The sequence below is a fragment of the Phaseolus vulgaris genome, chromosome 9, assembly GCF_051622355.1.
Source record: "Phaseolus vulgaris cultivar YP4 chromosome 9, ASM5162235v1, whole genome shotgun sequence".
Taxonomy (NCBI): domain Eukaryota; kingdom Viridiplantae; phylum Streptophyta; class Magnoliopsida; order Fabales; family Fabaceae; genus Phaseolus; species Phaseolus vulgaris.
Window position 1 is genome coordinate 7,794,808 of NC_143506.1, and position 72,089 is coordinate 7,866,896.

The 72,089-nt window shown below is 35.7% G+C and overlaps 3 protein-coding genes and 1 non-coding gene across 9 annotated transcripts; 2 read left to right on the top strand and 2 right to left on the bottom strand.

Annotated features, from left to right (window-relative positions):
• The first annotated feature begins 9,607 nt into the window (after positions 1–9,607).
• On the top strand, positions 9,608–15,648 carry LOC137820239 (Leucine-rich repeat protein kinase family protein). Of its 6 annotated transcripts, none has more exons than XM_068624203.2 (6): positions 9,608–10,425; positions 10,576–12,555; positions 13,121–13,249; positions 13,705–13,727; positions 14,564–15,221; positions 15,340–15,648. In XM_068624203.2, the coding sequence occupies exons 2-5, from the start codon at positions 10,622–10,624 to the stop codon at positions 15,190–15,192; spliced, it is 2,715 nt and encodes a 904-aa protein (XP_068480304.1). In that variant the 5' UTR covers positions 9,608–10,425; positions 10,576–10,621; the 3' UTR covers positions 15,193–15,221; positions 15,340–15,648. The 6 variants fall into 6 exon arrangements, with proteins under 6 accessions (XP_068480304.1, XP_068480299.1, XP_068480305.1 ...); XM_068624204.2 differs by having other exon boundaries at positions 9,740–10,425; positions 15,363–15,648; XM_068624198.2 differs by having other exon boundaries at positions 9,716–10,425; positions 14,564–15,648.
• Positions 15,649–16,291: 643 nt separating this feature from the next.
• Positions 16,292–16,363, bottom strand: TRNAQ-CUG (transfer RNA glutamine (anticodon CUG)). Its single transcript has one exon. It is a non-coding gene; the product is annotated as a tRNA-Gln (tRNA).
• Positions 16,364–30,083: 13,720 nt separating this feature from the next.
• LOC137820240 (putative receptor-like serine/threonine-protein kinase At4g34500) lies at positions 30,084–34,102 on the top strand. Its single transcript, XM_068624205.2, has 7 exons — positions 30,084–31,244; positions 32,264–32,368; positions 32,475–32,597; positions 32,816–32,986; positions 33,072–33,201; positions 33,291–33,500; positions 33,697–34,102. The coding sequence occupies exons 1-7, from the start codon at positions 30,763–30,765 to the stop codon at positions 33,808–33,810; spliced, it is 1,335 nt and encodes a 444-aa protein (XP_068480306.1). The 5' UTR covers positions 30,084–30,762; the 3' UTR covers positions 33,811–34,102.
• Positions 34,103–46,340: 12,238 nt separating this feature from the next.
• On the bottom strand, positions 46,341–46,757 carry LOC137822153 (uncharacterized). The gene has a single exon (XM_068627056.1). It carries the CDS (start codon positions 46,755–46,757, stop codon positions 46,341–46,343), a length of 417 nt encoding a protein of 138 aa, XP_068483157.1.
• Between the last annotated feature and the right edge of the window lie 25,332 nt (positions 46,758–72,089).

Here is a 72,089-nt window from a genome sequence, read left to right on the forward strand (position 1 = left end):
CAGGTTCTGAAGCAAGGTCCCATGATATACTATGTAACACAAAACATAACTATACGTGAGACAAAAGTTACCACTCAGCCACACGTTCTCTTTTATTCACTCAGTATAAATATATTTTACTATTTATCTGCAAAGGGGAAAAAACTTAATGAGTCACGCGGCTAAGAAAACCTTTTCCCCATAATACAAAAAAAATAAAATTTCTTTACCATTTTTGGACCTGCACTATCGTCCATAGCAATTTTGTCGATTTCAGTTTCAGACATGGAAGATACCATCACAAATCAACCACAATAACGGAGTTGACTTTTTAATGGACGTTGACTCCGATACACAACGTTCACAGCTTCATCATTGTAATAATCATTATCCCATTTCCTTTTTGTTGACTTTTATATATCTATCTCTGTATTTTTTGGACATATATTTTTTTATTTTTATGGTCTTATATAATATAATGCTATCAAGAATGGTTTCGTGTTTTAGAAGTCACCAATTGTTTGACCAAAATTTAATGTGTAGATAACTATTGGCACCAGAAAATAAATTAAACAAATTATCAAGCTTTCTTCAACACACAAAGTCATTAATTTCGTATACATGAGAGAGCATTTGCATAAAGGTGGCATGGTTTTAATTAAATAAACTGTTTTAAAAATTGACTTCATTTATTCCATACACAGGTTTACAATAAACTACTAAACCAAATTTAGACTAGGCTATAACTTGAAAGGAAGACAGAGGAAACTTGTTTTGTTTTCTTGTTTCAATTCCTTGAAAATAAATATATTATTTTACAAATCATAAATTATATTTTATCTTAAACAAATGTTTTCATATAAACTAAAATAACTGGGAGTGTTTTTCGGGCTGTGTTATTTTACAAAATGATTTTTTAGAAAAAAAAATCTTAATCTCTTATTTATTTTAATTTATCATTTACAATATTTTTTATTTCTAATTTTTTTCAATATTTAAAAATATAATTATATATATAAATTATCAATAATTTATATTCAAAATATTTATTATAAATATAATTATAGTATATTTTATAGTTATATAAACTATTAGTAATAATTTATATTAAATATTTTTTTGGATAAACTTATTTTTAATCCGGATTAAAATATTTGTTTTACACTTTCTTACTCTTTTACTTCACTCCTCTAAACAAGTAAATATAAATCTAAGTATTTTTCTTTAAATAAGTAATATGATAAAAGGTAAGCTTTATTTTTTAATTTGTCTCATGAAGTGCATGAGAAAAACAAGTTTTGTAAGATTCAAATTGGTTTTTCTCTGCACATGTAGCTGTGCACCTATATAAGCTATTGTCTTTAACAAAGCAGCTAAAATCATGAACCATGAACCATGAACCATGCATACACTTCTAATGCAAGAATTCAACTACTCAATCATTTACTTATACGCGTTTCTACATCATCAAGTTCATCCACACGTTCTCCTCATTATGAGATCATTTAATTTCCTTGTATTTTTCCTTGTGGATTACTAGTGTAGGATAACAATGATGGTGGGAAAATACTAGGGTAATTAAGGTTTAAGGAAAGGATTATTGCACTAATCACCACTTAGGATAAGGACAATTGTTTTGTAACCCTAATTGGAGTAAAAGGTGGGGGAAGACGAAAACAGGAAGATCTGATTAATTATTTGTTAATAGTAACAAGTATAGCATCAATCCCTATGTATGATACTATACTAGTATTATAAACAACTGGATTATATTCCAGCCCTAAAATATTAATGCGGACCACTGTGCTATTAAAAAATTTAAAAATCCTTTTCACATATTTACTTCTAATAATGTAGTCATTTTTATTTTTAATCTACCAGCCTTTATTAAAGTTCGAATTGGAATATTTCTATGAATAACTGATATTAATTTCCACATGGTATTTCAAATTTTATGGCAAGGGGATATTCTAATTAGATTTCAAAAAGTATAAAATTATTAAACACAATAAAACGAGTTATAACTTTGGGAGAAATATCTGAAACAGTTGAGGCAAAAGCACGGAAATACGACAATTTTTGTCCCAAAATTATAAAAACGAGTAAACAAATGTTTTATTACGAAAAGAGTTAAGTACCCTATATAAAGACAATTTAAAAAGAATTGTGAAGAAATTGTGCAAGCATAACACAATTTTTGTAGAGAAAAATTATAAAGAAGTCGTCATATTTTACATAATTTTAGTTGTATAAAATTTATGTGGTGCATATAACAAGACATTTGTGTGAAAAAAAATTGTGAATAAGTCGTAATATGCTTATATGAATTTAGTTGTATGAAATTTTATATGGTGCAGAACATTATTTTTATGTGAGAAAACTTTTGAAGAAGTCGCCATACCTTATACGATTTTAATTGTATGAAATTTATGTGATCATGTAAAGTATAACTTTAACTTTGTTGAATTTGTTTTTGGAAAAAAATGTTTATTTATTGTCTTTTAAAAAATAAAATAATTAATTGAATTATTAATTTGATGAATTTTATAAAATTAAGAAAGATTTAGTTATTTTTTAATTAAAAGTTAATTAAAAAAATGGTATTAAACCCCTAATTCTTAAAAGTCTAAAATATAAAAAAAAAATGTCTTAAAAAAATATTAGTAAATGATTGATTTTTCAATATTTTGATATCTCAATCCCTTTTAAAATTGGTCGTCACATTTTTTACTTCATTTTAAACAACTTTTATTTGTTACAATATTTATATTTGTATCTCAATCTCAATCTGAAATTTATATTAAAAGTTATGACAATTTAAAAAAAATCAACAAAAATTTATAAAATTTGTCAAATTCTTAATAATTTTAATAATTCAATTAATTATTCTAGTTTAAAATAAATAAATATATTTTTTTTTAAAAATAAAAATTTATGTTATGTATACACTATTAGTGTCCACAAATTTTTTTCAAGATTGTTTTTCTGTTAGTTACCTATTTTTATAATAAAAAAAATCATTCTAATAATTACAGAACAACCTGTTTTTGTAATAACAAAAATTCCATTCTAATAATTACGGAATAAACGTGTTTTTTTTTTAAGTTGAAGGCTAAACATTTTTTTTATTAAATGACTACACAATCTCATATTTCTATATTTTTTTTAACCAAAAGAGCATATACATGAGAACGGGACAAATGAAGAATAAGCTTGAAAGTTATACAAAAGCTGAGGAACATAATCCAAAATTCTAACACCTAAATTTATTGGCTTCTCATGTGTGAACTTTCCAATTTTCTTTTTCTTGCTACGGGTTATATATGCATTTTAGCGAGGTTAAATAACTCTTGATTTTCAAGATTTCATGCTTAATATAATTTATTTTATTTATGCTTTATTACTTAAACTTTTGAGATAGGGCAATTTTAGCTTATTTCTTCTTACAACCTTCATACTTTAATTATAATACCATAACAATTAAAAGTACAATGTTATTTAACCACACAGTATTATCAGGTGTGGCAAGTTTTTGTAATTGCAAGACTCGTATATGCAAAATTAACGTTTTATAGAATTGATTACTTTATATCTTCAATTTTATTTTGCCTCCATATTTTGGTTTTTTTCACCTAAAATAGTATAATCTTATCATGAATTTTCTGATTTGCCTAAAATTTAAAAAATTATGCATTTTAATGAATAAGTCAACACTAAATTGATAACTTTATTTCTTTTACATTAAGTGATGATTTTATATATTTTTAAATGTCAATATCGACTTCTCTATTTTTTTATATTTTTATTATTTATAATGGGGTAACATTATTATAAATATAATAAATAAACTTTATTTATGTTTTAATTAAAAAAATTATTTATATTTTTAATTATAGTACGTATATTACTAAAAATAATGTTTTTGTATTTAATTATTCTTTATCGGATGATATTTTTTTTAATTAAGATTAATTTATTATAGTCGATATAAATAAATAAAAATTAAAGTATATAAGTGAGTGTAAACCTCACCTTATATAAGCTGCGATTTTATAACGTTGAGTTAGACTTAAAGTTCACCCCTTAATATGATATCAAAATCATTTAGAGTCTATCATAGCGAAAGTTTGTTGGACTTATCAAGTCACCTGCTATCAAACCACTCATAAAATGTATAATCTCACGCATGTAACATGTTGATAGTTTCGGCGTGAGGGAGTGTGTTGAATATCCCATATCGATTAAATAGTATGACATTTCATAGTATATAAATAGGTGCAAACCTCACACAGGTAAAAAAAAAGATGAAAAACGGCAATCATTTAAGCATTAAAACAGCGGTTTTCTGACTGTTGTGTTTCAACGCGTATTCTATTCTTTTCAAGCAAAGAAGACAACTATTTGACCGTCATGTTACATGCAGTCTAAAACGACGAATTTTACCATAGTCGCCGTTTTAGACCCTCCTTCAAATATGACATCTATATGTCCATAGGGTTTTGACCAATTTCTTTAGCAGTTGTAGCTAAGAAGCTATAGGATCGTCAATGGGAACCTCGTGATTCCTTTTCAAACTTGGTGAAGAGCTTGTACGTGAAGGCAACAGTGAAGAGCAGCGGCGACGACGACTAAGAGCTACGAAGAACCAATGGAGGTACAAGAAAACCAACAATGAAAACAACAGTGGTGGAAAACAATGAAACAATAGGCAATGAAAACCTTCACCAATAATGGAGTACAAAAATGAATAAGAGAAACAAATAAGCAATGGTGAGTGAATGAAAGAAACTTACAATGACAATAAAAAAACTCAAAGATGAAGAAGAAGCAAAGAGAACACGAAGGCAAAAAAGGAAGACGAAGCACAAGAAGACAAAGAAAATACAAAAGCGTAATTGACGTGCTAGGAATTAGGATAGTTAAATGAGTGTAAAACGAAGACTATGAGGTAAATTTGTCGTTTTAGACTAAAGCTAAATAGTTTCTAAATTGGTATCTAATTAGCAACCAATGTTTTAACTACCAATTATTTAGTTTCTAAATTTGGTCTTTAAAACCTTGGTTGCTAATTAGATACTAATTTAGAAACTATTTAACAATAATAGAAACTAATTTAGAAACCTTTTTTTTTTTAGTTTCTAAAATAGTCTCTAATTTAGCTACTATTGCAACTAATTATTTTGGTATCTGAAAGTTAGTTTCTATTTCATGATTTTCTTGTAGTGTGATCAAGGAAAGGTAAATGTTTATTGTGTAGAGGTGAAACACGAAAACGAGACTATAAATAATAAAAACACGAAAAAAAATAGTTATACATTTCAAACTTTATTCGCAATGTAGAAAAGAATTGCGAAGAAAGTTATATATATATATATATTTATATAATTCATTATTTATAATTTACTTAATTAATCTTTATTTTAAACTTAAATTATTATTATTTTTATTAAAATAAAATTACAATTCAAATATAAAAAATAATTAATATTATAAAAAAATAATTATTATAAAATAACATAATTAATCATTATATAGATAGTAAATTATAAATATAAATAATAAATATATTTTTTAATAAAAATAAATAAATTTATATAATAATTATTTTAATTATAAAAAATAAAGATAAAAATAATAATGTTATTTAATATAAAAATAGTTTTTTTTACCAAATATTTATAATTATAAATATTTAAATATTTTTTTTCAAATTTTATATCATTTTTTATTTTTTTCTAAAATTATTTCTAATACATTATCGAAAATAATATTTAAATGGAAATACTTTTTTTAATTAAAAATAGTTATAATTTATAAATAAATCAATCAAACTAATATTTAACAAATTTTAAATATAAGGATAAATTGGTAAATTTACATTTCTATCAATTAAACAAATATAATTTTAACCACACCTATCACACCACTCACAAATTTTTATAAACTTTTTCTACATTTTTTACTCTATTTACCTTAATCTAAACAATTCCACTTTCTCCACACTCTCAACTTTAAATTATCTCAAATTTATTTTCTAATGCATACAAAACAAATAAAATATATAGAATTACAAAGTTGAGTTAGAATTCATATCTCCTTCTTATTATAGATATAGATGTTTGTAGTTTTGTAATTGCAATACAAGTATATGCATAATTAACGTTTTATAAAATTGATTACTTATATCTTCGAATTTACTGTGCTTCCATATTTCGGTTTTTTCACCTAAAAAAGTATAATCTTATCATGAATTTTTCGATTTGCCTAAATTTTTTAAAATTATGCATTTTATTGAAAAAGTCAACACTAAAGTGATATCTTTATTTCTTTTACATTAAAGTCCTTATTTAAGTGATGATTTTATGTATTTTTAAATGTCAATAACGACTTATAATGCATTTATTTCTAAACATAAATTTTTTGTATTAATTATTTTTTATTAGATGATAAATTTCAAATAGTTTTTTTCTTTAATTTAGATTAGTTTATTATAGTGAGTTTTATTGATGTAATTTAAAAAGGCAATTTAAAATTGAAATAAATTATGGTAACATTTAAAATTATGATTTTTAAATAACGATGAAGTGTAAATAATATTTAAATATATCATAATTGAAAATAAAGTATAAAGTAATTAATATGTATATTAAACTTATTTAACATTAATTAGAACTATTGATCTAACTTATTAAATTGATTTGAAATTAACTGAAATTAACTGAAATTTGTATATATTTATTATTTGTTATGTAAATTAGAAGTAAAAAAAAATGAATTAAATTATGATAGAGTCTAGATTAATTGACTATGGAAAGAAAATAAAAAGGTTATAATGTATGTAAACTTCCTTAACCAGGTAATACAGTTAACCCAAGCCCAAATTAAAAAATATTCAAAATTTATCATATAAAAAACTATTAAGTATATCTTCAAAATAATTAACTACTTAATCATTATTTTTAAAATAGAATTATTATAATTAAAAATATAAATTATAATATTTTAATTAATAACAACAATGATTTTTTTTCTTTTATAATTAATTTTTATGAACGTAGATGATAATGTGATAATAAATTATAATTATATATCATGTGATAATGTTCATCACTAAGTTATGATTTGAGATTTGAGGAATAATGATAATTAAATAATTATATTTTCTTCCGAAGTCTCGTCACTCAGTGTATTAAAATTTTTGGAAGTTTAAAGAAATAAGTTATGTTACCCAAATAATTGTGTAGTTTTTGACTGAAAGAGTTAATATTAATTATTTTCATTGAGAATTGTGACACAAATACTAGTTTGAACTCTCAAAGAAGAAAAAACCATATTAAGTATCTCTTTTTTAAAGGATATATCATTCAAGCAATATAAATTGACGCTGAAGCAATGTGTAAGCAATTTGAGTGAAATATTTTGTTTATATGAAAATATGTCGCTCAAGTAAGATCGTTGTGTTCAAATGATATATCTTTGATTGTAACTATGTGATTTAATTAAGATGTTGTATGTGCATAAATATATAAATATAAATATATCCATAAATATATGAATGTGAATTATATTATATAATGATATATATATATATATATATATATATATATAACTTTTTAAATTAGTTTGATCTTATATTTTATATTATCATTGTATTTAATATAAAAATATGTGCTATTGGATATGGAGACGTTGAAGTTCCAGAAATATGATTGTTATTTTAAATTTCAGAAACAACGTTTATTTCAAAAAAAAAAATGTATACATTTTTTTAAAAGGAAAATATATTTTAATATATTGCGATATTTTAGTAACATCTGTAACCTTTATGATAAAATTTAATATATATTTTTAACCTTAATTTTGTAGTAAAGTTTTTAAGTTTTTAATTTTTGTAATATTGTTTTTATTAAAATGTTTTTAATCATTTATGGAATTGTTCTAATACATATTAAAATGATTGAATTCTGTTTGAAATATTCTTATTTTCTTATGAAGGTATTAATATTAAATAATATAACTTTTTTAATTATTTTCTCTTTTGTAATTAATACTTTAATTTATTTAATTGATATGGTATATAATCAGATATTTTTAAATTACTTCTAAAATGATGATATGGATATAGAAATTTGGTGTAAGAATACAAGTTAGATGAGAAAAATATGAATATTTTATTAATTAAACTAGAAAACTTAATCATTTATATTTTTTTTTATTTAAAGCACTTAATTTTACACCAAATTATCGGAACCTAACTGTTATTTTGTTATTATTTGAAATAATTTTTTATATTTTAAATTTTAAATGGACACTTTTTTATTTTATTTTGATTCATTTAAATAAACTCATGCTTAAAAAATTAAGTTTACATAATATTTTAGTTTTAAACACGTTTAACATTTTTTTTCTATCAAAAGAGCTCTGAAGATGGATTAAATAAAAATTGTCAAAAAAAATTTGTCTTTATTTTTAAAACTCTCGTTTTAAACTTTAATTTTAAAGTGAGTTTTAAGTAAAAAAAAAAAGAAGGAGAAAGTGAGGCAGACATAATTTAAATATAAAATAAAAATATCTTATTTTTTTTAGAGACATTTAAATTTCTTAAACATGTTTTGTTAACATTCATATTAGTAATTAGTACCCATTTAAATGATATAATATATGGGTAATAAAAAAGTACATTAATTGGCGATTTTCTTTTTTTAAGGTTTAACGTATTCTTTAGGGATAAAAATGCGTAGTTGGACATAACAAATCAACGACAAAACTCTGTTTTCAGGTAAAAATAACACCCAATTCTGAATTTGAAATAACTGTTACCGTGGAAGAGTACTATGTTTGGTATTAATAGTGGATTTGCTATTAGTTAAATTAACTTTTTTTTCACCACTACACATGCTTATATAAGTTGGATTCAAGGACAATTAGTAGCTCAACTAAGTAGGATTCTTTTGACACAAAAGTTAATTACGTTGACTCCATAACTTTTGAGAAAAAAAATATGAAATCAGCTTAAGTTTGAACCCTGATTAAAGTACAAAACCTACTTTTCTTAATTACTTTAATCCTTTTCTTTCCACAATGATTAAATGGCATCAAATGCTTCTTGTTTAAGATGGGTCAACAGTCAAATTTAGGAGAGACAAGAATAAAAGAATAATAAAATTAACCTTAAACTTCATATTTGTCAGCTTGTATTCAGTTTAAGAAATTCTCAGAGAGTTTACCTAAATTAATTATACAATTTTAAAAATAAATTACATATCAAATCATTAATATATAAACATTTTTATCATTCACATTCCACTATTAGTAAAGAGAAATTTAAAGCATGTAATTTTTTTTTATCTGTAATATTTTTATTTCTCACTCAAAACCAACCTTCATACAAGACACCGAGTTATTGTTCACATTCCACTATTAGTAAAATAAAACATTAATCTTGTTCAAAACTCTTTTATTTCTCGTTAAGAGTAATTAACATGTACTGAGAGAGGTAAAATTATGAGTGAGTTACATTTGTTTTCAGTAAGAGCTTCACTAAGCACACCTTTTTATAGCTTCCCTTGGGTGAGTAAAATGTGAATTAGTGAAATGCACTTAAAGAGGCACACACAATTAATTTCCCAAAAGACTATTGTAATAACACTGCAAAATAAGGAGTGAAACAGATTTTGATGATCAATAACAGTAAATTAGACCTGGTAAAATTAGTGATGGAGCGTTGAATATATATAAATTGAAATTGGCTTAAATTTATATACCAAAAGGTGGAGAGAGAGAGAGAGAGAGGGGGGGAGAGGGAGAGAGAGGGAGAGAGAGAGAGGGAGGTTAGAAGAAACTGGTGTCCTGAAACAGAGGGTACAATAACATTAACATATAACAGAGAGACAAAGGTGGAAAAGAGAAGAAAAGGGAAGAGAAGAGAGAAGAGAAGCTTGCAGATTAAGGGAAGGGATTAGAATAAATACTACTCTTGGCGGGATATCCGGTGCCGGATTCAGTGTCGGCTTGCATTCCTCACTCACTGCAATTCTCTCTCTCCTTCTCTCTCTTTCTCTTTCTCAAACCTCACAGAGAAAGAAGAAAGCAGCCGCAGCCGCAACCACAACCGCAGAGAGCTACCTACTACACTTGTGTCCGTGTGGCTAAACTATTCTCTCTCCAATTTTTTTTTTAATTTTTTTTATTTCAGGCCCCCATCGTCATAGTTATAATATCTTTCTCTTTTTTTTTCCAAATTTAAAAATTTCCTTTTCCCTCTGTCTTCCGTCAACGGAAGGAGGATTCAGACAGAGTGATAGATAGATAGATAGAGAGAGAGAGAGAGTAGGTAGAACAATATAACCTCAGATACGGAAGAAAGGAAGAAGCACAGAAAGCGATACAGATTTGGTAGGCGTCGAAACTGCGGAGAGCCGAAATAGAACAGGCCCTGTGATTCCGGTAAGACTCGTTGGGTATTTTGTTTTTGTTTTTGTTTTTGTCCTCTTTTTTTTATTTATTTATTATTTTTATTTGGGGGTATGTGATATATTAGAAATTTGAAGACTTTTCAGAGAAAGGGAAATGTAAATGTGTTGGGTGTGTGTGCAGACATTTGATGGAAATGGATGGATCTTTGGGTCAGCGTTGGTAAGAGATGGGGATAGTGTGGTTTGGGTTGTTGTTGTTGCTGGTGGTGAGTCAGGTGACATTGGAGCAGATTGAGCCACTGAGTTCCTCTGAGGAGCGAGAATCGTTACTTGAACTGAGGGCTTCTCTGGGGTTGAGGAGCAAGGAATGGCCAAGAAAACCAGACCCTTGTTTACTCTGGGTTGGCATCACATGCCAGAATGGTCGAGTCGTTGGGATCAATATCTCTGGGTTTAAAAGAACCCGAATTGGTAGGAGGAACCCGCAATTTTCAGCGGATGCTTTGGCCAATTTCACTCTCTTGCAGTCCTTCAATGCCTCCAATTTCCTCCTTCCTGGCCCTATTCCTGATTGGTTTGGTCTCTCCCTTCCTTCTCTCAGAGTGCTTGATCTTCGTTCTTGCTCCATTGTTAATGCTATTCCCTTCACTCTTGGCAATTTGACCAACCTCACTAGTCTCTATCTCTCTGACAACAACCTCAATGGGAATGTTCCCGAGTCTTTGGGTCAACTCTCTGTCCTTTCGGTTCTTGATCTTTCCAGGAATTCTCTTACTGGCTCCATACCAACGTCTTTTGCCTTTCTTGGGAATCTTTCCTCCCTTGACATGTCTGCCAATTTTTTGTTTGGGCCGATTCCCCCTGGCATAGGGTCTCTTTCCAGGTTACAGTACTTGAATCTTTCCAACAATGGACTTGCATCTTTGCCTGCTCAATTGGGGGGTCTAACCAGCTTAATTGTCCTTGATCTTAGTCAGAATTCTTTTGCCAGTGGCGGACTGCCTCTGGATTTGGTTGGGCTGAGGAACTTGCAGCAGATGATACTCTCAAACAGCATGCTCACCGGAGTTCTGCCGGGGAGTTTGTTTACTGGTTCATTGCAGTTGCAGTTCCTAGTACTGAGGCAGAATAATTTTAGTGGTTCATTGCCTGTTGAGTTGTTATCTCTGCCAAGATTGAGCTTCCTTGATGTGTCTGCAAATAATTTCAGCGGTCTGCTTCCTAATTCGAGTTTGGCTGCTAATGCTACTGTTGCGGTGCTCAATATTTCGCACAATAAGTTTTATGGAGGCCTCACTACTGCTCTAAGAAGGTTTGAGTTTGTTGATCTTTCAAACAATTATTTTGAGGGCAAGGTTCTGGATTTCATGCATAATGCGTCTCTAGATAGCAACTGTCTCCAGAACTCCACAAATCAGAGGTCAACGGTGGAATGTACATCATTTTATGCAGAGAGGGGGCTAAATTTTGATAATTTTGGACACCCGAATACAACAAAACCTCCTGCCTCCGAAAGCTCTGGAAAGAGCAATAAAACTAAGATTATACTGGCAGCAGTCTTGGGTGGATTGGGTTTAATTGCACTTTTGGTGTTGCTAGTGGTTCTGTTGCTTCTGTGTGCTCGTAAGAGGGGTAATTCAAATCAGAGAGGAAACGGTGTCGGTCCTGCTCCTGTTGGCAGCAGTCCTCCAAACCCTGGTGTACCAATCCAATTTCCAAATGTAGGTGACTCATTTACATATCATCAGTTGCTCCAGGCAACTGGAGATTTCAATGATGTAAATCTTATCAAACATGGCCACACTGGGGACTTCTTCAATGGTGTTTTGGAGAGTGGGATTCCTGTCATCATCAAAAGAATCGACATGCGTTCAGCTAGAAAAGAGGCTTACCTCTCGGAGTTGGACTTCTTCAATAAGGTTTCTCATCAGAGATTTGTTCCATTCTTAGGTCATTGTTTAGAAAATGAGAATGAGAAGTTTCTGGTTTATAAAAATATGCCAAATGGGGACTTGTCTAATTGCTTGTACTACAAAAAGACTACATCTGAAGATGGTACTTTGCAATCACTGGACTGGATAACCAGGTTAAAAATTGCTACTGGAGCCGCAGAGGCCCTGTCGTATCTACATCATGAATGTATGCCACCCATTGTTCACAGGTATTTTCAGATTTCCTTCTTGCTTGAATTTTATTTTTATTTCCCTATTGATTACTTTAACGATCCGTTGTATCGTGGAGCCTGATGCAGTGCCTAATTTCCTGAACTATGAACTCTCAACTGCTCATTCCCACTTCATCCCTGGATGCATCTTTGCTAAGGGTTCAACCTTCTGAACTGATCCCCCTTTATAATTTATATGGATCCATACTCTTATGAAACAATTCGGCCAAAATCACCTTTTTTCCATACCGTTTTGGTTATTAAATTTGAGGTTACTGTCATAAGTTTTGGCATTTGTTTTTATATCTTTTGGGCGACTGAATATAAATTTCCCTTTAGTCTGGACTTTGTCATTATTAAGTGTTACTGTGCATTTTCCATCTAATGAAGCTGTGAAATAAATGTTGTGAGAAAGTCCCACTTGTGGGTGCATTCCCTCTAATTGATTCGGGCATCTCAACCCTGCATGGGACGAGTTAGTCACAAGTTTTCATATCAAAAGTTCAATCTAAAACCTAAATGGTATCCTAGAACTGACATGTCTATCTTCTAATTATTGTAGGGATATTCAAGCAAGCAGTATACTTCTTGACGACAAATACGAAGTTCGGTTGGGTAGTCTAAGTGAAGCCTGTGCTCAAGAAGGTGAAATTCATCAAAGTAAGATCACCAGGTTTCTGCGGTTGCCTCAGTAAGTACTACCAACAACGTATTCAATGAATCTCATGAGAAATGTCTGTCAGGTCAATGAATTACGCATAGACAATATTGTGCTTCTTTTTGACTTAATCCTTTTGGCTGTTTGTTAGAAAATGCTTACACGTTGAAACTTTTTCTTTTGGATTATTTATCTATTTCAGACCTGTCATATTGTCATTTTTAATGTGGGTGTTTTTAAATAATGAATGTTTTCACTCATTTGGTTTTCATTAATGACCGTTCCAAACTTAAAATTGACATTTTTGGTCTCTGCAACTAAAAAGTCCTTTACCCTGTTTGTTCTCTCTCAGATTCTTCCACTATGTCATTAATTCATAGTTTGGTTGCATTATGATTTTTGAACAAGTTTTGTATTCCTTATTTCAAATTACAAATGCATATTATTTGTTATACATTTTTCTAATTTCTTTTTTTTTAAATGTGCAGGTCCTCTGACCAAGGCCCATCTGGTAAGTAGAAACTCAATTTTAGGTTTTGGTTTAGATTCGTGATCGGTTTTGTCCTTGATTGCATGTTTTTTCATTCATTATGCCTATTATTACAAATATTCCCTGCATGCTAAGAAAATGTTGTCACCTACCCGAAGCTCTCCAGCATTGATTCTGAATATAAGTTGTTTTGAAAACAATAGACTAATCCTAGTACATGCTTCGCATGTTGAATGGTGTGAGCGATTTCAGGAGCACACATTTTTTTGCAGCAGAAATTGTTGTCAATTAGTTTATCTTTTTACTTTGTTTTTTTTATGGACTATCAGCCTATCACCAAGGTGTGGACAGCAAGTCTCAGTAGAAATATGGGGTTTTAGTGTCAGTCTCAGAAATCCTTTTAAGCATCTAGAGTCGAAAGGGAAAATGTTTTGGCCTTACCACTTTTCCCTGATAGTTTTGTGCTAGCAAACTAGCAAAATTCATTTTCAGTAAGGCAGCTGGAAGCCGTTCTAAATTATCTAGAATTATGAGATTCTATTCATTCTGAAGTAGTTCAGTGTTCAATATATATGTGGGGTGATTGTACGTATCAAACCAATTCCTGTTGTTTTGAGAAGTTCTGCTGCTTCTTCATACGAAAAACAAAGTAGAACTCCGAGTGGTTTGTGTTGTCTTTCACAAGTGCAAGTGTATAAATTTGAGTAATTTCGTGAATCATTGATATTATTAGATTGATGTTGTGGTTTATTGTATGTGCTTATGGTTAAGTGTGTTCTCCTCATTTTTTGCTCTAGATTTGCATGAGTACAGAGAAATCTATTATTTTGACACGGCTTTCATTTACTGTCAAACAGGTTTTTCAACAACAATTTGTGCGTATGACGTTTATTGCTTTGGAAAAGTTTTACTTGAACTGGTGACTGGTAGGGTGGGAATGAGTGCAGCCAGCGATGCGGAAGTAAAGGAATGGTTTGATCTGATTCTACCTTGTATTAATATGTATGAGAAGGAGCTTGTGACGAAGATTGTGGATCCATCGATGGTTGTTGACGATGATTTCCTAGAGGAAGTATGGGCTATAGCCATTGTTGCCAGGTCTTGTTTAAATCCCAAACCTTCAAGGAGACCCCCAATGAGATATATTCTGAAGGCTTTGGAAAACCCTTTGAAGGTGGTGAGGGAAGAAAACTCCAGTTCTGCGCGGCTAAGAGCAACCTCTTCTAGAGGTTCTTGGAATGCTGCTACTTTGTTTGGGAGTTGGCGTCAGAGTTCTTCTGATGTAACAACAACAACTCCAGCAGCCTCTGGTATAAAACTAGATAGAGGTGGTAGTTTAAAACTGTCAGGAACTACTGGGTCGCAGTCACAGGGTAGTTTCCACAATGGCGGCGGTGAGATTTCGTTGTCACGGAGACGACACTCGAAGGAGATATTCCCAGAGCCATCAGGCATTCATGATGTAGAGAGGTTGGAGCTGGAATAGAGAGTTGAGTCGTAAATTTAATTGTTTTGGTAATGAGACTGTCCTTTTCTTCTTCTTTTGGTATTTGAAACTGTAAAGTGTTGATTGTACATGTGAGTAGACAAAGAAGCTCCAAATTCCTTGATCTCATGATGAAACCTCTCAAAGGGGGTCATTTTTTTTCTTTTCAGTGATTTTGGATACGAAGTGATGGAGTGGAGAGATAGAGATACAGAGAGCAAGAAGGCCAAGTGTTGTGGTAGATATGGATACTTCTTTGACTTGGCTTGTTCTAAAACAAGCCCCATTTTTTCACCTGTAATTGATTTTTTTACCCTTTCTCTCGTCTCCCCTCATGGAATGTAAATTTTAATGTCTTAGGATATCTTCATTCAGATCATATTTGTTTTTATTCTGGAAAAAAAAGGAGACACCATCAAATTTCAAAGAATGAAAAAGAAAACAGGTTATACTTGAGTTTTTTTTTTGGCTTTGGAATTAGGAGAGTCTATGGTAGAATATGCTTATTTTTGGAAATTATAATTTCATAAATTATCAAGTCTTGTTTGGATGTCATGTGTATTCTTAGGGGTTTGTTTGGTGGTTAGGGTATATGATAAGATGGAATACAAATATTATGATAGACTTTAATTTTTGGTATTTGGTGATGTGACAGAGAATACATTGATAAATCGGTGGTAATGACAAGAATTATAGCAAGGTAGAATGATAATAAAAATGAGAGAGTAATAATGAAAATGATAATAATATTAATAATAATGATAGTAAAGTGTTGACAGTGGTGAGTGATAAAAATAAAGTGGAAATATGATATTTTCTATAATAACGAAGAAGTATTAGTAGTAGTGAGAGTAATAAAAAATAAGGTGAAAGTATTGATATTTTGTATGATAACAAATAAGAATTGATAGTGGTGAGAGTGATAAAAATAAAGTGGAAGTATTGATAGTGGTAAGTGATAAAAATAAAGTGAAAGTATTGATAATTTCTATGATAACGAATATAGTATTGATAATTATTAATGATGAAAATAGTTTTAGTTATGGTAACAAATGTGATGGTTGTGTTCATTTTGAAAATAAGAAAGAAGGAGATAAAAAGGTCCTACCGAGATTTGAACTCGGGTTACTGGATTCAGAGTCCAATGTCCTGACCACTAGACCATAGGACCTTGTTGAAATATTAATTCTAATAATTTAATATAATCTGTAATCCACTAAGGGACCTTAAAAAAAAAAACTGGTAGGACACTGCATCTCTGCCAAATGTTTTTTCACATTTTATCATTTGACAATTTGTGATAGGTTTATCAGTTATCATATTTTTGTTTGGGAAAAAAGGAAATTTGTTCTATCGATTATCTACAAAAAAAATCCCGTTAAATTCTGTGCATGTGAAGATTTACTCCAATTTGGGAAATTAGTATGATAATTGCCTATAAAATGATTATTTGTTCCAAAATAAAAGGAAAATTTTACAGCAATCTGTAATTAGTAATGAAGAAGTTTCTTTACATTCTCGCAATAAGTGTTACGAATGTGTTTCTTCTTTCATTTGTTTCATCTCTTTGAAATATAAACTAATTAAATACCAGTTTCACCAACGGACATTGAGTTTATAATTTATAGTTTTTATATTATTATAATTTTAAAGATATTTCTCTATTATACTTTTATTTTAGTAGGTAGATAAATAGTTATCGAAAGTAATACAATTATAAATATATTTACATGCACATATAACTAAAATATATACATAATTTTATAAGGCATGTTAATAAATAGAGATTATTTTTATTAATATTTTAATTATTATAATTCATGTATAAACTGATTTCGTAATAGAACAAAATTATTATCATCAAAATGAGCATTAAAAATATTCAAACACAAATTTACTATCATAATAATTACATAATCCTTTGAATATATTATATTTCTTTTTTTTAAAATTCGAAAATACAAATATTTTTATAGTTACTCTATACATTTCATGATACCTGTACTTATGGTAACATCATAATCATCTAAATAGAAAGATTAAAAATATATAGGATAAATTAACTAAAATAAATCAATTAACAAAATAAATAACCATTCAAATACATCTCATTAATAACATTTATCTAACACGTTTTATTAATTCAATACTAATTATATAGAAATAGACTATTTTCTAAAAAAAGTATGGAGTAGAGACTAAAACATGTTTGATATAGTAGTTTGTTTCGCTATTGGGTAAAGTCTCAATTTAATACTTAATGACAACCTATATCATTAAGTTAATTTTTGAAAACTTTCACTAGACTTTACACATCTCTTAAATTCTTGTAATTAGCAAAAAATTGTAACAAATCCTATTTATTAAAATTAATCGTAGAACCTGAGATTTTATTGTTCTTAAGGCAACTAAATTACACTATATTAACAAACATAACTCATCTTATTAATAGTCAATTAATTTAAATAATTCATTTGTCATATACAACATCAATTATCCACTTGTTTTTGTTGGGTATTGAGCTCCCTTTCTATATGAAGAAAAGATCCAAATTTAGAAGTTCACGTAATACCTCATTTCACTAAGAGCGTGTTTAGATTGTGGAGGGAATGTGTGACGATTTGAAGGAGTGTATGTGTGAGAATGTGAGAGAAACCTGAAGATAGTAAGATTGTTTGGATTGAGATATGTTAGAGTGGATTTGTGAGTGTTCTTGTCGGTTGACTCGATTGCCTTCGTACGTCTCACGATACTCCTACGCCCGATTCTCTGTGCCTTCCTCTCGATCTAACACATGAAATCACAAAGACAAAGGGTGCCCTAGAGGTCGTTTACACTCCGACGCTCAAGTCAATCTTAGGGCTAGAAAACACCAAAACTGTTAAGCGTAAAAGCTCTGTGTAAACTGTGTGTGTGAAGCGGCGCAAATGAATCACGTACCTTACTAGGTTTGTTACTACCCTTTATATAGTCCAGGGTTTCCACTGTTTCCATTACCCAAAATAGGCTTTCTGAGGGTGGGCCTTAGCGCCGCTATTACCCACTCTTAGGGCAATCAAGCGCGTGAGGTTCCCTTACTGGAGTGCAACCTTTGACGGGATGACCACCTGGGTACCATCTCGTGCACCTGGTCTCTGGGGTTACCTGTCCTGGAGTGCCCTAGCTGCTCACGCAGTTTCACCCCTGGAATGTGGCCCTTACTAGTTGTATCTTTTCCAGTAGCTCTTTACTTGTGTTACGCCTGAACGCGTCATCCACACCACACGCATGGACTCTCATGACCTAGGCTTCTCCCTAATTGATAACTGGTGTGTGGTCCGTGATCCACCTCTCGTGGCGCAACTCTGTTGTTCAAGTCACCGATGTCCGACCTCTCATCGACCTCATGATATTGCCGAGGACACATCAGTACATCCTAGTGATCGACGTCTGACCACTCTTCGGCACCTTGGCTCACGTGCTTTGCGAGACACTGACCCACGCCACTCGTGGGACCCCTCTTATGCGGGCCCACCATTACTAGCAGTCAAACTACTCCCGAGGACTGGTCGGTACAGTGAGAAAAATTTATGTGAGTTTGTGAGTGATGTGATGATTGTGAGAGAATTTGGAATTTTTTTTTAAAGATGTAAAATGTTACTTTATAAATTTACCCTTACATATTAAATTTTTTTAATAATGAAATATTTTTCTTTGGGTAAAACATATTCATAAATAAAAAAATTATAATTAGAAAAATAAATAAGTGGAGAGGATTTGAAGTCAACGAGAGAGTAAGAGAAAATGTCTCAAGTCATTCAGAACACCAATATTTTGAGAGATAGGAAGAGAGAAAGTCATTATCAGTTTCTCACAAAGCTGCAACTGCAAAAACATTATTGCAACTTCATTCATCGTTAGATAAATTGAAAATTTGACAGCTTGTTTAGAACACTTGATTCTTCATTTCGAACAGTTGGATCAGTGATACAAGGGCTGAGTAAAGAGATATTCAGTTTGCACAATACTTGTGTATTTGAGGTTTTTATCTTCCTTGTTTTTTATTTGTATATTTTATTGCTTTGTTATTTTGTCGAGTGTTAACATTATTTTATGAACTTTATTGAGACTCCTTTGTACCTTTATTGATCATAGGAAAACTATTTTTCGTGATTTTTACCATTCTTGTTCATTTGTGTATGTTCCTTATAGATTTTTACAACTTAGGGGATTTATTTATATTGTATTAAGTATTAGAGTGTGCTCCACATTTTTATTGTGTTGTTGTTTTCCATCAATATTTTTTTTTTTATAGTTCAACACAACATTCCAGAGATTATTTACCCACAATAATATTTTTACCTTTTAATTTAAAAACAAATATTATTTTCTAATAAAATGTAAAACTAATCCCCGTACACATTAAACATATCTAAATTCATAATTAAAATTTTAATATACATTTAAATTTATTTATCATGACAAATGATTGTTGTTACTTAAGGTGTCAGCATAACTGAGATGTCAAGTTGCATAGTGATGCCTAACATGAAAGCTTTTATTTTAAAAAAATATTAAAAAACATTGCAGTAATGGAAAATAAAAAATACTATATCAATAGAATAAATGAGGGTAAATTCAGAAATAATGCATGTTGACGGGACTTTCCCTTCACATCTCTTCATTTTGAGAGGAGAAGATATTTACTGTTTATAGGTATATTCTCTCATTCTCTTCCCCACAAAACAAAACCCTGGATCCAAACAATTGATATCCCCTCACTTCTTTGTTTGTGAGTACATCCACAAAAGCAAACAAACCCTAAGTGGAGAGGATTTGAAGTCAACGAGAGAGTAAGAGAAAATGTCTCAAGTCATTCAGAACACCAATATTTTGAGAGATAGGAAGAGAGAAAGTCATTATCAGTTTCTCACAAAGCTGCAACTGCTAAAACATTATTGCAACTTCATTCATCGTTAGATCAATTGAAAATTTGACAGCTTGTTTAGAACACTTGATTCTTCATTTCGAACAGTTGGATCAGTGATACAAGGGCTGAGTAAAGAGATATTCAGTTTGCACAATACTTGTGTATTTGAGGTTTTTATATTCCTTGTTTTTTATTTGTATATTTTATTGCTTTGTTATTTTGTCGAGTGTTAACATTATTTTATGAACTTTATTGAGACTCCTTTGTACCTTTATTGATCATAGGAAAACTATTTTTCGTGATTTTTACCATTCTTGTTCATTTGTGTATGTTCCTTATAGATTTTTACAACTTAGGGAATTTATTTATATTGTATTAAGTATTAAAGTGTGCTCCACATTTTCCATCAATATTTTTTTTTGTATAGTTCAACACAACATTCCAGAGATTATTTACCCACAATACTATTTTTACCTTTCAATTTAAAAACAAATATTATTTTTTAATAAAATGTAAAACTAATCCTCGTACACATTAAATATATCTAAATTCATAATTAAAATTTTAATATACATTTAAATTTATTTATCACTTTTCAATTTATCCTACCTACTTATATCAAGACACAAAAACATGGATTATAATTTTATGATCATATATTTAAGTAGTAAACTAGATGTGCTAATTACGATCAATGTTAGTCTATTTAAGTTATAATTATACTAATAAGATTCTCCACTTATCAAAAATTGTATATTTTAGTTCTATTAAATATGTCTGGAGTAATTGTGACATAAATAATTTCATGGTTGAAATCACACAATTGTGATTCATATAGATATAATTGACCTAGTTATAATTAAGACATTAGAATCTGTGTTGTCGAGACTATATCGTTAAAATGGTCGATATGATTTTAATTGAATATAAATATGTGAGGTAATCGAGAAAATGATTGTTATTATTTAATTTGTTGTGATATTATTTTAAAAATAAACTATATGAGTGTTATTATTTAGTCGGTTACGATATTATTCTAAAGATAAAATATATGATTGTTATTATTTAGTATATTGTGATATTATTATGAAGATAAAAGATATCATTATTATTATATGAATATGTTGTGATATTATTATAATGAAAAACTCTATAAATAGAGGATGACTCCAAAAAATAAAAATAAGTATTATTTTATGCAATACATACTGTTGGGAAAAACGGGTAATTTTCCCACTAAAACAAAATCCTAACAGAGCTACCCGACAAATAATATTGAATAAATAAAGCGAAATAATAAAAGAGATAAAGAGGAAAGAACACACCAGAAAATTGTTAACGGAGTTCGGCCTGTTTAGCCTAATCTCCGAGCATAGCTTAAACAACTCACTTTTATTATTATGGGAAGATATTACAAATTGGGATATCTAAGAGTGAAGGAGGAGATGTTAATTTATAACCCTCAAACCTCATTCCCAAACAATGAACCCACCGATGTGGGACTTGGGATTAAGCCAAAATCAACAAATCTCCACCTTGGCTTAATTTCAAGTCCCACCTAAAACAAATCTTCTCAAAACATAACAAAAACAAACTTTGCAGTGCTTCAAATTTGCGCCTCCGGGCGCCAACTTCAAATGTGCAAGATATTAACCAAGTCTAAACAGTGTTCAAACTTGGTCCTTGTAACCACCTTGGTGAGCATATCTGCAGGATTCTCCGTAGTGTGAATCTTCTGGAGAATAATCTCCTCTTCTTCGAGAATCTCACGCACAAAGTGATAACGAACATCAATGTGCTTCGTTCGTGCATGAAAGACTTGATTCTTTGCTAAATGAATAGCACTCTGACTGTCAGAATATAACTCAAGTTGTTTCTGACCAACTCCCAAGTCTTTAAGCAACCCATGAAGCCAAATTGCTTCCTTCACAGCCTCTGTAATCGCCATATACTCTGCCTCTGTCGTAGACAAAGCCACCGTAGACTGCAAGGTAGACTTCCAACTAACTGGCGCTTTTGCTAAAGTGAACAAATAGCCAGTTGTAGACCGTCGCTTATCCAAATCACCTGCATAATCAGAATCACAATATCCAACTATGCATTGACCAAGTGATTCATCTTGCTCAAATGTCAATCCAACATCTAAGGTATTTTGGAGGTACCGTAGAATCCATCTCACAGCTTGCCAATGACCCTTGCCCGATCATGCATGTACCTGCTAACAACACTCACAACCTGTGAAATATCTGGTCTCGTACACACCATTGCATACATCAAGCTTCCAACTGCATTTGCATATGGGACTTTCGCCATGTATTCTCGTTCTTCATCAGTCGTCGGAGATAAACGGCTACTCAATTTCAAATGAGGAGCAAGTGGGGTACTTACAGGTTTTGTATCTTTGTGTATACCAAAACGTTGTAGTACCTTCTGCAAATACTGCTTTTGTGACAGCCAAAGTTTTCCCCTCTCCCTGTCCCTGTTTATCTCCATGCCGAGAATCTTCTTGGCTTCCCCCAAATCCTTCATCTCAAACTCTTTACTCAACTGAGCCTTTAACCTGTCAATCTCAACTTGGCTCTTTGCTGCAATCAGCATATCATCAACATATAAGAGTAAGTAAATGTAGGAACCATCTTCAAGTCTGCGCAAATACACACAGTGATCATATTTGCTTCTCTTGTACTTCTGATCCTTCATGAACTTATCAAATCGTTTGTACCACTATCTCGGAGATTGTTTCAGTCCGTACAACGATTTGCTAAGTTTACAAACCCAATCTTTTTTACCATCAACCTTGTATCCTTCTGGTTGAGTCATATAGATTTCCTCCTTCAAATCACCGTGTAGGAACGCGGTCTTTACATCAAGTTGAGCAAGCTCCAAATTCAACTGTGCTACCAAGGCCAACAAAATTCGAATGGAGGAATGTTTAACAACTGGAGAAAATACCTCATTATAATCAATTCCCTCCCTCTGAGCAAAGCCTTTAGCAACCAACCTTGCCTTGTAGCGAACATCTTCTTTATTAGGAAATCCTTCTTTCTTTGCAAATACCCATTTGCACCCAATTGCCTTCTTACCTTTTGGTAATTGTGCCAGCTTCCACGTCTTGTTCTTCTTCAAAGACTGCATCTCCTCTTCCATCGCACTTGCCCAATTACCACTCAATGAACTCAGAATGGCTTTTGGGTAAGTGGATGGAATGTCTTCAACAACTGGAAGTGCATAGGCAACCATATCCATGAAACGAGCAGGCTTCTGAATATCTCGTCTCTGTCTTCTAACTGCAATGGGCGCTGATTGTTGTTGAGATTCTTGGGTAGGAACCTCTTCCTCATCTGACTCTTCTTCTGCCATAGGAGAGTCACTTGTGGTATTTCGTGTTGGGATCACCACTGTCGGCTCAAACTCCACCTGCTTCCGGGCACACTCCACCTGTTGCGGAGTACTATCAGCTTCTTCTGGATTTACCTTCTTTAACATGGCAGATTCATCAAAGGTAACATCCCTGCTGATAATCGTCTTCTTTGCCTCTAGACACAACAAACGGTATCCCTTCACTCCAGGACTAAAGCCCATGAAAAGAGCCTTCTTTGCCCGTGGATCCAACTTTGATTCAATCACATGATAATATGCAATAGAACCAAAAACATGCAAAGAATCATAATCAGTTGCAGGTTTTCCAGACCATACCTCTAACGGGGTTTTGCCATCTATAGCAGATGATGGCAAACGATTGACGAGATGTTGAGCGTATGTCACAGCCTCAACCCAAAACTCTCTGCCTAACCCAGCATTAGACAACATACAACGAACTTTCTCCACAAGTGTCTTGTTCATACGCTCCGACACCCCATTCTGTTGTGGTGTTTTTCTAACAGTGAAGTGTCGAACTATGCCACAATCTTGGCATACCTTCAGGAACGGATCACTCTTGTATTCTCCTCCATTGTCTGTTCGGAGAATCTTAATCTTCCTTCCTGTCTGGTTTTCAACTTGAGCTTTCCACTTAAGGAAAATTTCAAGCACATCATTTTTGTTCTTCATAGTAAACACCCAAACTCTCCTGGAAAAATCATCAACAAAAGTGACAAAATAATGCCTACCTCCAATTGACGGAGTCTTGGCAGGTCCCCACACATCTGAATGCACATAATCCAAAATACCCTTGGTATTGTGAATTGTAGTGTCAAACTTCACTCTTCGTTGTTTTCCCAGAACACAATGCTCACAAAATTCAAGTTTGCAAACCTTCGTACCTTTCAACAATCCCTGCTTGGTAAGAATTTGCAAGGATTTCTCTCCAGCATGTCCCAACCTCATATGCCACAACTTTGCTGCCTCAGCATCCTTCTTAGAGCTAGAAGTTGCTGCCGCTACTGTCCCCACCACTGTACTACCTTGATAGTAATACAAATTGTTCTTCATCACGCCTTTCAACATCACCAGTGCTCCTGAAGTTGCTTTAAGAATTCCATCTCGCATCGTCACAACTAGGCCTTTAGATTCTAAAGCCCCCAATGAGATGAGATTCTTCTTCAACTTTGGCACGTACCGTACATCCCGCAAAATTCTGGTGGATCCATCATGATTCCGCAGCTTGATTGAACCTATCCCAGTTGTCTTACATGGATTATCATTACCCATGTAAACAACCCCACCATCAAGTTCTTGAAATTCAAAGAACCAATCCCGAATGGAACACATATGATAGGTACAACCTGAATCCAATATCCACTCATCTGGATACGATGATGCTGAAAGCGAGACAATTAAAGAGATATATGATTCCACATCACTTTTGCATTCTACAACATTTGCATCTTGTGGAGTCTTCCCTTTCTTCTGCAGTTTTGGACAATCTTTCTTCCAGTGTCCTTTCTCATGATAGAAAGCACACTCATCTTTGGCAACGACTCGACCTTTAGATTTAGACCTCCCTATTCTCCCATTTGTTTGACTTTGTTGACGACCTCTTGCCACCAATGCTTCTTCTAATGTCGTTGATTTGGTTTTCATCTTATCCCGCTTTCTCAATTCATGACTATATAAAGCAGAACAAACAACATCTAACGACACATTCTCCTTCCCGTGAAGGAGCGCAGTCTCCAAATGTTCAAATTCATCAGGAAGAGATGATAACAACATTAAAGCCAAATCTTCATCCTCAAACTTCACATCTAAATTCAACAGGTCTGCTACTAATTGATTAAACATAGTGATGTGTGCATTCATAGTAGTACCTTGTTGGTAGTCAAATCGGAACAACCTTTTCTTCATCAGGAGCTTGTTCTGACCACTCTTCTTCAGAAACTTGTCCTCCAATGCCTTCCACAGTTTGTGTGCAGAAGTCTCATTTTTTACAGCATACTTCTGCTCTCTGGACAGGCAGGATCGAATAGTTCCGCATGCCAACTGGTTGATGATGCTCCAGTCTTTCTCCTCTACCTCTTTTGGTTTCTCTCCTTCAATAGCAATATCAAGACCCTGCTGAAAAAGAGAGTCCAAGACCTCTCCTTGCCACATGCCAAAATGTCCAGTGCCATCAAATATTTCCACCGCCAATTTCAAAGTGGACACCGGGAACCTCGACGATGATGACGATGAGCCCGACACTCTAGATACATCCTTCGCTTCTTCTTCTTGATTTGCCATTACAAACTCAAAATATAATATTCAATATTACAAATAATTTCAAACAACCCAAGGCGAACCTTCGGCTCTTGATACCACTTGTTGGGAAAAACGGGTAATTTTCCCACTAAAACAAAACCCTAACAGAGCTACCCGACAAATAATATTGAATAAATAAAGCGGAATAATAAAAGAGATAAAGAGGAAAGAACACACCAACAAATTGTTAACGGAGTTCGGCCTGTTTAGCCTAATCTTCGAGCACAGCTTAAACAACTCACTTTTATTATGAGAGAAGATATTACAAATTGGGATATATAAGAGTGAAGGAGGAGATGTTAATTTATAACCCTTAAACCTCCTTCCCAAACAATGAACCCACCGATGTGGGACTTGGGATTAAGCCAAAATCAACACATACTACAGAGATATTTTATGCTCTCACTAACATCGTCAGTCAGAGTATTAAACAAGTGAAACTGCTCTCATCTTACTGTGATCTTCAAGCATCCTAAAGTTACAATTACAAAAGATCACTTAGGAGACCACCTCCAAACTTCTGATCCAAAGTTTTGGCGAGAAGAGAATCATTCGCCTATGAAGAAGAAAAAACAATTAAAATATAATAAATTTAATAGTAAAAGCTAGTTATAGAGACACCAAAAGTGAAATTAAGAAAATAAATAAAAGAAAGACATGATTAATTTTGTTATCTATTGTTATGTTTATAATTGGGAATTTTTTTTATTGTAAATTATGATAAAAATGTACTTAATATATTAAATATTATATGGTTGAAAGACGGGGATTACGAAGTGGACTTTAAGCCTAACTCAACCCCATAAAACCGGCTCAATGGGGTGAGGTTTGCACCCACTTATATACAATGAAAGACTCTAATCTCTAGTCGATGTGGGATCTCCAACACACCCCCTCACGCCGAGACTGCCAACACGCGACCAGACATCGCCTTCGCTGTTCACAATTTAAGCCAATTCATATCTGCACCCACAACTCATCATCAGCAAGCTGTCTCCCGTCTTTTGCGTTACCTCAAGGGCACCCCTGGTGAAGGACTATATTTTTCTCACACTAGTTCACTTCACCTTTGTGGTTTTAGTGACTCTGACTGGGCAACATGCCCTACCACACGCAAATCTGGATATTCCATCTACTTAGGCGAGTCCCTAATATCATAGAAATCAAAAAAGCAGCCAACTATCTCCCGCAGCTCCTCTGAAGCCGAGTATAGAGCACTTGCCACCACCACATGTGAGCTACAATGGTTATCCAACAAGGTGCTTTCTCTTACTCTTTCTCGAACTGGTTATTGAATCCAGTCCAATGCCTTCTTTGTGTAAGATAAGTATGGCCCGAAGCATAAGGGATCATACGGGAAGATGGGCAGCTATGAAATCTTACTAAGGAGGTTGAAGAACCCGTAGATTGAATCTAAATAGTATTGAACTGTTCTGACTAATGGTTGGGTTGATGGAATTTGTATATACATGGAAGGGCTGGAACGTGTGTAGGAACTGATGGAAGGTTGAAATTTTTTTCTGAAGAAGTGGTTATAACATGGCTGGTTTATGCAGATTTCAGGGTGGAACTGTGCTCTGTTTAAGGGAAAGGCTTTCTGGACTGTTTGGTGTGATGATTTAGTTTACTGCTGTATTGATGCTATTAGTATTACGGTTCTGTTATGCAGGTGTGTAGCAAGTAAAGGTAACTATACGGAGTCACTAATGGAGTGGTAACAGGGCCAGAATTTCTGTGTGACAATACCATGCAACGAAGTGGGCTCTATTTAGAAGAAATGGGAATGCAGTGGAAATTTTGGTTTGGGGTTGGAGGCACTAAAGTAAGCAGAATGTCCTGTTATGTGATTGTGTAAATTTTGTTGGGGTTGAATATTCTTTGCAGGGAGCTAGGTGTAATATAGCCTTGGAAGCAGCTGGTTGGTGCTAAAGTGATGGTGGAAGTGCCGTATGAGCTCTCTTTTGTCATATAGTCTAAATATGACGCAGTTGGGTGTATTTCTGGTTTTGGTACGTGGGGTTTATATCAAGTAGCTGAAGTCTTTGCTTAGTAAGGCCTAGCCTTTTTGGATCTTTAGACGTGCCAATTTACATGTTTTATGCATGTTTAAGCATCTATATTCCCGTTTGGGGACTTGGCCACGGTTTACCCATCTCTTGTTTTACTAGTTTTAGGGTTTTACCTTTAAAGTGTTTCTTTTAATTTATTTATTATTTGTTAATAAAAAATAAATAAATTAAATATTATATATTTTTCAACAAATTAATCTTTTATTTTTTTAACGATAAAAGATGCACTAATAATATTAAGTATATTTTTAATAAAGTTTTTTACTATTAATTAGTTGTTATTTTTGATGGGGGCACGGAAGAAGAAGAGACAGCATAGATGATTTGAATTATTTTGAAAAATGTGGTTGAAGGAATGGGAATGCAATTCATACCAATACATTTAATATCTATGAACAAGTAGCTAACCACACCCAATTTTTTCACGTACTTCCACTTTCCTTAATTATTTGGTGACGCGCTCAATAACTTCTCCATTCTCCTGTCCCTAATATTTATACCAAATACAAATATCACTGGTATTTTGAAGCCAACCCAAATTTATACTAAATACATATATCACTGGTATTTTAAAGCCAACCTAAATTAATTATGTATTATTTATCATTGTGTTACTTATTATTTTAACTTTATTTCAGAGAGTGTGTATAGCAGCGAAAATTTAATATGTTCTAACTTGGTTATTTTATAAATACGTGATAGATGAATAAAGAATAGAATTAGCATATATATGAGGAGGAGTAAGAATTGTTTTCATGTTGTGAATATTTTATTAGTATTGAGAGAGAAAAATATCAGAATAAAACAAAAATTTACTTGAAAGAAAACAATATAAAGAAATTAAACACATTTTCTTTTTCCTTTTTGTAAAAGCATAAACATTCCTTGTGTTTTCATATTTTATTATTATTCATTTATCAATTAAAAAAGGTTAATTGTACTGGAATAGATAATGAAACTATTTACCATAATATAATATAATATAATATTAAATGATCACGTTAAAAAAATTAGATTATATATATATATATATATATTAATAAAAGGTGTGTTCTTCGTGTATACTAAGATAGTATTATTAGAATAAATTACTAGAAAAAATATGTATATAAATTGTTATTTCACTTAAGTAGAATTGTTGAAAAGATAAAACAAGTTCCTAATTAAGAATTAATGGGTGTATAAAGATTTACTTTTAAAATCTCTTTTTTATGGTGATTTGTCTCATTGTGATTCGTTCTGCATTTGATCTGTCAAAAATTATCCAGTTGATCCGCATAAGACTTATGGATTAATAAGTCTCACATTCCGTTTATAAGTGAGTTTGTGGACTAAATAAATAAAAATATCTAGAAAGTTCTTTATATTTTTTAATCTCAAATTTAAGTATCTTTTAAAAATAAAAATTTACTGCAAGAAGTATAGTAATTGAGAAAAAACTTAAAAAACTAATTATTTACAATTTCTTATAAAAGATTATAAAAAAATGAATGTTATATTAAAATGAACCATGAAATAAAATTAACTAAATAAATATATGATATTCATAAAATAATAAATGAAAATATTTAATTATATTCAATACATAAACAATATTACATAATAAAATAATTAAAAAAATAATACGAGTTGCGGCTAGTGACCAGCTCAAATGTCGAGTCTTCCCATGATCCATCTTGCATTGCTATCCAACTATTTTTATTTTTATATGGTATGTTAATATTTTAACTTTAAAAATTGTTTTATTACTTTAAAAATTGTTTATTACTCTTGAAAAGTTGTGTATCTGAAGTAAAAGAGAAGAATGCATATTGATTCATTGTAGATTATTTTAAAATTGTTAAAATTGATGCAAATGCGAGCAGGGTGTGTTAATAAGTTTTAGTTGCATTTCCATTGGAAGTTAGTTACTGTGGGTGGAGCTAGTTTAGTTGGTGGAAGTAATAGACAAGTATGAAAAGAGAATGAAATAAACAAATGGTTTGGTGGTGAGTTACATTGGATAATTACGTTTACGTGGAACACCGACCCAGTCAATTTGTCATCTACACACACCATCAACCCTCATCCTTTTCACCAAATCACAATAGATAATTCCGTTTCAACTTCCACCACCTTTTTCATTCGCTCCAATTCAAAGCAAACCATACCCATTCTATTCATTCTTTATCAAATAAATTCCCATCTTCCTATCTCATTCTACCTTATAAATACACAATACATCTTTTGCATCAATTGCATTAAAATAAACTCTAACTATCACTCTGTGTTTCTTCAAAACTGATTACAATCACCACAATAGAGAACACATACTTTAAATACGGCAATGCTTTAGTTTCCAAAGCAAGCTACTTTTATTTTTTAATTTATGAAAATATGTTAAAGCTAGTTTATTATCCTTTTTAAAAATTGCCCATTTTTAATTCGTTATTTACGAACACAAAAACAATGGTTTTTATAAAATAAGACAAAAACATGATTTTGAATATGATATGACAGTGTAAAGTAATTTAAAATAAACGAATTGTTTTTTATTATAGTTATTTCTATCAATTCATCATGCACTTGAGTCGTAATTACATTGCAGTCCCCACGGTGATGACGTGAGTGGGGAAGTTGAGGGAGCGTGTGGGAGTGGCATTTATGTAAATACAGTTCCATTTGGGCCCAAAAAGCAACAACTATAATCCTGGGTCTGTCGTGCTTTGCTTTACTTTGGTATCCGTTGATGAAAGTTGAAACCTCACACTTTTCCCAATATTCTCGCTTCTTTTCTTTTTCTTCTTTCGTTTTTCAATTCTGAAGCAACCACTTCACTCCATCACAGTTTCCTCAGCAACAACACCCAAACGCCATCAACACCGCATTCTCACATCTTCACTCCATTCCAATCTCGCCCGGAAATAAATATCAGCAATGGCGGCATCCGCCACTGTCTCCGGCGGTGCGATGCCGGATCTAACTCATCGAACCTCCTTTCTCGGCCTCAAACTCTACACCCTGCTCCTCATTTTAGTTCTAATGGTGGTGACAACGGTGCTCCTGATCCTCCTCTGCGTCCGCCGGAGCTCCAAGAAGAGGAAAATGCGAGTGAAGCACAGCTCCGGCGCGATCCCGCTGGTGTCGAAGGAGATCGTGGAGGTGAATACTCTGGAGCTGAAAATCGAAGAGGTGGAGGAGGAAGATCCGAAGAAGAAGGAGACGAAGCTTGAAGAGAGTCCGTCGGTGGAGTCACCGAACATTGGGTGGGGACGCTGGTATAGCCTCAGAGAGCTTGAGACTGCGACGCAAGGGTTCGCCGAAGGGAATGTGATCGGAGAAGGAGGGTATGGGATTGTGTATAGAGGAAATTTGCTCGACGGTTCTGTCGTCGCCGTCAAAAATCTTCTCAACAACAAGTATATATTTCTCTCTATGTTTTCTGTTTCTCATTTTCATTTTTTTCTGACGTTGCTGTGTAGTTTTTCTTATATTCGTGGGTATATAATGCAAATAAAAAAAAAAAACCTGTGATGATCAACTGTTTTCTGTTCTGGGATACTACACGTGAATTATGGAATATGAGTTTCGTATGTGTTTCTAAACATAACTAGACAGCAGTTCCTTAAATAAATCTTAATATATCAAGAAATTAGAATCTGAATATCGATTAGATTAGAATTGGAGTAAACAATGAGTAGTTTTTTAGTCTCCGACAAGGATTGTCTCGAATTTATAATTATGAGTTGTTACTTGTTTTGGGGAGTATTAAGGACTAAGGTGAGTGGATGGACAATGTGCTCTTCTTCTTTGCTTTTTTCTTTGGGGGACCTGGGTGATGTTATTTTAGTATTTTACCTTTTTCTTTTGTGTACTTTTGCTTTTTGTTTATTTATTTATTATATTGTTCGTGATTTCTGATTCTCAACCTTTTCTTTTCTAGGCATGTTAATTTAGCTTAATCTGGATAACACTTTAGTTTAAAGTTTAAACAAACGTGTCAGTGGCTGTGAATTAGGTGGGCCAGCGAGAGAACTGGTGGTAATATTAATTAATAGCTTCATATTACTCTCTACAAAAATGAACTTGGATCTTCTCTCTTTTTTTTTTTCCAATTAACGTGCGATAATCACGTCAGAGAATGAGAAATCTAATTGTTGGATAAAATCTGTGTTTCTTTTCAATCTATATAGAAGAGATCTTAATCTAACAAAAATGGAAGTTACAAATTTGCATGACTTTTGAATTCGCTGTAATAAATTAAGTAGTATTGTAGAACTCTAGACTATAGGAAAATATGCAAGTTTTACCACCATAACTTTGCTATCTCATACTATAAATCTCTTTCCTGAAGTGACGGAACGTTTTTAATATTCTTTCTCCCCCACCAACCTGCCATGGCTTATTGAAATTCATGTGTTATTGTATTGTAACAAAGGGGGCAGGCAGAGAAAGAGTTTAAGGTGGAGGTTGAAGCCATTGGAAAAGTGAGGCATAAGAATTTGGTGGGGCTAGTTGGATATTGTGCAGAAGGTGCTCAAAGGTGAAATATTATGTTTAAGCATATGGCTTTAATTATTTTCTTTGAACGTCTTTCTAATGAAGAAACTTACTTTTGAATATGATACTTCTGCTGACTATTCATTCAGGATGCTTGTTTATGAATATGTTGACAATGGAACATTGGAACAGTGGCTGCATGGTGAAGTAGGACCTGTTAGCCCCCTGACATGGGATATACGAATGACGATTGCTGTTGGGACTGCGAAAGGGTGTGTTTATGGAGTCTCCTGTCTCGTTTTGTTGAACTTATAGCTCAAACCTTCACTCATGCTAGCTACCTCTAATTGTAGTATAATGCTTGTCAACTGATATATTACTATTTTTTACAATACGTACAACTCTTATCATGCTCCGGTAATATGACATTTTTATTACCTTAAATATTTTTTTGTGGAGTATTAATTAACCTTCCTACATTACGAAACAGGCTAGCGTACTTGCACGAAGGATTAGAACCCAAAGTTGTCCATCGAGATGTAAAATCCAGTAACATTCTTTTGGACAAAAAGTGGAATGCTAAAGTATCAGACTTTGGACTAGCCAAGCTCTTAGGGCCTGAGAAAAGCTATGTGACAACACGTGTAATGGGGACATTTGGGTTAGTTTCATTCTCAAGTAACATTCTCTTACATGGAGGTAGATACTATTTATCTATTTTATTCAACGGCACAAATTTTGTGCAGATATGTGTCACCTGAGTATGCAAGCACGGGTATGCTTAATGAGGGCAGCGATGTGTATAGTTTTGGGATTCTACTTATGGAGCTAATTACGGGAAGGAGTCCAATCGATTATTCTAGACCACCTGGAGAGGTGATTCAAGGATTTCTCTATATTTTATTTACTGTCTCCCCTGAAACTCCAATGACTCTTATGTGTGTGTTTTGTCTGGTGAGCTTCAGATGAACTTGGTTGATTGGTTTAAAGGAATGGTTGCAAATCGTCGTGGTGATGAACTAGTTGATCCTTTAATAGATATTCAACCCTCTCAAAGATCTTTGAAACGAGCTTTACTTGTATGTCTGCGCTGTATAGATTTGGATGTTAGTAAGCGACCAAAGATGGGCCAAATTGTTCACATGCTTGAGGCTGATGATTTTCCCTTTCGTTCTGTAAGTCCCTTATGCTTTCATCCTCTATGCTTTATAAGAAAAAACACTTGTGATGCAGCGGTACAACAGTTTTGATACTAAATGTCACATCCTAATCTACCTACCTCACTGAAAGATCCAAAGTAAATTGTAGTATAGCGTCTACCAACCGAAATGGCTTGCTTTGCTGAAATGACTCGCTTTCCTTTCTGAATAGGAACATCGAACAAATAGAGAGAAAGATCCTGTTCATTCTAAAGCAGCTGCTCCCAGCAAGATTCCATATCCAACAAGGCATGTAGAGCCCATAGATAAATCAAGCTGGAGATGATATGTTGTGTTGCTCATGACAAACCCTGAGATCAAATTATTTTTCCAACGATTTTCAATTTGTTGTAAAACGCCAGAAGCCATTGTGCATATCTTATAATAGTGTAGTTTCATCTTTGTAGGAGAGGTCTTAGCATATTCTGATGTATGGCATTTTCTTGTGAAGAAAACGAGCCTTGTAAATATGAATTTCCTAAACATATAATTTTTATTAGTCTGCATGCAGCATAAGATAATATTTCGGCAATATTGCTGATATTTATTAATATATTTGGTTGCGACTCTTGCGCTCATTCATGCATGTCTTTGATATTACATATTTTGTAGACGCATGCACTGACAACTAGAACATGTATATGGTGGTCAAAATAATAATGACCAGTTAATTTGTTTCATATGGTTTTTTTAATTGAAGTTACTTTTAGAGTGTAATGGATTTCACACATTTCTTCTTTAATTAAAAGGAAGGTAATGGTTGTTGTATCCTTCACTTCACCTCAGCTTCCGATATTTGCTTTTGTAATCACTGCATCTACGCTTGCTAGTCACCCCGCACTATGCTGTAATCTTTTTTTTCATTATGGTTATATCACATTGTATTACGTTGTAGTAGCGAGGTTTGATGAGTTTATAGTACCTAGACTTATACACTAGATGTACATATCTCGGCGGTACGAGGAAGGGTGTTTGGAAATCTTATATTAAGTAGAGATAAAGTAAATTTACAATAATTATATGCAGTATGATGAACAAGGAAGGAAAAACAAATTCTGCGAGATAGGAATAAAAGGGTGTAAAGATCATTTAATATTTTTTAAAGCATACAATAATCGAAAATTTATATACCACCGGTCACCTATCTCCACATAGTCATACCTCACTTGATAAACATGTAATGCACTTTGTTTTTTCTATGAGGCACCTCCTATTCTCACGTTGGGTGCAACCACTGTTACGTAGGTGAACCATTAATGAAGTTTTTTTTTTTTTTTTTTTATATTAGCACTCTCCACAATGTAATGTTCTCCACTGGCACGTTGCAATACATGTGAGGGCGGGTAGTTATGTAATGAATATCGAATGTAAACTTCTCTTCTAGGCACTTCCCATGCTCTTGTGAACTCACGTTACATTCCTCTAAAAGAATTCTTCATACATGATATCCGGCCTACTTGCTGTTTTTAGAATTGATGACTTAAATAAGAGGGGTGAATTATTTCTAAAAGATTTTCGCAATTACTTTACTTTAGAATGAATCTTTAACAATCAACTCAGATAAACATTTCAAAAAGTCAATCAAATAGTCTAACATAAACAAATATCAGAATTTCAATCAGTTAAAACACAATTTAATCGGTTGTTTATGGCAGCAAAAATATCAAACAGATAAAGTTGAGAGAAAGAGAGATTTACACATAAGGTTTATACTGGTTCACTCAGTCCCTGAGCTAGATCCAGTCCCCAGTCAAACCACTGAGCATTCCACTATGTAACCAAACACAGATTACAAATACTCACAAAGAGGTGATCCTGAAACCACAAGACCTACTCACCCTTTTGGCACACAGCACACACCTCAAGCCAAAATCACACTGACTTTACAGGATTTTACAAATACGTTTACAGAATGTAATATGAACAATTACAAGAAACTAAGAAAGGGTAGAAAACACCAGGAATAACAGTACACCAGAAACCCTATGATCAGTTCTTGAATCACAACAAAGCTCAAAAGCAATCTTGCTAAACTTTGAAAAACTCCTTTTCACAAATAGATTGTAATCTCTCTTTTTGATCTCAAATCAGAGTGTAAAACTTCTATATTTCTCATGTTTGAAACATTTTAAAGAAGGCTATATTTATAACCTTTGAAAAACTACTGTTTAAGGAAAATTTGAACAACTAAATAAGTTAAAACAGGTTTTCAAAATACTGTTATGAAAACTCACTTTTAACCGGTTGAAACCACGATTTAACTGGTTGAATGGTTTCAGCAGTTACACAACTGATTCAAAAAACAGTTTTAAAACCCCTTTGCCAGCTAAGTGACAAACAACCGATTGTCTCGAAACTTTAATCGGTTGTTTTTCCCTTTGCATGGAAAAAACACTTAGTTCTTTAAAACAAATTGAAACAAGCTTTCTGTAGGAATCAAAGACTGATATTACAAAGATTCTAAACCTCATAACTAAACCCAAATCTAAAACGCAGCACAACTTCAGGTTCCATGAGGATTTGAAACATCAAAGCTTCCGATTCCTGCCGGTTGACTCGCTTCGCCGGTTGACTCCAACGGCAGCCTTTGGCCCTTTTATCTCCGCCTAAGAATCGTACGTTCTTGGTCAAAGAATCTCTCACCTGCAAAGACAAAGGGCGCCTTGACGACCGTTTGCACTCCGACGCTCAAGTCAGTATTAGGGCAAAGAAACACCAAGTGTATAAAGTAGTTTCAATCTTAGAAATTGTGTACCTTGCTAGGGTTCTTAGCACCCTTTATATAGGTAGAAACTAGGGTTTACCTTTGTGCTGTTGCCCTTATCTAGGGTTCCTTGGGGAACGTCCTTGCGTCGCTATTCACATAATCTTAGCGTATCTTGCACATGAACTTCCCTTAACTGGAGTGCAACGAATAACATAGTGGCTGCTTGGGTACCAACTTGTGCACCTAATCTCTAGCGCCATCTGCTTTGTGGGTGCCCTAAGTATTCATGTGCCATGCATGCAACTTTCCATGGAAACCCTAACCCTAATGGGCCTTAGCGCCCCTCAGGGTTATTCACTCGTGCCGCGCCTTCATGTACACACCACATGCATGGATCCTTCGTGACCTAACTCATATCTTACCTGTTAACTTAACATAACTCTAGGGCCCACCTTACGTTCAGACCGCCGATGTCCGATTTCTCCCTCTGTTGGTGAGGTCCGATGTCGAACTCCAACATCGGGGTCTATGATACCAATATCCAAAGACTAACCAATCCCTTGGTAGGTGCGTTTGGAGCCCACCTTATGTGGCCCCCTTCCATTACCTAGCATCGGTGCGCGATGTCTGAGCTCAGTCCCTGGGTCGATGACCGAGGTCTGGTCGGGACACTTCCCATCTTCAACAGCTGTGAGATAGAGTAAGGAACCAATCAACCCTCTATATTTGGTTTGATCTACCTCTTTTCCAGCCACATCAACATTCATATAGCAACTTGATGGCATAGGTGTGCTAACTTCTTTGCAACTTTCCATTTCAAACTTCTTAAGAATTTCTTTGACTTTGATTGACTTAGGAAAATCCCATCTTTGGATTGCTTGACCTACAGTCCAAGAAAGAATGAAAGCTCCCCCATCATTGACATTTCAAACTCTCCTTGCATGGTAGCCACAAACTCTTCACATAAACTATCTTTGGTAGCACCAAAAATCATGTCATCAACATAGATTTGGACAAAGATAATTTCAGAATTTGACTTCTTGATAAAGAGAATCTTGTCAATCATCCTTTTCTCATAGCCATTGGATAAAAGAAAGTTACCCAACCTTTCATACCACTGCCTTGGAGTTTGTTTAAGCCCATACAAGGTCTTTTTTAGCTTATATACATGGTTAGGATGTTAATGATCTTCAAAGCCCGGTGGTTGTTCAACATAGACTTCCTCATTGATGATTCCATTGAGGAAAGCACTCCTAACATCATTTTGAAACAATTTAAATCCACTCATACAAGCAAAGTTCAGCAACAACCTTACAACTTCTAATATTGCAACTAGAGCAAAGGTTTCACCATAATCTATGCATTCCTCTTGATTATAACCTTTAGCCACAAGCCTTGCCTTATTCCTTGTAATCACTCCAGATTCATCCAACTTATTTTTGAGAACCCATTTGCATCCAATGATGTTCTTCTTATCAGACCTTGGAACAAGAAACCAGACATCATTTCTTGTAAATTGATGCAGTTCCTCATGCATGGCAACAACCCATTTATCATCCTTGAGAGCTTCTTCAATTGACTTAGGTTCAATTTGGGAGACATAAGCCATATGCTTGCAGTAGTTAGGGAAAGCACTACGTGTAGAAACACCCTTCTGGATCTGGCCAATGATGTTCTCCACTAAAAGATCCCTTGGAATTATCCATTCCTTTGGCAGCTCTTCCTGTTGCGGAATTTCAACCGGTTGTTTCGCAGAATCAATAAGTTGTTTTTCTGGACAGGATTCCAACTTTTGCATAATGATGTTTTGCTCATCTTCTTCTGCATAATCCTTTATGGAACCCTGATTTGTATGAATGATTTCATTGAACACCACATGGACGTACTGCTCCACAGTCACGAGTCTCTTGTTTTAGACTCTATATGCATGGCTAGTTGAAGAATAGCTAATAAAGATACCATTGTCGGCTTTTTCATCAAACTTGCCCAAATTTTCTTTCCCATTATTTAGAATGAAACATCTGCATCCAAACACTTTTAGGTGACTAATGTTTGGCTTCCTTCCATTGAAAAGCTCATACGGAGTTTTCTTCAAGATTGGCCTTATAAGCATTATATTCATCACATAACAAGAAGTGCTCACTGCATCAACCCAAAAATACTTGGGTAAGGAAGATTCACTTAGCATGGTTCTTGCTAGTTCTTCAAGAGACCTGTTCTTCCTCTCCACTACACCATTCTGTTGAGGAGTTCTTGGTGCAGAAAAGTTGTGAAAAAATCCCAACTTTCCACAATAGGTGCTAAATTTTTCATTTTAGAACTCCCCTCCATGATCACTTCTAATTGCAATGATGTTGCCGCAGCAAGAGTTTTGCAATCTTTTGGAAAGCTTCTTGAATGTAGAGAATGCCTCACTCTTTGACTCCAAGAACAACGTCCATGTATACCTAGAAAAGTCATCATCAACAACATGTGCATAGTACTTTCCACCAAGACTCATGGTTCTTGAAGGACCAAATAGATCCATGTGCAGCAGCTGAAGGGGTTTTGAAGTGGAAACAACATTTTTCAATTTGAAAGAATGCTTAATTTGTTTCCCTTTTTGGCATGCTTCACAAAAGTGGTATTTCTCAAACTTGAGTTTGGGTAACCCTATTACAAGATCTTTAGATATCAATTTATTCAAATGATGCATGTGAATATGAGCTATTATTCTATGCCATAACCATGACTTATCATATTTGGAAAGAAGACAACCAATATATGTAGGAGAAGAGATATCTAAAAGATAAACATTGTTGATTCTTTTACCAATCAACACTACTTCCTTTGAATTGAGTAGGCATATCTCACAAGAGTTGGGCTTGAAGGTTACTTGATAACCCTTGTCACATAGCTGGCTAATGCTAATAATACTGTGCTTGAGACCTTCCACATAAAGGACATCATGAACCAAGAAGTTGTTCGTGTCTCTAGTGATGCCTCTTCCAAGAATCTTTCCTTTATTGTTGTTTCCACAAGTCACATGTCCTTTTTGCTTGAAATTGTTGTTCACAAACTTAGATTTATCTCCATTCATGTGTTTGGAACAACCATTGTCTAGGTACCACATCTCCATGTTTTCCATCAAGCTTACCTACAAAAGAGAAATTCAAGCAACAAGATTTGGTCCCCGTGGGTCCTTTGGCATTAACTTTATCATGTGGAACCTCAGAATTCTTGGGAATCCATCTCATAACACCTTTAGGAACAAAATATTTCCTAATATTGTAGAATCTAACTGAGTGGCCTCTCTCCATGCAAAAAAACATGTAACAACCCGTTGTTTCGATTCTTCAATTTGTTGTTTTTCTGACAATTTTGAATAAGGCTTCGGAAACTCATTTTTCTTGCTCTTTGGATTAAAACTTAAACTTGCTTTTCCAAAAACACAATTTTGAGATGCCAAGACAATCTCAAAGTTGGATTTACCCTTTGAAAGCCTATCCACAGTTTTCACAAGGTAGTGAACCTTCTTTTCAAGAGATTCACAATTTTCACAAACAAGTGAGTCACACTTGCAAGAAAAGTTCTTGTAAAGCATTCTAGATTTTCAAAATCAGTTTTTGAATTCTCCAACTCTTCTTCTAGTGCCTTGACTCTGTTTTCAAGCCAGTTATTCAACCCTTTTAACCGGTTGTTCAAGAGTGCCAATCGGTTAGCTTCCTCATGTGTTTCTTTAAAAGCTTGAAGAAGTTGACTATAATTTTCAGCATTTAAAGAAGTACAAGAACTTACACTACTTGCATCATCCTATTCCTTGGCCATCAAACACAGATTAGCTTCTTCATCTTCGCTTGATGAGGAGCTTGATAAGAGACATCATTTTCATCCCAAGCAATGTAGGCTCTCTTTGATTTTGCCTTCTTTTCCTTCTTGCTTGACTTCTTCTCTTTATTTGGGCATTCAACCTTTATGTGCCCCTGTTCTCCACAACCATAACAAGTATAAATGTTAGCATTAACATCACTAGTTTTCTTGTTGCCATACCTTTCTTTATTGGAGTCTTTGTTGCGGTTCTTCTTCAAGAATTTGCTGAACTTTTTGGACAGCAAACTAAGAGTTTCTCCTTCACTCTCATCACTTGAAACTTGGTTGTTCTTGTGCTTGGCAGTTTTCAAGGCAATGTTTCTCATATGTTTTTCTTCACTCTCTTGAATGTTGAGTCTATTCATCTCCAACTCATGCTCCCTAAGCTTTCCAAACAAGGAGGCCGAAGTCAAAGATGTGAAGTCCTTTGATTATGAGATAGCCGTGACTATAGGTTGCCAAGATCTATCATGACATTTGAGAATCTTGATATTCAACTCTTCTTTGTTAAAGACCTTTCCAAGACTCTTGAAGTGATTGCCAATATGAGTGAACCGCTTTTGCACATCCGCAATTGATTTTCTCCTTTAAGCATTCTGAACATCTCAAACTCTTGGATTAGAGTATGTTTCCTTGCCCACTTTACATCGTTCGTTCCTTCATGAGTTACTTCTAGAGTATCCCACATTTCCTTAGCCGATCCGCATTGAGAGACCCTGACAAACTCATCAGAATTTAAGGCAGAGATGATAATATTTTTTGCAATGCAATCAAACTTTGCTCTTTTGTTTTTTGCATCAGTCCATTGGGACCAAGGCTTTTCAATAAAAAGGTGGTCTGTTTATTGATGCACCCTCCCCAAAGGGTAATTTTTCAACCATAAGAAAAAGAATTTTAGGACCAAACTTGAATATTTTTCAAGTACCAAGCTCTTGATGCCAATTGTTAGAATATATGGCCTTAAACAAGAGGGGGGGGGGGGGTGAATTGTTTGTGAAATATTTTCGCAAACTTTGAAGGTATAATGAAAGCCAATGAAGAATCACAGAAAAGGAAAGTATGGAAAGCAATCCACAAAGCTGTTTTAGTTGATTTCTAGAAAATCAACCGGTTGTTTTTGCTATTCAACCGGTTGTTTTTGCTATTCAACCGGTTGTTTTTATCAACAGTTAATAAAACAACTTAAAATAGATATATATGAGATCAGGGAAAGAGAGAATCAGACAAACAAATTTATACTGGTTCACTTTTATACCAAAAGCTACATCCAGTTCCCAGAAATCACTGGACATCTACTATGCAATCAAAATCCAGATTACAAACACATCACCTAAGAAGTGACCATGAACACCTCAAGTCACACACTTCCTTTGGCACACAAACACTACATAAATAAGAACACCCTCTGATTCTGCACTTACACACCAGTATTCAGAAATTCAAGAGATACAGAAAGGATTACAACTGATAATGATCAAATCAAGAGATTACAACAATCCTATTCCACTTCTTTGAGAAAACTCAAAAGCTTGAATGCAAATCTTGAAAACTCAAATACGTTTTCACAGTTTCACAAAAAATCTCTCAAAATTGTATCAAACTTTAAAAGAGTGTAACAACCTCTTTAAATACTCCAAAATCTGTTAAAAAGATTTAAAGCAGGAGCCTATTCAGTTAGAAAACATTTAAAGCTAATTTGCAAACATAACAAAAATTCAGTTATGGATTTTCAACAAACAATCGGTTGAATTCTCGAAACAACCGATTGATTTGGTTTGATAGCAAAGTCAACCAAGTCAAACAGCTTCAAACCCTTATAAAAAACCTCTAAGTGTCAAACAACCGATTGAAACGATAAAACAACTGGTTGTTTTTTCACTTCTTTAGAAAACAATCTTTTTCAAAAAGGCTTTGATTCCAAACTGTTTTAGATTCAAACAAAGAGTGGATTACACATCATTCTACCCAAAATCCACCCACACAAGCAGCAACTCCAACCTTCCATCAAACACCATGGATTTTGAGACATCAAAGCATCTAGATCATCCTTGATTAACACTAGTAAGGCAATGAGCAAAAGTTGTGCAGTGGCCAAATCGGTGAAAGGAGAGGATGGTAAGTTGAGGTTTTTGGAGGGAATGAAGAAGGGAATGCTTTTGGAGACATAGAAAATGTATATTTCTGCTGGTTAACCTAAAACGTATTTGTGTGTCTACGTCACTCTCACGTCCAGAATCCTTGCGCTCGCACGTGCTTTTCCTTTGATGAATGCCTAAAAACACAAAGGCAAAGGGTTCCCTAGAGGCCGTTTGCACTCCGACGCTCAAGTCAATCTTAGGGCTAGAAAACACCAAAACTGTATAACTGTCACTGTATGTGTGTTAAGCGACGCAAATGAATAGCATACCTTGCTAAGTTTGTTGCTTTCCTTTATATAGATTGAAGCTAGGGTCTCCTCTATACCCAAAATGGGCTTTCTGAGGATGTGGGCCCAACACTATTGTTACCTACTCTTAGGATAACCTAGCGCGGGTTCCCTAACTAGAGTGCAACCTCTGACGGGGTGACCACCTGGGTGCCTCCTCGTGCACCTGATCTCTGGGGTCACCCGCCTTTGGGAGTGCCCTAGCTGTTCACGTGCCATTCATGCAGCTCATCCCTGGAACGCGACCCTCACAGGTCATATCTTTCCAGTGGCTCTATACTTGTGTTACGCCTAAACACGTCATCCACTCTACACGCATGGACTCTCGTGACCTAGGCTTCTCCCTTTCTGATAACTGTTGTGTGGTCTGTGATCCACCTCTCGTGGCCCAACTCTACTGTTCGGTCCCGATGTCCGACCTCTCCACATTGTCTAGTGGCACGTCGGTACATCTTGGTGACCGATGTCTGACCACTCTTTGGCTCCTTGGCGCACGTGCTTCGCGAGATACTGGCCCACGCCGCTCGTGGGACCCTGCTTACCTGACACCAATATTACCAGTGGTCAACAACGCCCGAGGACTGGTCGGTACATAGAGGTTTAGTGCTTTTCTCAGAAACCTAACGAACCGCAAAGAAGATAAGAAACAGAAAACGAAGAACATCAAAATAATTGCAGAAAGCACAAAAAAGAAAAACATTTTACCAAAAAATATGAAGAGGTATGATATAAATGCACAAAAGATGCAAAGGAATGATAAAAGGCTAACCTTTTATTCCGAACAATGAAAGACGAAAGTATAAATGAAAGGGTTTCTGTTTCTGAGAACTTATATAGCCTCAGAAACCCATTTTAAAATTCAAAAATCGCGTCAAATGAAACATACCTAAAAAAAGATATATGCGATGCTGGTAAGGCAAAATGACCAGAAGTTGTGTAGTGGCCAAATCGGCGAAAGGAGAGGAGGGTAAGTTGTGGTTTTTGGAGGGAATGGAGAAGGGAATTAGAGACGTAGGAAATGTAGAGGTTTAGGGCTTTTCTCAGAAACCCAAAGAACCGCGAAGAAGATTAGAAACAAAAAACGAAGAACATCAAAATAACTGCAAAAAACACAAAATATCTCAAAAAATGATTAAATAATTTCCTGTTCTTTGAAAAAGTTAAAAGTTGAGAGCTTTCCTCAGAAACCCGAAGAACAGAGAAAAAGATAAGAAACAAAAAACGAAGAACATCAAAATAATTGCAGAAAACGCAAAATATCTAAAAAAAAAGATGAAATAATTACATGTTCTTTGAAAAAGTTAAAAGTTGAGAGCTTTCCTCGGAAACCCGAAGAACAAAGAAGAAGATAAGAAACAGAAAATGAAGAACATCAAAATAACTGCAGAAAACGCAATGAATTTGTAACTGTTGTGGACATTTTCTGCTACACACCTTTGAATATAATTGATCGTTATGGCTTCATCTTCTTCGTGTATTCTTTCTTGCTTCATCTTGATAACTTGTGTTTATGCTTTTATTCGCCCTTTCCTGCTCTGATCCACGCCTTTGCTCTTCGAATTTCTTTTGCTTCTTTGACTTGCTCATCTTGCTCTTCGCCTAATCTTCTTCAACTCTGAGGCACTTACTACCAAAGGTATTGCTGGCCTCGTCATCACTTAAGATGAAAGAGGTCTCATCTCTTCTATGGCCTCGACATCACTCAAGGGCGAGGGAGGACTTTAGCTCTTCTTCTATGGCCTTGACATCGCTCGAGGGCGAGGAGGGCTTATCTTACCTGCACTGTGTGTCCACGCTCGAGGAGAGACCCGTTGAACGCGAGGTCGTATCGTCCTCAGCGTGTCTAAACACTTGGGACAAAGTCACACTTTGGTGCCCACGCTCGTGGAGAGGCCTACTACAGCAGTGCCGTATCGTCCACGGGGTGTCTAAACACCAAGGCAACTTAGCCCCTGTCTCTGCACACTTGGTGCCCGCTCCCGAGGAGAGGCTTGCCCGAAGGCAGCGCCGTTTCGTCCTCGAAGTGTCTAAAAACACCAAGGCGGTCAGTGTTCTTGGTGCCCACGTCCGAGGAGAGACATGCTGAGAGCAGTGTCGTATCGTCCCCGGTGTGTCTAAACACCAAGATGACCAGGGACTTTGGTGATTACGCCCAAGGAGAAGGTTTCCCTAAGGATGGCACTTCTCCTACATGACGTGTCTCTGCACCAAGTCATCTGGCTCTACATTGCTCCAAACTTTCTTACTGCCTGATGACTTTTTACGGCAAGTGCACCGCGTTTGTCAAAAGTAATAATTGTCCCTAAGGACGGATATCGATCCCACAAGGAACAATGAATTATCGAGTACAATAATCGTTAAATATAAAAATAGAACAATTAAAAGAGTTTTGAATTAATTGTGTTGGCACTGATCAATAAGAAAACAGACAAAGAATTAGTTGTTTCAATTGGAAAAATAAAGATTAGTTTCATCTCTCTCACTCTCAAGTATTTTGATTAGCATGTCAATATTAAGTTCTTTGATTGAAATTGATGCCCGTATAAAAATAATTTATATCGATTCCTCGCATATAAAATCCTTAAGAATGTCCCCTAACTATAGATCCTCGCATAATTATAAGAACAACTTAGAACGAAGCTCAGACGTTTAATAGCAATTAACATTTCAAGTCTATTCCTAGCACTCAAATATGTTAAGTATTGTTGTTTAGGTCTGAACCCTAAAAATACTTCTCGGTTAGATTTAAGATTCTCAATTTGTCACGGAAAGTTAAAAGTAAAACAACAATACCAATAGTCAACCAAGAACTGAATATTAATATATAAGATATCACCTCAATACATAAGAGTTTGAGCAGATTACTCCCAACCCCAAAGGGTAGAATTAGCCACGCATACTTCTAGCACCTTTCATTCTCCCAATTGGGTTACAATTCACTCTATGGTGTTTTCCTCTCAATCTGGCACCCTAAGGTTGAGCCTCTAGCCCTCTATTTATCCTAGTTTTCTAGGGTTAGGTTGTTTATTGTGTTGCGCTAATGGGCTAAATGATAAAACATAAAAAAGGCCCAATCTTTCTTTGCATCTTTTTCCATTATGGGACCTTCTATCTTTATCTTTTTAGCTCAAATCATTCATCTTTAATCCAAATCTCCAATCTTCCTTAGAAATCTGCAATTAACACCAAATTTGGGAATAAAATACTCTTATTCAAATAAAGATCATAAAAAATGTAAAAAGGTATAAATTCATAAATTAGGGATTATTTTATATGTAAATTAGCAATAAATCCTCATAAGTGCCTATATTTTAATATGAATTATTACTGAAATTAGACACTTATCACTGCCCGACGCCCACACTCGAAGGAAACGCCTCTCGCCACTTCCTTGCGAGGTGTCTAAACGTCGGACACCGGGGCTAGCCGTTCTCACCTGGGGAGGGGGCGTCCCGAAGGAATCCGTTAACCCCTACCCAAGGACTAAACGCCCGAATTTTTGAACTTTACTATACGTACCTTCCTAACGTGTCGCCCACGCCTGGAGAGTGTGTTCCTGCCACTTCCTTTGGGGTGGCGACGCGTCCAAGCTAGCTCGTGCGCTTGGCGTCCACACCTACACCTGGCGTCGCCTGCACCTGGCGACGCCTACATCCGGCGACGCCCAAAGCAGCGGCCTTTCCCTCTAGCGTTTCCTTATATTACAAGAAGAAAGGTAAAGGGGAGATGAGACAAAGTATTCTTTGAACTTCTTTTTTACTTGGGTGACCTCATTAAAAAACCCCCGAAAGGGAAAAAGAGTGTCCCCTTTGATACTGTGTACTACATAATGTCTTTAGCTGAAATAAAACTTTAAATTGGTTGCGTTCCAGCTGCGTGGGATGGGACCTCCTTCCAGAGTCTCAAGCTTGTACGAACCATTCCCCTTGGCTTCGGTTACTCGGAAGGGTCCGGTCCACTTGGGAGACAACTTGTTCTCCAACTCATAGGGATGAGCCTTCCGCATAACCAGGTCCGCCACTTGAAACTGCCGCGGCTTCACCTTAGAGTTGTATTGATGCTCTACCCTTCTCTTCACGGCTTCAGCCTTTATCCTCGCCTCTTCTCTGGCCTCGTCCAATAGGTCTAGATTCACCCTTCTTTCTTCGTTGGACTCCTCTGCTACAAAACTTTGAAAACGGGGCGAGCTTTCGTGAATCTCTACCGGGATCATGGCGTATGACCCATATACTAGGTTGAACGGCATCTCCATGGTGGAAGATTGAGGCGTGGTGTGGTAAGCCCACACAATCCTTGGTACTTCTTCTGCCCACACCCCTTTAGTCTTCTCAAGTCTTCGCTTCAACCCCCTCAACAAAATTCTATTAGCGGACTCCACCTGTCCGTTCGTCTAGGGGTGCTCGACAGACGCGAACACCTGCTTGATCCCTACTTCTGCACATAACTTGCTCATTTGCAGGCTGGCAAACTGAGTGCCATTATCCGAGATGAGATGCCTTGGCACCCCAAAATGACATACAATGTTCTTCCAAACAAATTGTTGTACCTTGTGCGCAGTGATCTGGGCCACTGGTTCTGCCTCTATCCACTTCGTGAAGTACTCGATGGCGACTATCAAGTACTTCATCTGCCTTATCGCCAGAGGGAAAGGCCCCAGAATATCAATTCCCCATGTGTGGAAAGGCCACGGGCTGTAAATCGATCTCAGCTCTTCTGGAGGCGCCTTGTGCCAGTCAGCATGCATCTGACACTGCTTGCATCACTGGGCGTACCTTACACAATCTTCCCTCATCGATGGCCAATAAAACCCTGCGTGAATCACCTTGGAAGCTAATGATCTTCCTCCTAAGTGGCTTCCGCAAACCCCTTCGTGAAGCTCCGACATGATCCTCGTACACTCGTCGCCACTCACACATGTCAGAATTGGGTGTGTGAACCCATGTCTGAATAGCACTCCATCAATGAGAGTGTACCTTGCAGAATTCTTCTTTATCCTCTTGCCTTCCCCAGGCTCCGCTGGGAGAATCTCATATGCTATGTATCGCCTATAAGGCGACATCCACGTGTCCCCTTCTTTTAGGGTACATACTTGCGCACACTTCTCTTCTTCGGGCGAGGCCGCATAGGCGCTGACACGGGGTACCCTCGCCGTATCTTGAATTAACGACATGCACCAGCTCAAACGTAGTGAAAGCTCCCTTCAACACTTGGACATACTTCAGATACGCCGCCATCTGCGGGTCTTTTGCCGGATACTCCCTAGTCACCTGCCCTGTGACCAACTGCGAATCACTCTTTGCCAAGAGGCTCTGCAACTTACCACCATGTCATTTACGTAGGCCTGCACATTCCTTCCCAGCATGGGTGCAAGGACCTTATCCATTAGTCTCTAGTAGGTGGCGCCCGCTTTCTTCAGCCCAAACGGCATCACCTTATAGCAGTAACTGCACGTCTCCGTCATGAACGTCGTCTTGCTCTCATCCCTTGGATGCATCTTTATCTGATTGTACCCCGAGAATGCATCCAACAAGCTCAGCATCTTACACCCTGAACCGCTGTCCACCAACGCATCGATGCTAGGCGAGGGGTACAAATCTTTAGGGCACGCCTTATTCAAATCTGTGAAGTCCACACACATTCTCCACTTTCCATTCACCTTCTTCACCAAGACGACATTGGCCAGCCACTCAGGGTATTGGATCTCCCTGATGTGCCCAACACTTAGCAATTTCTGCGTCTCCTCCTGCACGACGAGGCGCCTCTCCTCGTTCAACTTCCTCCTCCTCTGTCGTACAGGGCGGACCTTGGGATCCATGGTGAGGTGGTGGCATAGAAAGTTTGGGTCGATGCCTGGCATGTCCGAGGCGGACCATGCGAAAGCATCTAGGTGGCGCGAGATCACCGCCGCCACTTCGTCTTGTTCCTCCTGGCTCAGCAAACGTCCCAACTTGAATACCTTGCCACCTATCTGCCTCTCCACCACATTGTCTACTGGTTGGGGTCGCCTGTCTCGCACACTCTCCGCACGAGACTCGCCTCTGCTGCCTTCTCTTATAGGCATCACCCCATCAGGTGCTTCAGGCGTGGCCTCCTCTGGCGCTTCTTCCATGGGCGAGGCCCACTCGGATACTTCTTCCATGGGCGAGGCCTCCCCATGTGTTTCTTCTAAGTGCGCGTCTTCCCTGGGCGTCGCCTCCGCGGGTGAGGCCTCGACAGGCGTTGACTCCGCGGGCGTCGCCTCTTCCAAGGGCTCTACCTCCATTGGCGTATCTGAAACGGGCGAGCGTTCCATCACCATGACCACGCCTCCTCCTGATCGGACTTGATCACGATCACCCTGCCACTAAGGTCTAGCAGTTTCATCTTCATGTGGCGCGTGGAGGCCACTGCTCTTAGCCTATTCAGTGCTGGCCTACCCAACAGAATATTGTAAGCTGAATTGGAATTAATTACCAAGTATCGAATGCTCTTTGTACGGGACGTCGTTCCATCCGTAAACGTCGTCCTTAGCTCCAAGTAGCCACGTACCTCCACTTGGTCCCCTACAAACCCATACAAGCATCCAGTGTAGGGCCTCAGCAAGTCAGGGGATAACTGCAGCTTGTTGAAGGTCGACCAAAACATGACATCTGCAGAACTGCCTTGGTTGACGAGAACTCTATGCACCTTTCTCCCAGCTGTGATAACCGAAATGACCACGGGGTCATTGTCATGTGGGACGACATCACGTAGATCAGCTTTCGTGAACACCAAGTCTGTCTCCCACGGGTCGTCCGAACCCTCTCCAGCAACTGAATTCATTGACCTCATATACCTCTTGCACTGAGAGGCAGTGGGCCCCCCTCCTGAGAAGCCACTAGAGATGGTGTGTACTTCTCCGTGGATTGACATTTCATGCGCCTGATCTTCCTCTGGTATTGGCAAGGCCGCGGCCGTAGCAGACCCGACAAGGTAATCTTTCAGGAAATCATTCTTCACCAGTTCATCTAACTAATGGCCCAGCACCAAGCAGTTATTGATGTGGTGCCCAAATGCCTCGTGGAACTCGCACCACGAGTCTTTGTGAGGTCCCAACACTTTATTTGTCTTCACTGGTGGCCTCAGCCTGCCAGCTATATTGGGCACAACAATAAGATCTTTAAGCTCCACCACGAAATTGTGCCTTATTGGCCTATTTCCTTCCCTCACCGGCTTGTTCCCCTCTGCTCGCCCCCTCTCCTGAGACCTCATCGCCTCGTATGGGCGTCTCCTGTCCTGATTCTTCCTTCCTGTCGTGGCTTCGTTGACCCTGGTAGGTTGTGCACGCGACGGTTGGCGTGTGGGTGCAACACTTGTGCGCTTCTCGCACACGTCTCCCTCAGTGGCGATGTGTTCCACAGCGCGACGCCTTATCTCAGCAAAGGTTCGGGGACGGTTGCGGATGATTGACTCGCAGAAAGGGCCAGGGCACACCCCCTTTCTGAACACGTAGACGATCATGGGCTCCTCTGTGGTGCCAACCTTCACCAACTTGGCTCTGAAGCGATTGATATATTCCTTCAAGGTCTCGCCTTGATACTGCTTCACGTCAAACAAGTCGTACGAAACTGGTGGTGGAGCCCTGTTCGCTAGGTACTGCTCCCTGAATAGCTGGGAAAGTTGTGCGAAAGATGTGATATGGCCATTTGGAAGGTGATAGCTGTCGTTTTGCTGTCAAATTAATATGATTCTAGCGTAGACTTGTCTAACACTAGAGAGATGATAGTATAATTGTGGACAAATGTCCCCAAGTCGTCTCCCAACGAATCCAATAGTAAAATCAGTTGATCAGGGTTTAAAATCTATCTGCAGACAATACAAGTTAGCAATAACAATAAAGATAAAAAGGGGGTTTGAGATAGTTGTGCAGAAAATATAAAAAAAAATTAAAATAACAAATAAAAAGCGGTTGATCCCAAGTTCTTCCACCATTGAATTCTTCACAGGTTCTCTAAAGATTAATCTTTTCTCAATCCTCCAACAGAGCTAAACCAGATTGAACATGCGCCGATCTGATTCAACTGAAACTCACCAGTAAAGCATGCGTCTACTGGTTTAATCAATACCCACTTTGTTCCATGCGTATACTCCATGGGAATGCTTACCTCCTCTCCTTGAATCATGCGCCCAAGAAATTAATTAGAACAATGCGAACTAACTAAGAAACCAAAGTTTAAGATAAGGAAGACTCTCAATCATGCGTTCAAGTACAACCTCTCACAAAAACCAGTTTTCCAGGAGATTAGACAATAAAAACAACTGCTATAGAGAATTAAAAATCGAAACTTTTATTGAACAAAACCTCAGAACTCAATGGGGAATTACAAAAGAATCAACCAAAAAGGTTTAGCCTTCCATGCGGAGGCAAAACAAAAGAATTGCAAAGAAGAAAAGAAACTAAGAAAACCCTATGAAGCTCTCCCTTCTCTCCTTGATGCTTGTGTCCTTTTATAGGCTTTTCTGCTCCAAGGATCTTGAGAAAATATTGCAGTTTAGATTTTGTAAACAGTTTCCACTTTCCATAATTCTTTTTATTTTGCAGAAGATTTGTTTCCAATTCTGTTTCTGGAATCTTGTAGCTCTTATTTTCTTTTTCTTCTCCTCATAATATTTTTTCTGTTTTGGTTCAAGAAAGCAACTTGGACTTTTGCATATTTGGCCCATTCACAATGGTAGATGCTTCCTCCGGATAATTTACTCTAAAAACACAAAATTAACAATAATAATAGTTAAGGCCCAAATAAACCCAATTATAAGAATATTAATTAAAACAATGGATTTATTTATTATTATAGTCCAATAATCTATGATTAAGGCTATTGTGTGTGAATAAATATATGTTCATCAAATACCCCCACACTTATTCTTTTGCACTCCTGGGCAAAACATTCTAAGGTTTAGAAAAAGAAGAAGTAAAAGCAGTGCAAATAACAAATAGCAAATTCTAAGAATGCATAATGACAAACATGATATAATTTCAAGAAATCAAGGAATCAAGAAAAAAGTGAATGGAAAATCCTATATTTTAATATACAAGCAGGTAATTGAAGTTAAATGTTGAATCAAAATTGACAGAACTTCACTGGACACTCTCCAACTCAAGTGTTTAGGGCTTGTATTTACACTCAGCACCCATGTAGACAAACACTACCATATGCTTGTATTCACAACAACCGAAAAAAATATGCAATCAAAGATCAAGAGGACTTCATAAGGGATGTAATGAGGCTAAGGTAAAGGTAGGTAAAAAGTGGGAAAATAGGCTTAAAAACCATAGAAAAACAAAGGAGCAATGGAGGATAGGTCTGAAAACAAGTGTAAGTATTATGACAATTCAACTCCTCTTTTTATTTCAAGATATAATTTTTTTTTCATATAGTAGACAGTCAATCCAATGTATTAGAGGATCCACTCTTATTTTATTTATTTTGCTTTGCTTTCCTTTTTCTTGATGTTTTCATTTTTTTTTCTTACCCCTTTCCTTTTTTTTCTTTTCTTTTTTCTTTAAAACTGAAGAGGTAAACTATGAAAATGAGATACACCCCCACACTTATTCAAAAAACTATTCCCAAATAATTTCAACGCTCCTTCATCTTCTAAGGTAGGGACAAACATGGTTTTTCTGTTTTGAGGCTTGCAATGAGGGTTAAAAATAAGAAAAAGGCTATAGGCTCAAGGGGTTAACAAATGGATTATCATAAAGGTAGGCTAATATGGCTAGTGGGTTAATTTAAACAAAGAATGCCTCAATCATATCAATTCATACATGTAAATCACAGTTGTAAAACAAAGAATCAAGCTAAGTTCTAGAGTATAAGCAAACATGAGTGAAAACACACTAAAAAGAGTATTAAATGATATATCAATTAAGCCTCAAAACTCACTTGGGACATTCTATCAAAAGATTTAACCCAAAAATTCTCATAACCAACTCATTTATCAATTTTTAAGAAAATCCAAACAAAAAATATCAAGAAACCAAGATTTTCAAGAATTATAAAACATGTCAGCCATTAGACAATCCTAAAAAGCTTATTTATTAACAGAAGCAAAAAGAAACTCAAACAATTAAAACAAAAAACAAAAAACGCAAAAATAAATCAACAAAAGATAAATCCTAAACTATGATTCTCCTCCCCCACACTTAAATCATACATTGTCCTCAATGTAAAATCAATAAATAAATGTGTATAATAAAAGTGAGAGAAGAAGTACTCCCTCATTCAGCTTGAGGGAAGTGGCAGTCGCAGCTGTTTCAACCATCCCCTCTACAGTATAAGCCAAGACTCTTCATCCATAATGGTGTAGAAACACTATTAGCTGGAGCATCTAACCAAAGCATGCAGTACCTTGGTAAACTATGTAACAAAAATATTATGATGAAGAAGCCTTGAAATAGTGGATGGAACTGGGGTAGGTCTGGAGGGCGTGTGAAATGGTACAGTTTCTTCCATGAATGGATGATGGAAGACAAAAATTTATTCATCATAGACGATCTGATATGGTTAGCTGTTTGGGGATCGTCTAAGGGTGGTGGTCTAAGGCTAGACAGTCTAGCTAGGGTAGACGGTCTAGTTGGGGTGGGAGATGAAATGAAATGTAAGTTAGAAGGTGGTGGTGGCTGGTAAAGGCTGCTTTCAAACGTTCCAATTATGGTAGAAGGTGTAGCCAGTGGAGATGATGGAATGAGTGATATGGGCTTCACCTTAAATAATGGAGGTTGTACTCTTTGAAGCTTTAAGGATGGAAGAATAATATCATCTTCTTCTCCACTAGCAGTGTCTACTTGAAGGACGGGTAACATCTGCTCTTCCTCTTCTTGTATTACCTCCAAAACTATGTTAGAGTCATCTGCTAGTGCACAATCTTGTTCAGTAGATTCAGCAAGTATAACAACATCAACAACTTCTCCATCAAGACCTGCATCACAAGAGTTAGTGCGTTCTAAGAACTCATCTATCTCATCATCTGTACATTTAATTGGACTGGAGAAGTTAAAATCTCCTAGAAACTCAAGCACATTTTCATCTTTAGTGTTTATATGATGCATAAAATGATCTTCACATGTCACAACTTTTAATCCCTCATGATTTAGCAATGATTTCTCCTCCATCAGTAGAGGTTGGACAGTAACATTCAATGGTGTAGCAATCTTAGGTTCAACAAGCTCAGCTTCATGCAAATCATTCGGATTAACTTTAAAAACAGTTGATATGCCCCACTTCTTTTCGAGAGTGTCTATGGCAGAGGTAGGTGCTTCAAGGTTAGACATTCCATCAGTGCCTGGATCAAGAGTTATATCTGGATCATGAGGTGATTTCATCTCTTGAACATAATTTGCAATCTCTCCAATCATTTGATCAGTTTTCTCTCTTCTTGCTATAACATCAGCCTCCTTTTGCATTAGAATTTTTTTAGCCTCCCATTCTTGATCATATTTCATGTTCATCTCCTTCATCCGCCTCACCAACTCCTCTAAAGTTGGTTCTTCCTTTTGAATTGCAATTTTGTTAGCCGCCCATTCTTGATCATATTTCATGTTGATCTCCTTCATTTGCCTTGGTTCTTCCTTTTGAATTGGATATTTGTCAGCCGCCCATTCTTGAAATTTTGTGTTACTCTCCGTCATTTTCCTCATCAACTCCTCTAAAGTTGGTTCTTCAAGATTACAAGGAGTATTATCAGTTTGCACAAATGGTTGAAAAGATGTTTGACTTTCATCAAAATAGTTTTGCTGATAATATGATTGTTGTTGAGGTTGCTCATAAGACGGTTGACAATATGGATTATAACGTTGAGGCTGCTGAAAGTGAGGTTCACATTGTTGCAGAGGTTGTTCATATTGCTGATAATATGAATTATAATGTTGAGGCGGTTGAAAGTAGGGTTCACATTGTTGCAAAGGCTGCTCACATTGTTGATAATATGAATTATAATTTTGAGGCTGTTGAAAGTAGGGTTCACATTGCTGTAAAAACTGCTTATAAAACTGTGAAGATTGCTGCAAATATGGCTCACAATGATTATCATAATTGTAAATTTGTTCAGCTAATTTCCTTTCCATTTTAGAATTGAAAACAGGGGAGATATGTAATGGACACCAACACCTATTAGACGCCTCAGAGCAAACTTTTTTTTTTAATTGAAAAGCAAACCAAGTAAACTCCCAGGAAAGAGAGGTGAGTCACAAGCGGACAAACTTAAAAACCAAGTCTTTCCTAGCCAGAGTCTTCCCTGAATTGCTTTCAATTTAAAAACTTAAAGAGTAGCAACTGAAGTGTCTACCCTAAATGCAAAATCCTATAAAAATAAAAACTAATGCAAATGCTACACTTAATGCTTTAAAAAAAATAGTTAGAGAGAAAAAAAGAAAAAAGAAAAAAAATATTATGTAAAAATAAATAAAATATAGAAAATAAAAACAGTAAACAAAAACAAAAACAAAAATAGAAATAAATAAAGATGACAAAACAAAACAAAAGAAATAACTAAAAAAAGAAAATATATAAAATAAAGGCAAAATAAGATAAAAATAAAAGATATAAAGGAATAAAATAAAAACAAAAAAAAAATAAAGATAAAAGATATATGACATAAAATAAAATCAAAACAAAATAAAGATAAAAGATATAAAGAAAGAAAATAAAACAAATCAAAACAGAATAAAGATAAAAATATAAAGAAAAAAAATAAAAACAAATCAAAATAAAATAAAATAACAGATATCCTAAATATTAGATTTTTTATTTTTCATTTTCGTTTTTTTTATTGCTATATTAAATAAATAAAAACTAATAGAAAGAAAACACAAGTTAAATATGCGGAAAAAAAATTAGGAAAAAAAAATTATGCAGATAAGAAAGAAAAACCTGATAACCAAAATCAAATTGGAATCCCCGGCAACGGCGCCAAATTTGATAGCTGTCGTTTTGCTGTCAAATTAATATGATTCTAGCGTAGACTTGTCTAACATTAGAGAGATGATAGTATAATTGTGGACAAATGTCCCCAAGTCGTCTCCCAACGAATCCAATAGTAAAATCAGTTGATCAGGGTTTAAAATCTATCTGCAGACAATACAAGTTAGCAATAACAATAAAGATAAAAAGGGGGTTTGAGATAGTTGTGCAGAAAATATAAAAAAAAATTAAAATAACAAATAAAAAGCGGTTGATCCCAAGTTCTTCCACCATTGAATTCTTCACAGGTTCTCTAAAGATTAATCTTTTCTCAATCCTCGAACAGAGCTAAACCAGATTGAACATGCGCCGATCTGATTCAACTGAAACTCACCAGTAAAGCATGCATCTACTGGTTTAATCAATACCCACTTTGTTCCATGCGTATACTCCATGGGAATGCTTACCTCCTCTCCCTTGAATCATGCGCCCAAGAAATTAATTAGAACAATGCGAACTAACTAAGGAACCAAAGTTTAAGATAAGGAAGACTCTCAATCATGCGTTCAAGTACAACCTCTCACAAAAACCAGTTTTCCAGGAGATTAGACAATAAAAACAACTGCTATAGAGAATTAAAAATCGAAACTTTTATTGAACAAAACCTCAGAACTCAATGGGGAATTACAAAAGAATCAACCAAAAAGGTTTAGCCTTCCATGCGGAGGCAAAACAAAAGAATTGCAAAGAAGAAAAGAAACTAAGAAAACCCTATGAAGCTCTCCCTTCTCTCCTTGATGCTTGTGTCCTTTTATAGGCTTTTCTGCTCCAAGGATCTTGAGAAAATATTGCAGTTTAGATTTTGTAAACAGTTTCCACTTTCCATAATTCTTTTTATTTTGCAGAAGATTTGTTTCCAATTCTGTTTCTGGAATCTTGTAGCTCTTATTTTCTTTTTCTTCTCCTCATAATATTTTTTCTGTTTTGGTTCAAGAAAGCAACTTGGACTTTTGCATATTTGGCCCATTCACAATGGTAGATGCTTCCTCCGGATAATTTACTCTAAAAACACAAAATTAACAATAATAATAGTTAAGGCCTAAATAAACCCAATTATAAGAATATTAATTAAAACAATGGATTTATTTATTATTATAGTCCAATAATCTATGATTAAGGCTATTGTGTGTGAATAAATATATGTTCATCAAAAGGCTGATGAACCAGTCCATGGCCATCCCAGTCAACGTGCTCATAAAGAGCTTGCACCTTACAGCGTCGGAGCCGTCTACCAGCATCATTTGCGTGTGAAACGCAGTGAGATGTGCATCGGGATCTTCCATCCCCGTGAAGATTACCTTAGGACCTACGAACGTGTTGGGGATTACCGCCTCCAGGATCGACTGCGAGAACGGCGTAGAGAACTCACTTGGTGGAGTGAAACACTCGCGCTCATCTGCATTGCGTAGCCCTGAGTTATTGGGCAACCCGCGACACAACTCCTCATTTGCGCGGCATAACTCTTCATTTCTCGCCTGAGACACCGCGAGATCCGCTTGCATGAGTTCCTACTAAACCTTCGATGCTGCCATTGCCTCCTGGAATCCCTGCATCATATCCATGACTTACTGCATGGTCATGTCTTCGCTCTCAGCGCGTCGAACTTTGCCTGGTGGTCCTCATTTTCAACGGTTTCTTCAAACTCTTCTAACTGTTACAACGGTTCTGACAAACTCTCTAGTGGAATCAAGCGAGATTGCGAACGAACGGTGAAAACTTGGTGAAACTAAAGAACGAACGGTTGAAACCTCAAGAAAATGAAGAAAACGATGGGAACCCGAACTGGACAGATGAACAACTGGCGAAACTGAGTTCAATCGGAAAACAATCGGTGGAAACCACGAGCAACAGCGTATCACCAGCAAACCTCAAACAAACACGAACAAATGGTGAACTGAACGGAACTTCACGATGAACTGTGGATCTTGGGCGATTCTTGAAACCTAATCTCGAAAACTGCGACTGAAAAACCTCTAACACTTGCGGTGGGAGCTGATGTTTTAAATCGGCCCCACGGTGGGCGCCAAATGTTTCTGCCGGTTGACTGAGAAAGTCTTCGTGCGTGGCTCTAACTCGCGAACAAGGAATCCTTCGTCTTCAACTCAGATATCCGCCTTATGTCGCCGTGAGTACCTGAAATAAAGTGAGCAAAGGGCGCCCTCGCGGCCGTTTGCACTCCGACGATCAAGTCAGCAAGCAAGAAACATCAAAACCTCCGTATCGGAGAACCATAACTGAATCGTAACTAACTTCTCTCTCCAACCACTCGTGCATACAATGAGTAAGCGAGCAAACGATTAAAGTGTGTGTGTAAAACTGAGTAAAACGTGCAACTGATAAAGCGTACCTTACTAAGCTTTCAGAGAAGCTTATATACCTTGTTGTTTCAGTGCTTACTGCCACGTGTCCTTCTGACTTAATCGCGGTTCCACGTGGAAGGCCTTACAACGCTGTAACCCAACTTAGGGAAGCTCCAACCTGTAAGTCTTCCTTCCCCGGAGTGCATCTAGCGCGAGGGGTGACTACCTGGGTGCCAATTCATGCGCCCAGCTTCTAGTCATTCGCCCTGGGAGTGTATCTGCCTTCCTCTCGTACCATGCACATGGTTTACCCCTAGGCGTGGCCCTCTCCTGGGTCGTATCTGTCCCAGGGATTCTCTAGAGGTGGCATGGGTACTTCACGAGTCAGGTTACCCCCTATTGGTACTAGGACTATGGCCTTGAAGCCACCTTTCTCTTCTCTTTGTTACTGTTCTGAGGTACCGGGGCCCGAGGCCTCCTCGCCTGTACCGTGACCTCTGGCTGTGCCGCCCCCTCCACGGTCTTCCCTTTCCATGGGTATCGAGGGGTGACATTATCGACGCCTCAACCTGGCGACGCCTGTCGACGCCCATACCTGGCGACGCCCAAAATAGTCAACCTATTGACTTTCTCCCCTGGGGCCCCTTGGTGGGTCCCACCATATGTTTGACTTTGACTTTGGTCAATGCTCGGGGACGGGACGGTACAGGTACCATCAGTGTTGTTTGCGGAACAATACTGATGGTACCATCAGTGTTGGTGGTGGCAACAATACTAATGGTACCATCACTATTGTTCGTGGTAACAATACTGATGTTACCATCTGTGTTGTTGGTGGTAACTATACTGATGGTACCATCTGTGTTGTTGGTGGTAACTATAGTGATGGTACCATCAGTGTTGTTGGTGGTAACAATACAGATGGTACCATCAGTGTTGTTGGTGGTAACAATACTGATGGTACATCGACTTTCCCTTGCTTGTCTACAGTTAATTCCCCATCTTCATTAATCCATTGAAGTTTGTAAGATTTTGGAAGAGGAGCTACTTGTAGATTTAGATTTTCAACCATCCTAGCGCTACAACAATTGCAACAAGAGCCACTATCCACAATGAGAGAACATATGTTTTCAAAAACTTTGCATCTTGTATGAAAGATGTTCTCTCTTTGTGTTTCTAGGTTCACGCTAGTTTGGTTGTTGAGGGTCCTCCTAATCATCATTAACTCCCCCTCATAAGGATATACTCTCTCGTTATTCTCCTCCTCTTCTTTCCCACTAGGTGCATCATCACAACTAGTATACTCATCTACCCCCCTTAAAAATAAAGTTCTTTGATTTGGGCATTGAGCTTGTACATGGCCTCTTCCAAAACATTTAAAACACTTAACATCCCTAGTGCGAATGGGTGGAGTGAGCGTATCTTTTCCTACACTTTTGGGAGTCTCTTTTGGTTTTTCTTTAGGTGTACTTTCCTCCCTTTTAAAGTCTCTTCTTGGATAGGAGTTGAAGTATGAACCTTCCTTACGACTTGAAGTTTTCCTTAAATTTTGTTGTTCAACCTTGATACATAGTTGAACCAAATCATTCAAGTCTTGGTAAGGTAAGAGTTCAACTTTATCTCTAATCTCAAGATTAAGCCCAGTTAGAAATCTTGCTATGGTAGTGGATTAAGATTCCCTAATGGAAGCTCTCATCATATATAGTTTCATTTTTTGCCTATACTCCTCTACACTCAAGGTTATTTGTTGGAGTCTTTGGAGCTTGTCCATTAACTCCCTATTATAGTAGGAGGGAATATGGCGGCGTCTTAAGGCTCCCCTAAGATCATTCCAATATTCTATGGGAGGATCCTTATGAAGACGCCTTTCTCTCTCAAGGGTCGTCCACCAATACATAGCATTGCCTTGGAAAATTAGACTGGCTAAGGATACTTTGTTTTCTTCACTCACATTGTGACAAGCAATCAATTGTTCTACTTTCATCTCCCAATCTAGATAGGTTTCTACATTCTCTTTACCATGGAAATGAGGTAAATCTATCCTAACCTCTCTAGGGCTTTCTTTCTTTTCTTTTCTAACTCTTCTTGGGGGTGGTTGATAATATTCATTGATCCTAAGGCTTTGTTCTCCATATGATTCATTACCCCTAGAGCTAGATGTATGCGAACTCTTTTTGGATTTAGTTTATTCATCTTTAACCATTTTCAAATCATTTTGCATTAGAGCAAATTGAGCATCCCTTTCTTTAAGTTGGGCCTTATGATGCAATCGTCTAAATGAAAGTGCTAGAACATCTTGGGCAATTTTTTCCAAATGATTTTTAAGAATTGTTCCTTCATTTTTTATTAGAATTGCGAGACGGAGAAGACATGCTTAAAGACTTGTGTTCTAAGTACTTCACCTTAAAAAAGATAAGGATAGTAGTGAAGGTAGCTTCCCAGAAAAGAGAGGTGAGTCACTAGGACTTCTTAAGTACCAAGTCTTTCCTTGTCAAAACCTATCCCTCAAGACTAGTCACAAACCTTTTTCTAAGTAAAATACGTAAATCACAAGTAGAAATGAAAACACAATTTTATGCAAAGAAAACAATGCAAAGCAATTAACAATACAAAACAAGTAATTAAAGCAAAACAATTAACTAAGCACAAATTAAAGATTACTAACTAAAAATATTTAAACTAGACGAATCCTAAGGTGAGGCTTCTAGACACTTAGAGCCATTAAAGACACACTCACCATCTAATACGTAATTATTTCACTAATTAATCAAAGTTGAATATAATTACAACTCAAAGGAAATACAAAAGAAATTGAAGTACAAAAAATAAAATTCAAATTTCCTAAACTATGCACTCCTTGGCTTACGGTTGATCTTCCTTGATGTGCTTTACAATGTGTATGTGTTTGTATTTCTATTTGCTGCAGCTCCTTGCCTTAACCTCTTATGGTTAGTCAATTAAAATATTCAAAACAGTACCTACTAAGTAGGGATGGACTCACCACAAAGGTTAATTCCAACTTAACAAGCAGCAATTTGAATTTTGTTCACCAACAATTAGAGGTCAACAAATTTAAGCAAAGAACAATTCAAATTTAGAATAGTACAACAGCAAATGCATTAATTAGCAAACTTTTGGCGCAGGAATTACACCAAATAATTGTGATAAATTTTTCAAATATCTTGTCAAATTACCGTCTCTGTTGGCGCAAGGATGTACACTTTTTTTTGTTTGATTTATCATTTTTTTTCTATTTTGTCTTTTGATTTGATTCTTTTTTTCTTGTTTTTCTAATACATCAATCTGTATAAATCCAGAGTTTCATAATTTTTCTTCAACAGATTTTAATTTCATAAGTAAAATTAGCCAGCACAGAATTGAAAACAGAGTGATCCTAATTCTGAATTAAAAATAGTTTGAAGAAACTTCAAAAACACAATGGAATTGATGTATATGAATTTGTATGGATCTAACACACAAATATGAACTCAAATCTAAAAAGAAAAATGTACCAAAGGATCAAACAAACTCATATTAAAACTGGACTCAAATCAAATCAAGAAACCAAAATTATCAAAACCAGAATTACATGAAATTGATGACAATTTAGGAGGAACATGACTAGGCAAAACACAATTGGATTCAAAAATCAAAATGACTCAAAACACAAAATATGAACCGATTAGAATTGCAATAAAGACTCAAATAATCAAAAAATAGAACATCAACACAAATCTATATGGATTTGTTCCTGCCGGTTGACCAAACGCATCTTCGTGCGTCTACGTCACTCTCACGTCCAGAATCCTTGCGCTTGCACGTGCTTTCCCTTTGATTGAATGCCTGAAAACATAAAGACAAAGGGCGCCCTAGAGGCCGTTTGCACTCCGACGCTCAAGTCAATCTTAGGGCTAGGAAACACCAAACTCTTTACGTGACTCTTGGTAACCTACGTGACTCTGCATGACAGGACGTGAATAGTGTGCCAATGTGATGTCTCTCTGAGTCTGCCTTAGCTGCACACACGTGTTTTGATCAACGGTCAGGGTTTAACGTCACTTACGCTTCTTTGTTTACGTTAAATATTCGAAAACGCGCACGTCTAATCATTGTTCCATCATTCTCTGAAATGTCCTTGATTGCTTCGTCTTCTTCCTCGAGCCCTCTCGCGTTTTCCCTACGAATTCCAGAACCTTCATCCTACCTGATCAAAGTGATGTGATTCAAATAACATGATAGAGATATAATATGAACATGTTATGGATTCAACAAGAATATGATTAGGCAATTTTTAAGAATTGGATCAATGTTCTTAACAATCAAGAACTCACCAAAACACAAGTAATCAAGCCAAACTCATATAGAAACCTATTATATGGGATAACACAAATGAACCGATTAAAACACAAGGAAACACAACCTAAACCACAAGAACAGCAAACTAGAACAAACTACCAAACAAAAACACAAAACAAGCAAGTTCTACCGATTGAAATGACTAGAAACATCAAAGACATGTTTTAGAGTTTGTTTTGGAATGGAAATGGATGAAGAAGATGAAAAGACTAGGAAACTTATGTGGTTGGAGCTCTTGGAGATGTGCACGCCACTTGAAGGATGAAAGGCTTCAAGATGAGTGTAATTGCCGCCACTTGAGAGTCCAAGAATGCACTCAAGATAAGACTAGAAAAGAAGAAGACACAAGTCTCTCTCAATTTCACTCACCAATTTGGGAGAGGTTCTTTACTCACAAAATCAATTCTATTATTTCAAAGACCCAAGCCTTCCTTTTATAGGGAGGATGACCGGTCACCTATTACAAAAGAAGCTTACAAGAGAAGCTTTACAAGGTAGCCTTCAAACTCTTCCAATTCTAACGCCTAAATGGAGAGTGAAGAGGCACCTTCTAGATTTTTCCTAAAACTAATGCCTATAGGTTCTATACAAAGGAGGTGTCTTTAAGGTTTCCCTCTTTAGCACATCCTAAAGCTATTCTATATTATTTACAAATTTATACAAAAGAAACTATAAAGAGAGATATTAATTGGAGCCTATTCTTGAATGCTTGTAGTCTTCTTTTGGCTTTAGGCTTAGTCCTCTCTTTATTTAATTTTTTAGAAGACTAGAAGGAAGAAATTTAAATGTTTGGGTGGATGGTCTCTTCCTCCATTAGTAAAATCCTCTCTTACTTGATCTCTATCATGCTCCCCGAGTTGGAGAGAATTCGTCCACGAATTCTGAATCCCTGCATATAACAAAGTCAGTTTACTATCAAATTTAACAATTGAATAAGAGAAAGGCAAACATGACTTAGAATTTGAAAGTAGTGGGAGTTCAGAAAAAGAAGTCCTATAGATAGACCAAGATGGAAAAAATTGTTTGGGAATGATGATATTTTTGGGAAAAAGTCCTCTTAAATGGTGAAAACCATTAGGAGGTATGAAAAAATCATTCCTAACATTTTTTAACCAAGTTGGTGTTGAAATAGGAACCTTGGGTAATGAAAAAGATAAAGAAGAAGAATACCTTTGAGGTTCAACTTGAGGTATAGCACGAGTCAACATGATTGATTTAGTGGATAAAGTGGTGTGACTCGGTTTAGTACTTACTTCTTTTACTTTCTCATTTTCTCTTTTAGTTTTTATTTTTATTTGGTCCTCATGAACCTCTTTGGGAGAGAGGGGTTTTAAGATAACCTTGCGCACCTTTGAAGGAAAAAGACATTGTATTGGATAGGCCATCATGTAAAACATGTCTATCATATTGCCAAGGCCTTCCTAAAAGAAGATGAGTTGCTTCCATGGGCACAACATCACATAAAACCTCATCTTTATACTTTTCTATTGCAAAGTTAGTGAGGACTTGTTTATTAACCATGATTTCACCTTTGGTACTAAGCCATTGCAATTTATAAGGCTTGGTATGATAGGTAGTGGGTAAGGCTAACTTCTCCACAACTCTTGTACTAGCCACATTAGTGCAACTATCCCCATCAATAATCAAGGAACATAACTTGTTGGTGATAAGACAGCGGGTGTGAAAAATATTTTCTCTTTGGGTATTATCATCCAAAGATTTTGGAATTGTTCCCAACATTCGCCTTATCATCAATAAGTCACCTTCACAAGGACTTTCACTCTCAATCTCACTTGGGGATTTAGAAGGTGAGGAATGTCTAGAGGTTTCAGAATCATGCTCACTAACTATTACCCCATCATGTATAAACATATTACGTTTAGAAGGGCAACTAGAAGCTATGTGACCATATCCTAAGCATTTAAAACATTTTTTACTAGACGATTTGATTGGTGATTTATGAGTAGAAGTAGAAGGCTTAGACTCCTTAGGGTTGAAAGAAGAATCTTTAGAAGGAATGTTTGAAAAAGTGTTTTTATTTTTCCAAGAGTTGTTGTAGTAGCCATCATTGGGAGAGTTTTTTAAAGCATTTTTCTTTGCAAGTTGGGATTCAACCTTCATTGCAAGGTGAACCAAAGATCCCAAACATGAATACTCTTAAAGTTCAACAACATCTTGAATATCCTTTCTTAGACCACTCACAAACCTAGCTATCTTAGCTTCATTACTCTCATCCATGTCTACTTTAAGTAAAAGCGTTTCTAACTCCTTAAAATAAGTAATTCACACTTAGCGTGCCTTGTTGAAACTGTTGGAGCTTCAACAATAGGTCTTTCCTAAAGTGTGGTGGCACGAATCTAAGGCGCATACACTCTTTCAAATTGTTCCAAGAAACCACGGGAGGTCTCTTGTTATATCCAATGTCCATTACAATGCTATACCACCATTTCATGGCATAATCTATGAATTCTAAAGAGGCTACTTTCAACTTTTGGTGTTCATGGACCTCATAGGCTTTAAAAATTTGTTCACATTTAGCCTCCCAATCTAAATACACATTAGGATCACTATCACCACTAAAGTTAGGTACTTTTACAAAAGGAAGTTGAGGCTTTGCTTCTTGGTGATGTCTTTGGTCACGGTGATAGCTCTCTCCATGAGAATGATGGTGATGCCTCCTTCTCCTATGTTCTTCTCCATGGTCGTGAGCATTGGAAGAACTTTTGGAAGAATGTCTAGGAGAATGATGTCTTCCATGGATGGAATGTAGGATCTTTCTTGCTTCAATTCAAGTTTTGCTAATCTTTCTTCCAATTATAGCATAACATCATCTTTGATTGCTAATCTATCTTCCAACTTTTGCATAGCTTCATCTTTGAGACCAAGGGCCTTCTTTTAACTCATTAAGAACATATGCTTTATGAGTAGAATGTGGTTTGGAAGATTCAGCACTTGAATATGTATCCATTGGACAAAGAAAACAGCAAACACAATAGCAAACAATATTAAGAAAAACAAGGTTAGCAAATAGAACAATTATATTGATGTACTGAAAATTAAAAGTCACTCCAAGAAAGAATACTTCTCTCAACCAATCTGCTCTTGAGGTCTTGGTAACTCTCAAATGAAATATGTCAAAGCAAAAGCACTATTTCTTAAAGCCAATACACCACAAAACTTAAAGAACAATAAAAGACAAGCAAGAAAAGGTGTAAACAAGAAAGGCTATATCAAAAGGAATACAAGATATATGACAAACTCAAAGAATAGTGAAGAAAAGACAAGCAAGAAAATAAGGTACTCAATTAAAGGATGGCACACAAAAGAAACCTAAAGAAAAGAACCATGATAGATGAAGAAAACAAAAGCATAACTACTGGAATATTTTTTTTTTATAAACTGTACCGACCCGTCCTCGGGCATTGACCAAAGTCAAACATGCGATGGGACCCACCGAGGGGTTCCAAGGAGGAAAGTCAATATGTTGACCGCTTTGGGCGTCGCCAGGTGTGGGCGCCGCCAGGTGTGGGCGTCGCCAAGTGTGGGTGTCGCCGGGTGTGGGCGTTGCCAGGTGATGGAAACCAAGTAGAGGATGCTCAAGCCCATGAAGCCCAAGCCCAACAAAGGGCCCAAGCCCAACGAATCACTAGGAGCATGGCAAGAGCTTTGGGACAAGAGTATCAAAAGATGGCTCTTCTTATTTCTTTTGTAGAGAAGGGGTGCGGATGTAATAAATAGGTGTGTAAGTAGTAAGGGATGCTAGGGGGAGTGTAGATAGGAGTTAGGAGGTGCCAAACTAGGAAGGAAAGTCACACTTCCTTCATGCACTAGTTGGCGCCGAATTTGAGTGTCATTTGGGGCACATTTGGCTTTGCATTTCAGCACCTTATAGGCTATAAATAAAGGTGTTGCCCTTGTACAAAGGAGATTTGGAAATTAGAAGTAGAGAGACTATACTCAAATTTAGAGAGAAATTGTGAGTGTTGTTGTCTTCTTCTTCCTTTGCCTTATCTTGTGTGCCAATGGTGAGCTTCAAGTGGCGGCAACCTTGCACTTATCTTGGAACAAGGCTCCAAGTGGCGTGACTGAATTTCCAAAGTCTCAAATCCAGCAAGCTTCATTCCATAAGTGTTCCTTCCTTCATTTCTTTCATTTTTATTCGGTAGTTTCAATGCTTAGTGCTTTCCATTCATTTCCACCGATTGAAATTGTGTTTTCCAGCTTTGTTTTCAATTTTTGTTCGGTACAGTAGCTTAATCTTGCAATTCTGTTCGGTTTTCCATTCTTGTTCTTCATTCCTTGTTGTTTGATTCCATTTGACAATATATGGACTTCCATATGAGCTTTGGTTTGGTGCAAAGTCTTGGTGAGTTCTTGAATTAGAACATTGGTCCAATTCTAAGTAAAGTGCCATTTCATGACCAACTCAAGTTGCTCCTAAGAATGTCAAAGAATCATGTATTCTTGTTATTGCATTCACATCACCAGGTGAGGGTATTGACAGGTTTAAGCATCTCCCACCTTAAAGGCGACTCATTGTCCTAAGAGCGCGTTTCGGCCCCGATGGTGCCACCCCCGATACCCAAGGGTAGGGAAGACCGTGGAGGGGGCGGCACGATGAGAGGCCACGGTACGGGCGTGAAGGCCTCGGGCCCTGGTACCTCAGAATAGTAATAATGAGAAGAGAAAAGTGGCTTCAAGGCCATATTCCCAGTACCAGTAGGGAGTAACCTGACTCGAGAAGTACTCATGCATGGGGTGTAGGACGTGGCTACCCGCGCCACCTTTGGAGAATCCCTGGGACAGATACGACCCGGGAGAGGGCCACGCCCCAAGGGTAATCCACGTGCATGGTACGAGAGGAAGGCTGATACACTCCCAGGGCGAGTGACTAGAGGCTGGGGCGCATGAGTTGGCACCCAGATAGTCACCCCTTGCGCCGGATGCACTTCGAGGAAGGGAGACTTACGCGCTGGGATTTCCCTAAGTTGGGTTACAGCGTCATAAGGCATTCCACGTGGAGTTGCGCTTAAGTCAAAGAAGCCACGTGGCAGTAAGCACTGAAACCCAAGGTATATAAGCCTTTCTGAAATCTTAGTGAGGTACGTTTTACACACTCTAATCATTTGCACGCTTACACACTGTACGCACGAGTGATTTGAGCACCAAAGAGAAGTTTGTTAGAATATAGTTACATGCCTTCAGAGCACCACAGTTGAGGTGTTCCGATACGGAGGTGCATAGTGTTTTCTGCCTACTGACTTGAGCGTCGGAGTGCAAACGGCCGCTAGGGCGCCCTTTGTTCTTCTCTGTTTCAGGTACTCACGGCGGTGTAGGGTGAAGATCTGGAATCAAGAATGAGGGAGTCTTTGATACGCGAGTCGCAGCTACGCACTAACCACAATCTAGTCAACCGGCAGGAACATAAACTGTGCGTGACTTTACAGATTTATCTGGAACTGTATAATGCAAATTGGATTATGAAATTTAAACCACAGAAATTTCAAGATCTTATCTCAACAATGGCACTGGAATTACACTAAAACAGTAAGCCAATGAATTGTGATAAATTTTGCAAAATCACTGCCAGATTACCGTATTTTTTGTGCCAGAATTACACACTGCAAATGTCATGCCTAGTTCCGAACAACATTCATTTTTTATCCGACTTCTCTGTCAAAAGTTATGACCATTTGAAATTCTTTTATGACCATTTGAAATTTGTTTATCCTAGTTACAACAAACCCTAAGCTACTGTCAAATCAGCACATAACATGCAAATATGCCACGCTTCGTTCTGAGCAGGTTTCATTTTTTTTATCTGAATTCTCTTTCAAAAAATACATCCATTTGAGGTTTTTTTATGGCCATTCGAAGTTTTTTTATCCTAATATTCTCTAAATTAAATTGCTACCAACCCTAAACTACTGACAAATCAGCACATAACATTCAAATATATCACACCTCATTCCAAGACATTTTATTTTTTATCCGGCTTCTCTGTAAAAAAATATGACCATTTGAAGTTTTTTTATTGCCATTTGATGTTTTTTATCTTAATATTCTCTAAATGAAGTTGCCATAAACCCTAAACTATTGACAAAGCAGCACATAACATGCAAATATGCCATGCCTAGTTCCGAAAACCATTCATTTTTTATCCGACTTCTCTGTCAAAAGTTATGACCATTTGAAGTTTTTTTATGACCATTTAAAATTTGTTTATCCTAGTTGCCACAAACCCTAAACAACTGCCAAATCAGCACATAACATGCAAATATGCCACGCCTCGTTCTGAACAACTTTCATTTTTTTTTATCCGAATTCTCTTTCAAAAAATACATCCATTTGAGGTTTTTTTATGGTCATTCAAATTTTTTTTATCCTAATATTCTCTAAATGATATTGCTACCAACTCTAAACTACTGACAAATCAGCACATAACATTCAAATATGTCACGTCTCAATCCGAACAACTTTCATTTTTTATTCGGCTTCTCTGTAAAACATTATGATCATTTGAAGTTTTTTTATGGCCATGTGATGTTTTTTTATCCTAATATTCTCTAATTGAAGTTGCCACAAACCCTAAACTATTGTCAAAGAAGCACATAACATGTAAATCCTAAACTACTGAGTAATATGCTCATAACATGTAAATTGGTCACTCCTCGTTCTGAGGATGTTTCATTTTTTATACAACTTCTCTGTCAAAAGTTATGATCATATGAAGTTTTTAAATGGACATTTGAAGTTTTTTTATCCTAATATTCAATAAATGAAGTTGACACAAACCCTACTAATATTCAATAAATGAAGTTGACACAAACCCTAAACTACTGACAAATGAGCACATAACATGCAAATATGTCACTCCTCGTACCGAGCAACTTTCTTTTTTTCTTTGACTTCTCTGACAAAAGTTGTCACAACCCTAAAGTACTGACAAATCAGAACATAATATGCAAATATGTCACGCCTCGTTTTGAGCAAATTTCATTTTTTATCCGACTTCTCTGTAAAAAACTATGACCATTTGAATTTTTTATATCCTACTATTTACTAAATGAAGTTGCCACAAACCCTAAAGTACTGACAAATCAACATATATAATACAAAATGATACGCATTGTTTCGAGCAACTTTCATTTTTTATCCGACATCTTTGTTAAAATTTATGACCATTTGAAGTTTTTTTATGGCCATTTAAATTTGCTTTATCCTAATATTCTCTAAATGAAGTTGCCCCAAACCCTAAACTGTTGAGAAATCTTCACATAACATGCAAATATGTCACGCCTTGTTCCGATAACTTTCATTTTTTATTCACCTTCTCTGTCAAAAGTTTTAACCATTTGAAGTTTTTTTATGGCCATTTGAAATTTCTTTATCGTAGTATTCATTAAATTAAGGTGCCACAAACCCTAAACTACTCACAAAATAACATTTAACATGAAAATATGCCACGCCTCGTTCTAAGAAACTTTCGTTTTTTATCTGACTTCTCTGTGAAAAGTTATGACCATTTGATGTTTTTTTATGGCCATTTGAAGTTTTTTTATTTTAATATTCACTAAATGAAGTTTCCACAAACCCTAAACTACTGACAAATCAGCACATAACATGCAAATATGTCACGCCTTGTTCCGAGCAAGTTTCATTTTTTATCCGACTTCACTGTCAAGAGTGATGACCATTCCTAGCAAGAATTTGTTGACTAGAAATATCCATGTGAGGAGCGTGTTGAAGATCACACGTTGACTAAAAATAAGTCATAGTATATAACTTAGTATAAATCTCATCTTGTGAACAGATTTTGAAATTGATTTATATAAATTCCAAGATTGAAAACTAAGTGGGTTATATATTTAGTTTATCAAATTTATGTACTTTATGGATAATTTGTTTCCTTGCTCTCATAAATTAAAGCTGCCATGGCCTATTCTTATTCCTTTCATTTTGATCCTTGTACAATCTGCAGGAAATACAGATAGAGTGCAATGCCTTTTATACTCTTTTATAGAATCCTTCTACTTTCTCCTACATTCTTTATCAATTATTATTCTAATTACTTATCAAGCATTTAAAATAAAAAGTATCTAATAAAAATTAGGACAAAACATCATTCCCTAATGCATCTTATACTTATTATTATGAACATTTTAATAATTATTCTTTAGGGACTTGTAGTAAAGGAATAAATAGAATAGCTTGAACATATATTAAAAAAAATCAGCTTGTTAAACAAATTAAAGTTTTAAGTATTATCTATTATTTCTCATGGGCTCTATTTTAGGTGTGACCTAATATATTTTCAAAAACTTGATCTATTAATCTACATAAAAAAACCTCTTTCAAATATAGGTGTAATTAATTTATCTAGAATAATCAGATGATAGGTCAACAGGAAAAAAAACTTTTATACGAACAAACTATAATCTATACAAATATTACAATAATTATTAGTTAAAATGGATGGATTATACTTTTTAGTCAAATCTAATTGTGTTATTAGTCTATTTTTAAAGATTGATAACAAAAACGTCTATTTCTAAAGTCAAATCTAATCTTTATTATAACATAAGTTTGCAATCATACATTTAAATATAATCAAAAATTACCTTCTTTACAGATTTTATTTATTTTTATGTACTTAATATATATTCACATGTAATATAACTCACATTTTTTGTAATATTTTTCCAATTTTTTATGTGTATAATCTGGTCTCCACTCATTTTGTCAGTACCTATACATTACAGAGTTTTATAACTTCATTTCATAAACTTTTCACCGCACATGCATCATATCCACCTCATCTGGATATTTTCAAAATACAACAGCTGATGATAATTGATATTACTGTCGAAAGTTATATTAAATTACATTTTAAAGTTAAGTTGTAAGTATATTTAGTGTATATTTGGGTGAGGATAAGCAAGATTAATTTGATTAAAATTTATGTTTGGATGTGTTCATTATAAATATAACTTGACAGTAAAATTTAAGATAATGGTATTTAATTTAATTCAACTCAATTAATTTTTCATTAAAATAGAACTTCCGAAAATTTTGCTAAAATCATGTTAATTTGAAACAGTCAACTTGAAACGAAGCTCAAATTTAAGAAGCTCTAATGGAACCACGAACTTTTTAATTACCCCACTCCCCTCCAAAGAAAAGGAGAGGTTTTTTATGCTAATTTATTGAATACAAGAAAAAGCCAGTTTTTATTTTTTGAGGGAAAAATGATTCCATATATTTAGATTTTAGTAATGTACAGTCACTTCCAACTGCAGTCTACAAGCGATGAAAAGAAGAAAGGGATTAAGGAAAAGTTTAAGACCAAAAAAGTGTTTATATTTTATAGAATTGGAAATACAAAATTTATATTCTGAATTATAAAGTTCGAAAAGCATTTTAGTATTTTTTTATGGAGGTGAAGGAAGAAAACACCTTGTTTGCATTGGTTTAAGAGGAGAGAAAAAGATACTATACCTTTTCAAGTCTTAATATAGGTTGGTATAGGTACACCAGATTCTTCTGTCAACTTTTTATAAGCAGCTTGCAATCTTCTAGTGATTGCTCCAACTTCTCCATTGCCAATTATGCGACCATCAACCTTCACCACCTAAAGCAAAATATCCAATAAACTTTAATCTCTGCCATCAGACTCCTACTATCTAAATGGGTGCCACCAAAATATCCTCATACATGCTGATTACAATGGTAAAGCCAAGAACGTTGTTTGAAACAAGATACAACTAATTGCATATGGGAACCTCATCTGCAGTATGCACTTCAGACAAACAGGTATTCAGGTGTCATCTGATACTTCTGTCCCAACATAAATGCTACAACATGTGCAGACATTAATGCTACAACATGTGCAGACATTGGTTTTAAAACAACAGGATGAGTGTACACAACTTATAGTTGCACGAGTAATGC

Coding starts and splice junctions, on each gene's coding strand:
- LOC137820239 (XM_068624203.2), top strand. CDS start 10,622: ATGGGGATAGTGTGGTTTGGGTTGTTGTTGTTGCTGGTGGTGAGTCAG. Junction 12,556..13,120: donor ATGCCACCCATTGTTCACAG/GTATTTTCAGAT, acceptor TAATTATTGTAG/GGATATTCAAGCAAGCAGTA. Junction 13,250..13,704: donor AGGTTTCTGCGGTTGCCTCA/GTAAGTACTACC, acceptor TTAAATGTGCAG/GTCCTCTGACCAAGGCCCAT.
- LOC137820240 (XM_068624205.2), top strand. CDS start 30,763: ATGGCGGCATCCGCCACTGTCTCCGGCGGTGCGATGCCGGATCTAACT. Junction 32,598..32,815: donor GCTGTTGGGACTGCGAAAGG/GTGTGTTTATGG, acceptor ATTACGAAACAG/GCTAGCGTACTTGCACGAAG. Junction 32,987..33,071: donor CGTGTAATGGGGACATTTGG/GTTAGTTTCATT, acceptor AATTTTGTGCAG/ATATGTGTCACCTGAGTATG.
- LOC137822153 (XM_068627056.1), bottom strand. CDS start 46,757: ATGGAGATGCCGTTCAACCTAGTATATGGGTCATACGCCATGATCCCG.